Genomic DNA, 72,089 nt, shown 5'->3' with positions numbered 1-72,089 from the left:
CATAATTTAGTACACCCATTATCAAGTGCATATGTTTTTTATATATAAAATAAGAGTTTTCCTCTATTTACTTGTACGATATAGCTCAACAAAAACGGCATATAAAATTTTGTTTATTTGCGCTGATAATTGACACCCTTCACACACACAGATTTTGATATTTTATCTGCTCAGCTGTTTTCTCTTTGCTTAATTTCAGCATCAGAGTAGGAGTGATATCTTCACTTAGTAGCAAATCCTCATCCTTGGACCCATGACACCATAAAAGAAATATGATAGAAATTTATTTAATGCCACATATTATGGCTATGAGCAATTACATGGTTAATAGAAAAAAATACTTTAAAAAGTACATCATCTATGTATTCCTGGTGTGCCTTGGTGATAGGATTTATCCCCTCTGGCACTCCCAAATAGGGTTCCGAGGTAGGTGGAGAGCAAAGATACACAATAAAAGCAAAAGTACAAAATAAATATTATGGCTCACCCCATCCCCCCAAAAAAACATTTTTTAAAAAGGAATTACTCGGACATCTCTGAAAATTCTGATTAAAGAAAACGAAAGTTCTACATATAATGAAAAGAACTACCTGGATGCTTACTTCATAAGTTAGGTTTTCAGATTACAAACAATACACAAACATCTATAATCTTTCCTAAAAATGTCTTAAAGCATACATAGCCCACCCCACACTGTTTTTTTTTTTTTTTTTTTTTTTTTTTTTTTTTACACTGTGATCACCACTTATCAAGGCCCGGAAGCCACTCAGGGATAAGGGTTATTGTAAGTACATCACGTTAGTGAGGAGATTTTATGAAGTGTTTAATTAGGGGGGCGGTTCATTAGGAATTTGTTAACATTAGACTTGAAGACATCCAAGTTGTAGTCCGGAGGGAAGCAGGCAGACGGAACAGAGTTCCACAGGCGTGCAGTTCTAAGAAAGAAGCTTTGCTCATGAAATCCGCGTTTTGATTTAGGCACAGATAAAGAGTGGGGGAAATTTTTCACAGTGGATTCAGCTAGACGGGTGTTTTTCGTGAAAGATTGGCGAGGGGGGACCAGGGATTGGAGTTCAGACGAGCACCTGCCATGAAAATAACGATAAAACAAGGATAGGCTCGCAACGTCTCTTCTGTGGGAGAGGGGTTGCAGGGTAGAGAAAAGGGCATCCCCCACTAAACCACGAAGTCTATTTTGTACTCTGTCAAGGCATGATAGGCTGTTTTTGGCAGCTCCTGCCCAGATATGGCAACAGTATTCCATCCTTGGCCGTACTTGGCTTTTATATAGATAGAGAATTGCATCAGTAGTGAGATATCTTCTGGAGCGGTAGAAGGATCCCACCATCTTTCCTGCGACCTTGGCCACAGACTTGATGTACGTGTTCCATTTCAGATCAGGAGTAAAGGTCAAACCCAGAAGCTTGTCAAAACACGGGGCCTCACCCAGACGAGAGCCATCCATCACAATTGATGCCAGCTGGGGATCAGAGCGTTGATGATGTAAGGATAGGAGTTTGGTTTTGGATGCATTAAAGGTAACTAGCCACATATTCCCCCACTGAACCACGCGCTCGAGATCAGAGGAGAGAGAATCCGAGAGAACTTCGTCATTTACAGCCTTTGATGTGTTGCCGTAGATGGTCGTGTCATCAGCATAGATGTCAACGAATGATTTAAGTATGTGTTTAGGGAGGTCATTGATGTAGATCAGGAAGAGAGTTGGGCCCAGGATTGACCCCTGAGGGACTCCAGCATTTATATTGCAGGCCTCCGATTTTTGTCCATCTACCACTACTCTTATGAGCCTATCAGAGAGAAATGATTTAATGATTGAGAAAACATTTCCAGTTATACCGTAGCTGGAAATCTTGTGAAGTAGACCCTTATGCCATACTTTGTCAAAGGCCTTTGATATGTCGAGAGCAATTGCCCTAGAAAGGAAGCCTCCGTCAAGAGATTCACTAATCCTGTGGGATATAACCGTCAGCACATCTGCGGTAGATCTTGAAGAGCGGAAACCATATTGTGTGTCACTAAGAAGGTTATTCCTGCTGAGGTGGTTTACTATTTCTCTATTTAATATTGATTCAAGTAACTTACTCATAACACAGAGAAGACTTATTGGTCTGTATTGAGAGGGAGATGACTTATCACCTGAATTCTTAAATACAGGGCAAACTGAGGAGGTCTTCCAGGGGGTCGGAAAGCACTTCTCCTTAAGGCAGCGCTTAAATAGTTTCGTAAGTATGGGAGCAAGTTCTGGTTGAAGCTTTTTTAACACTATAATTGGGATGCCATCAGGGCCAGTTGCTTTACTGGAATCTAGGTTTTTTATTAGCTTGGCGACCTCATGCACGGATATTTGTATGTTACCTAGCTTGTTCTGTGTTATAGGAGGAAATATGGGGAGTTGATGGCCTTCGTCGCATAGGGTAGAATTAGCTGCAAAGTTCTTTGCAAATAGTTTGGCCTTGTCTGATGCTGACGAGATAACCTCTGGTCCATTGATAATGGTTGGGATAGAACGCACACTTCTGTTCAAGATCCTATTTGTTATTTGCCAAAACTGGTGGGAACCAAGCCGCTGATCAGCTACCTTGGATTTAACAGACTGGGCATATAGCTCTCTTGCATTTTTTATTACTCTTTTACAGTGGTTGCTGGCAGTCCTGAAAGCAGCTTTAGTCTCAGTGCATCTATTACGTTGGTAGTTATGGAAAAAGTGATTTCTGTGCGCGATAGCAGCAGCACATTCTGGGGAGAACCATGGCTGGCTGTTAGGTTTTTGTTGGAATTTTTTAGATGGTATGAATTGGTCTATGCCTACAATTAACCATTCGGTCAGATCTGATACTATAGAGGACACTTCCTTTTTAAACATGGAGTGCAGAGGTAAATCAGATATGAATGTACGGAAGCTATCCCAGTCAGCCATAGAGTATCGGTATACAGTACGGTGGAGGGGTACGTCTGATGGCTTCTTACATTTTGTTTTTATCTTAACTGATACGACGGAGTGGTCGGAGGATCCTAAAGGAGAATGAACGGTACATGAACATAGCTCAGGGGAAGTTGAAAGAAAAAGGTCTAAGAGGCTTGCATATTGATTGGGTGTATCGGGCACACGGGTGGGTTCGCGAACAATCTGAGTGAGGTCATAAGCAATGGCAAAATCATGACAAAACCTCCCCTCATCATCTGTCTTATTTGAATGGGTTAGCCATTCCACGTTATGGACGTTGAAGTCACCACAGATGTGGATGTTAGCCGAGGGATGTGAAGACAGTATGTGGTCTATTTTCTCAGATATGCTCTTAAAGATAGTAACTCCGCTGTTGTGGGGCCTATAGAGGGCAAATATAAATACAGTGGTGTTAGCAAGTGCAACCCTGAAGCACATATAGGGTAAATTAGGATCTTCTCTAGAGATATCCCTGCCACATGGGAAGCCATCCTTAATGTAGGCACATATTCCATGCCCATGGCGATCTTGGGAGTCAGATTTAGCTGTTAAATTGGAGTATCCATTAATTATGAACTCATCTAGGGAAGTGGTCGGCCCTATTCCAGTTTCACATAGAAATAATATGTCCGGTTTCGTCTCCTGTAATTGGGTTTCAACCTCTGGAAGGTTGGAACGTAGACCCCTGATATTGGAGAAGGAGACCTGGTAGTAGGGGTCTACGCTGGAAGATGGGGTTCTAGGTTTAATCGAGTTTTTATTCTGGAGATATTTCATGTTGAGGTTTTGGGATTTGTGGAATAGGTCGGCATACTTGGTTAGAGCAGTACAGAGAGGGAAAGTAAGAGAGAAAAAGACAGGAAAATTTTTTTTTTTATTTGTAGCACACGAAAAGGTAAAGCCGTAACAATTACCCACTAGTATGGCATCGAGAGGCCCCACCAGAGACTACTGCATGGTCCAGATCCACTCACCAAATGGCAATACAGCAGTCCCAGTACTTTGCGCCTGCTGATAGGACAGCCTCCTTAGTGGTTAATCCAAGGTTCGGGTCCCTGACTATCAGGCGGATAACGTCAGCCCAGACAAAACGTTTACCTCCAGCACCCTTACTAGTGACATGGCAACAAGGACAGACAAAGACAGAAAAATATCCGACATCTCAGACTACTGGTCACCAAGTAGTACCGACCTTTAAGCAGCTTTTTCTTCACCCTTTGTCAGAAACATCACTCATTGAATGAGGACTGAATGACAAAATAGGAGAAGCGAGAGTTACTGGAGCTGCCGATAACACATCCACTGTATTATCTACTCTCCATTTAAAAAAAAAAAAATAAAAATAAAAAAGGGGGGGAGGAGAAAGGGGAATGGGTACAAGTGACTTATATCTAAGTAGTAAGTCCGGTGCGAACTTAATAATTCATGACACTTTTGGTGATAATCTCCCCTCCCATATTAATGGGTGGAAGTTTGTCGGTTATCTATCTAGTTTGAATCATTAAAGTTTCATCTTATAATTAATTAAAATCCAATAATTAACTATTATCAATTTGCAAAGACTGCTTAATATTAATTTACATTAGAGTTTAAATAATTATTCAAGGTTTTAGTTTAGGAGGCCCGTTTTCATGAGTGACTTTCTTTGTGCTGTATTATATTTCGAATGTACTTGAACATAAGGCTAACTATATAAGGTAGGATTCGAAAACGAAAAGAAAATATTTTCAATACAGGCAAGCTTGCAGTAATAGTATATATTAAGTATACTACTTAAATAAAGTCCTAAGTTTATCTACTCTAGAGAATAATTTCCGGCATTTTTTTTTTTTTTTTTCGTTAGTTGCCGGCATTTTTGATTGTTTGTTTTCATCGTTCAGCTTTGTAGCAGGAGGGGGGGACGGATAAGACGGAATAAAGACAAAAAGACAGGAGAAATACAGACAAAATACATAAAACACGAAAAGTACATTTAAAACAATGTAACAAAACATTTAGGATTAGTTTAGAAAAAAAAAAATAAAAAAGTAAAAATAAAAAATAAAAATACTTAACGTTTTTGCACTAGAGATTCCGCCAGCGGTTTTTTTTATCAACTGTTAGCTAGCATATGGCTTACTAGAGTGACAGGAGATTTCTACTTCCGGATGACTTGGTCGAGTGCCTATCTATAGAATAAAAGTCGTAACGCTTCTATGTGTAAACAATATCTAATTTACATTTTTTTTTGTTAAAAAAAAAAAAAAAAAAAAAAAAAATTCTAGCTTTTTTTTTTTTTTTATAAAGTCCTAAGTTTATCTACTCTAGAGAATAATTTCCGGCATTTTTTTTTTTTTTTTCCTTAGTTGCCGGCATTTTTGATTGTTTGTTTTCATCGTTCAGCTTTGTAGCAGGAGGGGGGGGGACGGATAAGACGGAATAAAGACAAAAAGATAGGAGAAATACAGACAAAATACATAAAACACGAAAAGTACATTTAAAACAATGTAACAAAACATTTAGGATTAGTTTAGAAAAAAAAAAAATAAAAAAGTAAAAATAAAAAATAAAAATACTTAACGTTTTTGCACTAGAGATTCCGCCAGCGGTTTTTTTTATCAACTGTTAGCTAGCATATGGCTTACTAGAGTGACAGGAGATTTCTACTTCCGGATGACTTGGTCGAGTGCCTATCTATAGAATAAAAGTCGTAACGCTTCTATGTGTAAACAATATCTAATTTACATTTTTTTTTGTTAAAAAAAAAAAAAAAAAAAAAAAAAAAAAAAAAATTCTAGCTTTTTTTTTTTTTATAAAGTCCTAAGTTTATCTACTCTAGAGAATAATTTCCGGCATTTTTTTTTTTTTTTTTTTTTTTTTTTTTTTTTTTTCCTTAGTTGCCGGCATTTTTGATTGTTTGTTTTCATCGTTCAGCTTTGTAGCCTGTTTTAAACTCATACCAAATAACTGTTGCATATTTTTTCACTTTCATTTGTTTCATACAGTCGTTTCTGTTCTTGGTCTACAGACTAAAGAAGGATGCATATTAATCGGAGTAGCAGCTGCCCAAAAGTATTCCTCAGGCTGCTTCAAGCTTGTCAGTACCATTTCTGATCAAGAAATTAGCATAAATATGGTTGTTGCTCAAGAAAGGTCAGTCACGATAGAAACATTTTGCTATGATGATTTAAGGATGTAGGCATAAAATACAAATATTTTACTGTTAATTTTGATTTACACATTTACATTTTATTTTCGGTTTATTTTAAATGTAATTTGTACTAAAATTCTTCAATTCACAGCCCATTTTTGCACAAAATATTCATTGATTTTTTTCTAATTAAATATTGATCTTAAAAATACCTATAAAAACTATTAACAAATACTTTCATTCCTATAAAATATCACTTTTCTTCCAGTGTTTATCTATAGACAGTATTTATAACCCCATTCATCTCTAGATCAATACACACATTGCTGCAAGAATGCTTTCTTAATTATAAAATAATGACTGCTTCAATGTTCATTATTTATAAAATTAATTAATATTGTAATTATACTTATAGTAAAAAAAAAAAATTAAAAAAAAAAAAAAAAAAAAAAGAGTAAAACTATTTATATTTTTAAATTCATTTTTCCTGTGAAACATCCCACGATTTTAACATAATTGTTCAATAAACTAATACAAAAAAAAAAAAAAAAAATACAACTATGTTTAACATTGGCATTGGCATATAAAAACAGTAAAAATTCTAAAAGCTTTTAAGGAACGTTCCTTTATCTAAGATTTGTTTTATAAACTACATCTAGATTGTATGCAAAAGATGTATTGTCAAATATTTTATGTAAAATTCAGATATGCCATCCAAAGAAATAATTTGTATTATTGTATAGCAAGTAAGCATGAAAGTAATTAAATCCCAATTTTCAATTTCAGATTGATATTTAGTATTTTGCCAATATATATAGCAATTTGCAGTGTAAAGAGATTATTTGTAAGAACTAGAATTTAGTTTCATGGTTTGTAAAAAAAGAACAAGCAATGAATAAAAAGAACTATATAATCAAAGAAATTAAAAGTCTTTGCTTTAAATTTCTAAGATTCAAAAAGGGATTATCAAACAAACTATTAAACGGCAATTCAACCAAGGGGAAAAAATGTCAGGCTTAATTCAAGAATTTAACAAAGTGAGATCTATCACATATCTGAAGAGAATTATTATGAAACTGAGATGTATCAAGTGCATTCATATTTGCGACTGCTGGAGCTCCTTTGCTATCAAGAAAATGAGGTAAAAAGCATTAAGTAGTTTGCTGATGTCAAAAATCAAATAAAGAAACCAATCTTAATGGAAAAACGTAAGGATTGTACTAGGAAAAAAATACATGAAAACTAATTTCAGTAAAAATGGGATGCAAGCAACATGGCTCAAACACAATTTTTTTTTAAAACACTTAACAAGGCAGCGGTAGGATCATGATATGGACTGAGATTATTAGTAATGAGTTTGTGAATCCATTTAAAGTGAAAGACAAAGTTAAAACGAATTCCAAAAGTTACTGAATTTCTAGATCAATATATCTTTGAATAGCTTGATAACCAAGCTTCAGCTACATGTAGATCTATAATGCTTAAGCAAGGCATCAAAGTTACTCAATCCTGGTTGAAAGAAAAAGAATCTTCAACAAATCTCTTTATGGACTGGCCTTCAAATAGGTGCGACTTAACCACACTGAGAACCTGTGAAGCTCCTCAAGAGAGATTTATTCTAATGGAAGGCAATTCAACAGCAAGTGTAAACTATGGGAGGCAGTTAAAACTGCTGCAAACTTAGCAGCAGATAAAATTGCGAAGCTAACAGAAGATGTAGGCTGCTAAGTTTTATTGAAAAGAAAAGAGCAGTTGCGCAATAAATTTTAGGTTCTTATTTTCTATTAATATATCTTATTTTTAAAATGCATCTTTATTTTTCGCCTTTAAGGCAGGGGTTCTCAAACTGGGGTTCGCGAACCCCCAGGGGTTCACAAAAAGATTTCTAAGGGTACTTAGATGGCTGACGAGAAACATTTTAAATAGTGGTAGTTATGGATTATTAAATTCAGTGCTAGCAGGGTGTGTTCCTTCAATCTCACTGTTCTATGCTGGTTTCTAAATTTATAGCGCTGATTACCGATTGTTTAATCGCCATATCGTGTCGGCTTACTTTTAAAACAACTGTGAGTGAGGGTGAGCAGACAGTCATCTAGCCAACACACACTGATACACATCGTTTTGTTTGCCTAACTGAGTATATTCGTGTTTTCAATTGCGTATCGATTATTCTATTGTTATAACTGCATTTCATTTTAAATGTGTGAGATATATATATATATATACACACGGTTATAGAAAAGTTTCTCTTTTAATATTCCAGATACCATCATGGCCTCATCAGCAAAGAAATGGCAGTATGATGAAAGCTACATTCAGTATGGATTCACTGCTATCAACAAAAATGGGACTGATGCCACAAAGTTTATCAGTGGAGTGCATGAAGCCTACCTTTCTCAAACGTCATCAAAACAGTTGTCATCCAAATTTAAAAAATAAAAATACTTTCTTCAAACAAAAAGAAGAGGGGCTGAAGCGAGCACGCTTTCATCGTTCGGGACATTTCATGCAACAAAATGAAGCTGGTTTGTGTGCATCCTACATGGTATCACTGAGAATTGCAAAAGAAAAGAAACCACACAACGTTGCAGAAAAGTTAATAGTCCCTTGCTTCAAAGACATAATATATTGTGTTATTGGAAGTGATGCTGAGCAGAGGGTCACATCAGTACCTCTCCCAAATGATACTGTTCACCGACAAATAGTTATGTCAAACAACAAGTAATTGTTGAAATAAGGGAAGCATCTTTGGGAAAATTTGCAATTCAGCTTGATGAGTCGACTGATGTAGCTGCTTGTACCCAACTCCTGGTGTTTGCCCGATACGTCAGTGGTCAAGACTTCAAGGAGGAGTGCTTGTTCTGTCATACCTTGAACTCGACTACAAGAGGTGAAGACATTTTTAATGAAGTCTCATTGTTTTTTAAGAGAAGGACAGTCTTGGAATAATGTATGTGCATGCACAACTGACGGAGCACCAGCAATACTTGGTCATCAATCAGGGTTTTGAGGAAAAGTGAATCAGGTGAATTCTGAAACAAGGCATCTTCATTGTATGCTTAATAGATATGCTCTGGCATAAACTGTGTCCATCGCTTTATTGCAGATTACAAAATAATCAATATTTCAGTAAATATAAGTTATGAAAAGCTGAAAATTACACCATCCAAGGACTGTATTAAGGTGAGATAAATCCTAAAATTTCATCAAAATTCATGTTATATTTAAAAAGTTATGTCATTTTTTTTAATATTCAAGGAATTTTCACCGTCCATCGCTTTATTGCAGGTCTCATAAAATGCCAAAAAAAGTCGTTTAACAGCTACCGAGAAGCAGAGGATTATTGCAGGACTAGCAGAAGGACTCTCGATCATAAATTTAGCCACAGAACTAAAAAGGGATCCCCGAATTTTAGCTACATTCGTCAAGAACCCCAACATCAATTCCAGGAAAGATAAGGGCACAAGGAGGAACCTTTCTGATCGGGATCTTCGAAAAATTCGTAGAGAGATTGTGCGCAACCCAAACAGCACCAGTGCAACAATTTTTGCGAGGGCTGGAGTCATACCAAGGTCCAGACAAGCCCGATGCAATGTACTGAATGAAATGGCAAGGAACATCAATCCTATTCCAAGGCCTCCATTGAGCCAAACCCACAAAGAAAAACGATTGGCTTGGGCACAAAAATATGAAAATGGATTGCCAAAATGTTCTGTTTACAGATGAGGCTCGTGCTACCCTTGATGAACTGGACGGATGGGCCAAAGTTTGGAATCCAAATGGAACTCCAACGCCTTATAGATTTCGTCGCCAACAGGGAGGTGGAGGCATAATGTTTTGGGCGGGAATTATTGGGGATAAGCTATGTGGACCATTCCGAGTGCCAGAAGGTGTCAAGCTCACCAGCAATGCCTACACTGCCTTTCTAAATGAGAATTTGTTACGATGGCTAGATGATCTTCCCTTGTCACGTCGTTTTAAGATTATTTTTATGCATGACAATGCCCCATCTCATGCTGCTAGGGCAACTACATCCTTCCTTGGATCTCAGGGCTTTGTTGGAGAAACCCTCATGCCCTGGCCACCGTGTTCTCCGGACCTTAACCCCATCGAACACCTATGGTCAATATTGAAACGAGGAGTTTATGAGGGAGGAGAGCAGTTTTCTTCGAAGGATGCCCTTTGGAACAAAATACTCGACGTTGCAAGAACCATTACTCCATCTCAGATCAAACAATTGACCTCCTCGGTGGACAAAAGGTTGTTTAATGTAATTTCAAAACGGGGGATATGTGAACAAATAATTTGTTTGTTTGACACTTAGCCCTCGGGATGTGCCTTTGTTTTTGTTAATTTTCCCCAGAAAATGTGTTCAATATAAATTTATGATGCTTTGGTATTGTTTTATTGAGCTAAAACATTATCTTAGAAGACTTGCAATAAAGCGATGAACGGTGAAAATTCCTTGAATATTAAAAAAATAACATAACTTTTTAAATATAACATGAATTTTGATGAAATTTTAGGATTTATCTCACCTTAATACAGTCCTTGGATGGTGTAATTTTCAGCTTTTTATAACTTATATTTACTGAAATATTGATTATTTTGTAATCTGCAATAAAGCGATGGACACAGTTTATAAAACTCCCCCACCCGAGTCGAAATCAGTACTTGAAGATGTGCACATGGTAAATGCCATCAAATCAAGTGCCATAAATACAAGACTGTTTTCCCTACTGTGCCAAGAGTTTGGAAGTGATGAAGAAGTATTACCCCTTCACACTGAGGTTAGTTGGTTGTCGCGGGGGAATGTGGTAACAAGAGTAGAACCACTAAAGGAGGAGCTTGCTGAATTCTTCGTATGTGATAAGACTAAGTCACATGAGCTCACCATAAAACTGTCAGACAGTCAATGGCTTCAGAAGTTGGTCTACCTGAATGACATTCTTACGCCTCAACTTATTTAACTTATCCCTACAAGGCCGTTTTGCCACTGTGATTGATTTCATGGACAAACTAAGGTCATTCACCATGAAAAGGTCATTCACCATGAAAAGGTCATTCACCATGAAGCTGGAACTTTGAAGTAAAAACATTGGAGAAAAACTAGATGTGGTGCAGCTTGTGCAATCACATCTAGCTTCTCTGCAGATGGAGTTGCAGTCTTATTTTCCCCTAACTGACTGAAATGGAATCAAAATTGATTAGAAACCAATTCTTTGTGAATGTGCACATTCTCCCAGATAACATGCAAGAAAAATTCTTGGAGTTGGTGAAAAAGATTTCTTAGAGTTGATGCAAAAGATGCATTTGAAACTCTTTCTCTCACAAAGTTCTAATCTAAAATGAATGAAATTTACCTTGTTGTATCTGAAAGTTTTGAACTCTTTACTGATGTTCCCTAGCACTTACATGTGCGAGCAAGGATTTTCAACGCTGTTGAATATGAAAACTAAACATCAATCACAACTTAACGTCGAGCATGACCTACGATTATGCATATCTAATACTGCTCCTTAAATTGAGGAACTTGCTTGTAACAAACATGCACATCCTTCACACTGAAGTTCATTATTGACTGATACTTAAAAAAATATTGTTTCACTCGTGCATGTGTAGCATCATTGTAAAATATTTGCAATATTTGATGTTTCTTCTGAATAAATTCATTAAAACTCGAATAATTTTATAATATCCTTTGTAGAATTATTGTACTTTAATAAGTTAGTCAATAAATTGCCATTCTGTTAATTGTCAGATTATTGGGGGTTTGGGAACGTGATTTGAACGAGAACTTACGAGACTACACACTGTTGGCATAGGACAGGCGACCATCTTTGTTTTTGTTATTGTTACATGTGTAGAGCACACTTGTTAATAATAAGTATCTCATTTTTGTTCATTTCTACAGTAGTTTTGTACATGTCTATGCATGTCTGTAAGAGGCTTTGTCGTACATCACGCTTAAGTTTGAAATAGCATTTCCATTACTAAATGTACAGAATGAATGCATTCAAAATGCATGCAACCAGCTCTATAAAAGGCTGCCAGTCATTTGCTTTAGGCTAAAAAAGTATTTTAGTTAATGTGACATTTCAAACCTACACATATTTATAAAAAGGTTCTGTCATTTGTTGGTCTCTTACAATTAAATCGGAAATAGCATTTTTAAATATGTTCACGCTTGTATATAAGAGAGTTGGTCATTCGTTGGTTTGCCACAGTTAAATTTGAAATAAAATTTTCATCACTAAATGGATCTTAAAACAATGTTTTTCTTGTGTAATTCTATCATTTATCCATGCTTACTTTTTTTCACAAGAGATGTCCATGCAGTTCTATAAAGAGGCTTTAGCTGTCTTATTTACTTTAGGCTGAAATAGTATTTTAGTGAATCTGTCATACATAAGTTTGAAATAGCATTTTAGTAAGTCGATCAATATGAAAATGGAAGATACCGGTTTTAATATCTGTTCTTATTAAATGATGATTTAATATGATAAAATAATTCTTAAGACTAATGAATGATTGTGAGAAGAAAAAAAAGTTTCTTATTTTAAGGAGAGACATTTTATTTACAGAATGCTGGTTAAATAGTAAAAATAGATAAAACATCTGTGATACATGTTTGAAACCAAGAACTTATTGATAAAGTTCTAATGAATTGTTTGAATGAGATTACAATAATAGATAAATATGTACTTATGCTGTCTGGTAGAGAAATTATTTCCATATTGAGAGTAACTAACAGGATATTTACACACACGCTGATTATAAGCAATGCTGCTATACTGCGTCTGTAACCTGAAAAGATTCAAGAAAAAGGAGGAAAGGTGGGGGATAAAATTAGTGCTGACACATAAATTTTTTTAATATCAAATGTAAATAAATTATTAGATTATATGTTCTGCCTAAATGAATTTAGTATTTTTATTTTTGAGAGAAAGAAAAGAGAACATAATAGCAATTACCCCTCCCTCCTGGTAATATGTGATTCACAACTGGAAGCAGGGGTAAAAAAAACAAAAAACTACGGTACTCATTTATATTGAGATAATTGTGAAATATGGCAGCTCAGAATAAAATAACAGAAAAACTTACAGGTAAACTTATCAGCTGAAAATATTGTACGTACAAAAAACTATAAAAATAAGCTAGTAGAATTTTAATAAAAATTGCAATTTACTATTTGGACTCCACAAACTTTGAATGACAAAATCATGTGCCATATTTATATTAGATAGGAGATAAGCTACACCACACTGGCTTGAAGTGAATGTTGTTCAGAGCTTATGAAGTTTAAATAGTAATTTTTAATAACATTACACTCCTTCATTTTCTTTATTTTTATGTTTTCAATCAATGTTTTTTCCTGTTATTTTATTTTTAATTGATATAAAACACAAGGTCAAATGTGTGTGTGCGTGTGAGGAGACAGATTAATGTGTTTCTGTAGAAAAAAACATATTTAAACCGGACACACCCAAATTTTCATTCTGTGTCATTAAGCACTTTGTCACCTTCCACACATATATACATATTTCAATGTAAATAAACACCAAAACTACAGATTGCTCATTGTTCCGTGTTGATTTTTTACAAGTTGGGGAGTGGGTGGGTGGGGGGGGGCATGTATTTATGATTTCATTTTAAAAAGTACACTATAACCGGTCTAATCAAAATCCCTGCTTTGCTGTGTTGAAACAACTATTATTATTATTATTATTAAGATCTGTAGAAATTAGGGAATTTAATTACACCTGCTATAAAGTGTTCATCGTAAAATGAAGAAATAGCCAAAGAGCATGAAACTAAAATTGTGCTCTAAACATAAATAATCTGAGAGTTCTTTCTTTTTATTTGGGAGGAGGAGGGGTATAAGTTTTACTAGTTTTAGGATTGTTCTTTTGGAAAGAAAGAAAACATTTAAGTGTAACGAATAAGCATTTACCTGTATTTTTGGACGGAGTATCTGAAGTATTTTTTGCTGTGTCTGGAGGCAATCTTTTAGAGCTGTTCGTGTCATTGACCTCTGATTGATTGGAGTCACTTGTTGAATGCATGGTGTTTAAAGAAGTGAAGGAATTTTCAACAACGTCATCAGGTTGTCTGCCATCTCTAGAAGTGTATGATCGTACAGAGAAGTTGTCAGAATGAACTGATGCTGTATCATTCAGGCAGTTCTGATAATTGGAATGATTGAACAGACTGTCATTATCAGAATATGTTCCTGAAAGAAAACAAAAATACATATCTTAAAAATCTAAGTAAATCTTTCTAGGCTACATATTTTCAAAGGGCAGAATGTCATATCTTCTTCATTCAGGACACCCCACTCCCAAATCAGATGTGGATTGTATATTGGCCATGACAGCACAAAATAATTTGCTCTATGAAATTTTAACAGACTGAGCGGCCATGTAATTTGGTTCTCATCTAGACTGCTTCTTTTGAAGGGATTTTGTCAACATTAAAAAATGATTGGGCCTAACTTTACTATCAGAGAAAGCGAAATAGAAGTGTAAAACAATTTCTGAACTACACGCGAAAGACGACAATTGGTGAATCAATAGGACATTACTCATAAAATCTTAATGTAGAGGAGTTTCAGTCTAGAAAACTCCAACTAACCTGGAATACCTTCAGTCTTGATAACAATCTTTTTTGAGGGAAGCATTTGGAAATTTTTTTAATAATTAAAACTTTTTAAAAGTGCTATTCACAAAATTATGAAATGTATTTACATCCATCTTTTAAAAAAGACTGAGAATTTTCCCAACAGTTTCAGAAAATGTACAACTAAAAAGACTTCAACTTTGATAAAGCAGAAAACAACAAAATTGAGTTTTATATGAACACATACACAAAACAAATGATTCAAACCAAATCAGGATGAGATGACAAATAGGAATGTTTGTTAGTGTAATATACTGAATGGCCTTGACACCAAGGTCAATCTGAGAATAAAGGTTTACTAAATATGTAGGGTTAGATAAGGTCACTAGCAAATATAAGAAAACTCATTTGTGATGAGATCCGTCATCATAACTACATCCATTACACAAGTTGGATGCCAATAAGTAAATGTAGCAAACGAATATGGCAAACAGAACTGTCACAAGAGATAGTCATATGCCAAACACATACCTACAAAAACCTAACCAACTGAAACTACCATATTGAGTCTAGTTTCAAACAAACAAACAAAAAAATCCATTCATTCTGAAGTTATCTAACAAACAATAAAAAACTGTGTTGAATGTCTTTTTCTTAGCAAAAACTATACAAAATTAATTTCTGATTTATTAATGGATAACAGAACATAGGCAAGATTTGTGGTTGTACGCCTTAAAAAATTTAGTTCATATTCCCTACTATTGAAGCCATAAGTAACAAAACTAAAAGTCAACTGTGTTGCGACCATTTAGGATGGTATGGCCATGCTGAATGGTGCTCTACTTGGATAAACAGAGGTATACAAATCTCAATTGAAGGCGGATAGAGAATGACTCAAGCAATGGTACAAACCAACATAAAAGGAGTTTCATGGGAAAAGTCACTTCATAACATGGTAAATGTGCAACCCATATTAAACAAAGATACCCTCCCCCAAAAGAAAAACACCTTTAACATTTTCAATTCTCTACATGACCTTCAAACGAGCCAAACATTTAAATACTCAGATTAAAAAAAAAATAAAAGCTTCTCTTTAAAAGATTGTTAATCTGAAAAAAATTTGTAGAGAAAATCACAGATGGAACTGAAATAACAAAAAAAGATTATCAATTGATAAACAAACAAATGGAGCAGGTTATTCTGTAAATGTGAAATGATCAAATTTTAAACAGATCTTTAGCCAAAATAATCCATTTTTCAAACATTTTAGAACAGAGGGTGGGTGGAAGTGATTCATCTTTATTTTTTTTGTGTGCCAATTTATGAAAATGTACAGCAGATTTCTTTTCTATACAATGATGCATTTAAAGAAATTGGTTCTTGGCCAAAATTCCACTATATCAAAAAACAAAAATAAAGAAAAAAATACATGCTTATGATGAAACGAAAATATCATACTCCAAAAATTATATAAACTGATCAAGTAGTTTTATTTTTATTGAGAGCATTGCCAAGACTGCTGCAAAGAAGGTGGGCTCTTTCTACGGTGCTAGAAAGCTACTTACGCCTGAAAGTATCCTATACCTCCATAAGGTCCCCATTCTCCCATGTATGGAGTACTGCGGTCACATTTGGGCTGATGTATCTACTACTAGTCTCACTCCTGAAGAGGGTTCAAAAGAGAGTCGCCAATCTGATAAATCCTGAACTGTCATCTAAGCTTCAGCCTCTATCCCATCGACGAAATGTTGCATCCCTCAGCTATGGCCTACTATAATAATACGGCCGTACATGTCACATTGAGAGGCAATTTTCTAAGAGGCCATTGAAACTAAGACAAAGGGAGGTAACTCAGAAATTGTTTTCTATTCAAACATTATTTCAGATGTTAATGCTTAGATAATTAAATTATTTTAGGTTTTAATATTTGAAATAATACTTAATGAATTCTACTTACATATTTTACTGTTATTCTGTCCAAAGTAAAATGTTTCCATTAATTAGATGTATTTTTCCTTTTATTTCTTTATAATACACAACAAAACAAAAACAAATTCATTTTGAGTTGTCTCCCCTGACCTTTCGAATAATTTTGTTGTTTATAAATATGAAAAAAAAATTTTGCAGGTTATTTGTTTTTTAAAGATTTTATTAGAATATCTTTTTTTTTTTTTAAATATCAAAATATTTACAAAGAACATGAATATAAAGATTGTAAAGGAAGTAAATTGTTTTTCATTCTGTTACAAAATTACCATACCCATCATTCAGCAGTTCTTTCATAAGCATTGCTTGTGCTCTCAAAGTTGTGACAAATGCTTTGCTAGTCTGTGCAGTGAGGAAAAAGTCAGAAATTTTTTACCAAGACTCGACCCAGTTAGAAAATGTTTGGTAAAAGTTGATTTTATCATCACTTGCAGTAACAGCATTATTAAAAAAATTAGGAGTAAATCTTTGATTAGAATTGGCTGTAGTCCACCAGCGCCATACCAATTTAAGAAAATTTGCAATGTCGGTCCGTTCTGGAAAGTAGCTTTTATAAGCAGCAATTGTTGTCTCGTGGAATACAGCAATAGCCAAATTGACACTTTGCTTATTGTCACCGGGATGTAATGCCTTGAAAGTTAGTTTTGGTGCTTTCATAATATAGCATTCCAAACCCTGTCCTTGTCATATATTTTATGTATATCAGACCAAGATAAAACTTCCTGACTGGGAACACAAATGAAGGTCCAAAATATTGAAATCGAAAGAAGGAAACACAAACTTGCTTTTGTTTAGTAAACTGTTTCGAATATTCAACAAATGAACAGCGTCAAAAAAGAAAAAAAGAATGTTTGGAGAATCTGGATAAGTAATAAAATGTTTTTTTATCTCCTTAAAATTTGTTTAATAAAATTTAAAAGGCATTTACATTTACAGAATGGATGTCTGCAACTACATCCCTTATATTAAATCCTGCATCCAAAAGCTGTACAATGCATGCAATTATCTCCTGAGAGAGCCAGTCACCAGTAACAGTCACTTCAGGACAGCCTTTAACTACAGTTGGCACTGTCTCCTTCAACCCTGAAAGCATAAATATCATGATACCTTTATATAAGTTGCCAGTTTCATCAGCACCAACATACTTCCCACCATGAAACTGAGTTCCTTTTGAAGGTACATTTCATCCAATAGCAAGAGAAAGTTTACCTTTTCCTAAGAGAGATTTTGCAACAGTTATAGATTCTACATCACCTTTTTGTATTTTTTCTAATAAAGAAAGTGAAGGAAATGGTAATTGCTCAACCACTAGTTTATATGCTTGAGAAGTATAGCGCAATAATAAAGAGAATCTGATTAGTTCAACAGAAAATGAAGAGCGACCCTTAGGTTTAAAATGTTGAAATTTGTAAAGTTCTTTTAGAATGGAATTTGGAGGTTCTGCTACAATGTTTTGAATATAAGGGGGGAAATTTTCCAACATGCTATACCTTGTAAGCTTTGCATTGTGACCCTTCACAAACCAATGTGGTAATGGTATTGGGTTTCCATAATACTGAAGTTGAACGTGTAAATTGTTGTTAATGCACTCTTTCAGTAATGGAAAATTTATCAATGTGGTAATGGTATTGGATTTCCATAATACTGAAGTTGAACGTGTAAATTATTGTTAATGCACTCTTTCAGTAATGGAAAATTTATCTCAAAATCTATCCGGAAAATCCATGCATATTTTTCATTTTTTTTTTTAAACTGAAACCAGTGGGGCAACACTTTGTTTCTTCCAAATCTTCGAAACTCATAATAATATCTGCTGAAAGAAAATTTGGAAGTTCATCATCTTGGTAATTTCGATCCTTTGGGGCTTTTCTCATTGTGTTTGATGTAGGTAGAAGAGATGGCTTAATATTCACTAACGGTGAATGAATTGTTGGTATTGGATGTAGGGACCAATTTAACTTATTTCTTTTCCCTTTTAAAATAAATTTTTCCTCAAAATGTTTTATACATAAAACTGAATTTTTTTGTTGCAATCCAATCAGTACGATTTACAAATTTTGTCCATTTTTCAAACAGGTCGAGTTTGCCATGTGGAAAATGAAAAGTTGATAGATTTTCGTGGTTTTATAACCAGTTTTGCAGCCAAATGCAACGCATTTGTTCACCATTTTGTTAAGCAAATTATAACAAAACTTAATATTTTAAAAAAGATAATATATATTTTTTACAATATTTAAAAGGGGTAGAAAAAATTCAACAAGTAGAGATCGTAAAAATGGTTGTAAGCATAAAAATCGCTTACGTCTTTGATAAAAATCAAGAGAAGTTACTCTATTGTACTTTTGTTCTCTAAATTAACATGAATAAAAGCAGTGAAAAACATTCTATATCGATAAAAACCTGTATTTCTAGAATGAAATAATATAAAAATATCTAAATAAAAGTTAATTATTCATTATTTCAAGAGTTAATATAAACTACTTTTGAGTTACTTCCCTTTGAAATTTTCAACCTTGTATGCGGCTCGAGCTTACAGTTTTCCATAATAAAAACAATGGCCTCTCATATAACATACGGGGCCGTATGTATAGTAAGGCCATGCCTCAGCCTGTTCTACAAGTATTTTAATGGTGAATTCTTTGATGAACTACAAGCACTTGTATCCCCTCAACATAAACCAGACAAGCAGCTAAATCCCACCCCTACACAGTACAGAGATCCCTAGGTGTAAAAAAAGCCACTCCAATAGTTTCTTCCCCAGAACTGCTAAACTTTGGAACTCCTTTACGGGATTCTGCTTTCCCGACTGTACTGACATACAAAAGTTCAAGTGTGATGTGAACAGACATCTTGTGGTTCATTTTTCTCCATAATATCCCTGCAACTAATGTCCCTGATAGTAGCCCCCTACTTCAAAGTGGTACTGTGCCTTGTTTGGGTTGAAAATTTATATATATATATATATATATATATATATATATATATATATATATATATAAAAAATAAATTACAAAAAAAAAAAAAAATTTTTTTTTTTTTTTTAAATCAAGAAAATTAAATTTCCCCGAGTATCAGAATGACTTGCCTGCCATTTTGAAAAAATTTAAAAAAACAAGGGAGATAACTAATTTGAACTTGCAAAAATGTGTTGTAATGCAGACAAACTACTGGATAAATTTTTGATTTTTAGAATTTGTTTGTTTTGTCACAGGCATGTACATCATACAGATTTTGATTTTTATTTTTTCTATAGGTGAAATTCAAACAAAGACCAAGAAATTTTCTTCAACTGAAAAATCAAAATCAACTTACTGCTTGGTAAGTGAAAATCACTTCCTTGTTTCACAGTCGACAATCTTGCAGGTGCAATCTCTCCTCGAGTCAAAATTGGAGATGAAGAACGAGGCATAGACTTGCAGGACAGATTTGCATCTTAAAAAAACATATTTAAAAAATGACTAATAAAACTGAAATTTTAATAAATTCTCTTCAAAGAATTTTCCAGTAACATTCATCAAAGGTTTATTAACATTTATGATAGTAAAATTATAAATCCAATCAACTCTTTACAAAATCTTCAGAAAAATTTCACAGAATAAACTTGAAAATTTTGGAAATGATGACAGTAGCACTTTCCACAAACAGAACTATTGAGCAAATGTTGAACATTTAAATCAGAATTTTTTTTTTTTTTTTTTAAATTAAAATCCCATCATTCATACACATGCGATGACGTGATTCATTCAATTGGTTTGGTTGTTTTACAGCATATCAACTCTTTTTGGGTTATTTAATGCAGAGTCTAGAAATATTAGAAAAGTTTATGCGTTAAGTTCTTTATATTTTCAATAATTTATTCATGGTGTTTGGTTTGTTTTGTAGAATAAAATTAGTTTTGTTTTTGATTTTGCAGAACATGATTGAGTTTTGCAAAAAGAAAAACAGTGTTTAATGCATTTATTGGTAAAGTGAGTATCTTCAGATAGCCAGATGGCCTAAAAAGTATTACCATTCTGAACCTTAAGGTCATGAAATTTACATGAAATATCAAACATTGTGGGAATTTCATCTAATGTATAATTTTGCGGTAATGTTCCAGTTGAGTGAACAATGCATTGGAAGTAAGATTCACAAAATAATGTTGAAATGGTAAAGATTTTTGTGCTGCTATCATTATTTAAGACAGAAGCAGGCAAGATGGCAATTATCTCAATCAAGTCCCCTTTTTGTTTTTCAAGGCGTTGTGATTGTGAAGAAACATTGTAGACTTTGTCTTATGTAGCATGTGGCCAATCAGTGGAAGCGGAGGTAGAAATTCATACCTTTCTTTCACAAATTTAAAAAAGAAACGTCATCAAGGAGATATTTCACTAATCTACCTACATATCAACTATTTTTTTTTTAATAATTTAATGCACAATCCAGTTATTTTGAAAGGTTTTATACTTTAAATATTTAATAAATTGTATTTTGCATACAAATGGTTCATAGATTGATTGGTTTGCAAGTAATATATTTTGTAAATAGTTTAAGTATTAAATTCTATTTAACATAGATAGGATCTTGAGAGGTACTACTACTCTGGATTCAAATGAAAGTGGGAGTAACAGTTGATCATATCCATAACAAAACTCAAAATATTATATAAATAAGTGTTAATAAGACAGATCATTAGAGACTCAAAAACTCCATTATAGTAAGAAAAAGATTTATATGATCAATTATTAAAAAAAACTTATATAAGGTTGTCAAGAGGATATCCATATTAAACGTGTTACTTAGCAAAACAGTCACCTTTAAGTAGAATTTTACGAGGCATATAAATTTGGTTTGAGATTTTCTACTGATTTTTTTTAAATAGTTTATAAGTATCTATTGCTATATAAGGATAAGTTTGAAGTAAAAAAATAAATAAATAAAATAGCAAATGAACCAGACTCTAATATTGTTTTTTGGAAGAGAAAAGGATCAATATGTAAAAACATAGAATAATATAAAAAAGAAGAAATTCTACGTTTATTACACAGCAAGACATTAAAAAAATATGTATATGCCAACAACTTACCTGATATTGATCTGCGAGAAGGTGAAAGAGACGGTCCAAGTGAGATTTGATTCATCTTAATGCCAAGAATGTTATCAGCTAAAGAAGAAGGTGTATTTTTTTTACTCTTATCTCTCCGGGAAGTGAAACTTCCATTCAATGAAGATGGACCACGTTGGAAATATGGAGACAAGTGACTTTTGTTATCCAATGACAAAAAACTTGATGAACGAGTTAATGGTTTTGAAAATAACGATTGTGATGAAAAATTTCCAGAGGTTAAGTTTCCATTGAGCGAGGCTTGACTCAGAGATTTAAAAGATGGAAGATTTGTTTCATGATATAATGGAAATGAGAAAGAGTTTGCTTTACTGGATAGTGTGGACCAAGAATTTTTGCTAAAGGGAAAGGAAGCAGAAGGAGGTCGGTGGCGTAGAAAGGGTCGATGAAAATCTGAGAAGTAAGAGGAGGAGGAATCCACTTTGCTTAGAGATGGTGGCTGGGTTTTACTGGAATGCCAACTAGAGAGAGAATCACTACAATTAAAATCTTGTACAGACTCTGCTTGTCGTGAACTGGAGGAAGATTTCAGTGATGAAGTGGTTGACGACCGACAATATGGAGATCTAGAAAAAGAATTTTTGAAAATATCTTATATACATTTAACTAAAAATGATATTTAACTTTTAAATAACATGACACTAAAAACAGTGTTATAATGAAATGACCAGAGGAAAAACTGATTTATTAAATTAATGTGACAAACAGCTCCAAACACTTAACTGTTACTTATAAGTCGTTATTTATCAAGCTACTCGGGCATAAGGGTTTTGATGCAAAATATTAAGATTGAGAAAAATAAATTGAATCAACATTTTAATTATTTATAGGACCAATTTTTGACAAGTATTTATTAACACATTTTCTTTATGGATGGATATTTTTTTAAATTCAAATGAAGCTATAAGTTCAATATAAAAATCACTTTAATAGCAACAAATTTTACAAATAATCTAGTATTTTCTTTTCAGTGTTTTCAAATGCTATTTTTGCTATAATTTGTCCAATAACATTAATGGAGAGGGCTGGTATAGATACAGAATATAAAATTAAAAAAAATAGGAAAGTATTACAAAGTTAACAGCAGAAGTCAAAAGATTAGAATATAATCTCTATGTTATTGCTTGTTTTGTAGTACTAAACTGTGATAATTTTTAGTCAAGCTGAAGAAGGCTATAGAAATATGAGAAAAAGACCAATTTTTATAAATGCTTGTCAGTGTAAGTAATTGTGCGATACGTTATGTATATATATATATCTGATGATCATTTTTCTATGTAACAAGTGGGTTTTTTTTTTCTTTTAAATGTTATATAGTTTTTGCAATTGTGAATTTTCTAGTGTTAAGTCGGCTTATGCAAGAGCTAAGTCTGTAATATGTCTAACTTAGTATCATATTTTCCATTTTATATTTTTTTTATAAATACTGAAAGCTTCTTTGTACAATGAAGTTTACTACTTATCTATTTGCCGGTCTGAGCTTTTCTTTTCATGCATATTTATTCCTATATAATTTATATTCACTGGAGAGTCATGAATTTAACAATTGTTTTGTTTTTAAATCTCCAAAACAGCTACATGGTAAACAGCTGTTGATTCCCACTTTCTACTTAACAATTTAAGTTAAGGTTTCTTGGTTTTTGTTACTGTTATATAATTAAATTCCCTTCAGCAATTGTGAATTTTCTAGTGCTAAGTTGGTGATATGTTGAACTTAGTATCCCTAGAAATTTAAACTGCATTTTTTAATCTTATTTTTTAAAATAAATATTCAAAGCTTGTTTAGACATATTATTTAGTGTGTGTGTGTGTGTGTGTGTGTATTACATATACACACACACACACACACACACACACACACACAGTAAGTAATAAGTAGTAAATTATGAAACTATGGAAATTTAGCTTAATTTTCATAACTTACCACCTAGCTATACTCGTATATTGAGCACTGTTAAAGTAAATACTTAAAATTGAGACATAAAATATTATTTATATATATATGCACACTAACTGAAATATCAGTATACCTTATGTTGTAACATTGTGCAGTCAATACATTCTATACCAGAATATTTTATTGTCAACATTTTTAAGGGAAAAATAGCATAAATCCATTTCATACCTGAATGGCTTTTTAGATAAGGTACTTCTTGAGCAACCAGAAGAGAAGATATTTAGGAAGACGGATATCAGGCTGATTAATGGAATAGTAGATTGTAATGTTGTGAGGACGACACTGGAAACCATGCCAAACGTAATAAAGACACTCAGCAGAGATTGAAGGAACCAAATGAAACAGCAAATGACGTCACGTGGATACAAACTAAAATGAGAAAATACAGAAAAAGATTACAAGCTTTATACAAATGCCATGAAACAAAAATGTGTTTCTTTATATTTACATTGACATAAATAAAAATATATCTCTAAATAAGCAAACTTGGGATATAACACCTCATTTATATATATATATATATATATATATATATATATATATATATATATAAAAATGAAAAATCACTGCACACAAGGCGAGAAGCAATTTAATGTAAGAAGTTAAAAATAATAAATATTACTTCAAGGTAAAAAACTAGCCAAGTGTGAGATGGATAGATTCCAACATAGAAAACAGCCATTCTTCCCCTTTTGTCAGAAACATGAGGATTAAAGGACAAAATAAGGACAACGAGAGTTATGAGGGTGTTAAAAGTAAACCCATGGTCCACTTCCTACTCTATCTATTATATACACACAAAATCCAAAATCACTTTTTATATGAATTTTTGGAAAAATCAAAATATAACTCAATATCTTTTAAATAGAAATGTGGCTTGTCTGAATACATGCAGATAAATTAAATTTATTCTAGAAAAATATGTAATTAGTTGAAGTTTATTGGGCCAATTTTAAATTTAAGTTTTACACATTTAATTACATTATTTCACCCACTTTTTTCTCCTCGAATCACCTCAATTGTTGTACTGACTTCAAAGGTTCCATTTTTATTATGTATTGAAAAACTTATTTCAGCTACCTATTCTTGTTTACTCGTCATCAAATTTAAATGCAAAGTTTTATTATCTACATCCTCTCCAGAATGTTAGACACAAGGTTAGGTGTAGGTTTTGAAAATGTTTCTGTGCAACAAACTAGATTCAAACCGGGCACACTCAGGTTGTTAATCCATATCATTAGCCACCATCATCTCCAAACATAAGACTTTATAATTGCTGTAATAGTTTATATATAATCCACAGTAATTTTTTTTTAAATCATTTTCTTAAAGTTTATTATTGCCAAAAAATAAGGAGACAATTCATGCACAGTAGACAAACTGTATCGAGCAAGAGTAGCAAAATAACAACGTACGAACAATTCAGAATATGAACACCTTTCTGGAACCTAACTTGTAAGTGTATGTATATTGAAACCATATAGAACCAGTTTTTTTGTTTACCTTTTGTGTCCTACCCAGAGGAATTTAGAAGTTAAACACAGAAAGAGTCCACTGAAGGCAATTCCACAGTTCTTTGTGGTTAACCATCCAAGCATAAGTAAAGCCCAGGCTGGAAGTTGAATCTTGTATACAAAAGCTGATGGTGTTTGGCCGAGATGTACAAACAGAAGAAAAACGGCCAACATGCAACTGAGAAGACCTGTTATATGAGAAAACCACTGGTTGACAGTTTTTACTGGATCATCCTACAAAACAAAAATACATTGCATCACTTTTTACAAATATTGTGAAATCAGAAATTTTTTTTCAAATTTTGTATACAATTTGATCAATGCCTTTTTCAGGCTGTGTTAATAGATTAGGTCCCACTGTCCTATAAATACGACACCAAATAATTTTTTACAATCTAAAATATATAGTAATACTGCTTAATGTAAAATTATTCTGAAGAAAGAATAAAATTCATCTATATACATCAACTTTTCTTTGAGAGCTGTTGAAGTTCTTTAAAATTCTCATGAAATTAACTAAAATTTATTCTATGATATAGGAATTTAGATTATCAATACCACACCATTTTTTCTTTAGATCAAATAAAGTCAAATCAAGTATTATTGAAAAGAGCATAAAAAATAAAATATCTTTAGTTTTTTTTAAATCGGACCATTAGAACTGTTAGAACTGGAGTTATGACCATTTAAAGTATAAAAAAATGCATGGTTCACTGGACATTTTGCTTTATAGTCGGTCCTATTCAAATGCATATAAACTTGTGACTGAAAATCGTAGGAAATTTACACAATTTACAGACTAAACCATCTTTAAAAAGCTGTATCTTCAGATCTTTTTAAGATATTATGAAATTTTTAACATATAATACAACGAAGATTCAGTTGGCGTTATTTACGACCATCTCACTTAATAACTTTATACTAATTAGCATATTTCAGTTTAATTTTAACAGCTTTAAGTAGAAACATAAAAACAGCTAAGAAAAATGGTAAGGCTTTATCATCATGGGATGTATTATTCTGATGGACATTATCATTTGCCATTATAACATGAAAAATCCAAGATGGCGACCAGGAAATCCAAAATATCACCATGACATGATTCAAAGAAATTAACAAAATATGGCTTGTAGCATATCAAATTAAAGGAAATTTTGTACAGATCAGAATTATGTTTTTAAGTACATTAAACTAATTAGCATAATTAAGGTTCATTTTAACGGCTTCAAGTAGAAGCATCATAAAAAAACAGTTTAAAAAATGGGAAGTAAAAACTATCATCATGCGAAATGTTATTCTGATTGGCTTTATCATTTATCATCATTACACTGTGAAAAATTCAAGATGGCCACCACAACACGATTCAAATAAATTAACAAAATATGCTTTGTAGCATATCAAATGAAAGGAAATTTTATAGAATACAATTATGTTTTCAAGTTCATTAAACTAATTAGGATATATAAATTTCATTTTTCCATGACAATTATTGGGCGAGTTTCTACCACTATTTTAATTTTTAAGTCATTGTCGAGACTTCAGGAGACATTGCAGCCATTTTTTTTCTTGTTCTTATGTAACGCTCGACACGTTTTTTTTTTTAACAGAATAAACATTTACAATACCAAAAATTTATCGAGGTAGGTAGAAAAGTTGCCTTTGGTAACATTTATTTGTTATATATTTGTGTTTCTGGCCACTTTTTCATACCTTTGTGGATTGTAAAACAAACCCACAGATTTTTTTGTGTGCGCCACGACACACAAAAACTGTTTATATGTGCTTGTCAGTATTTCTTATGACTGTAGCTTAAGTTTTTATCCAATTCTTTTCAAATTTTAGGACAAAAGAAATTAATATATTCGCTATTAAATAGCATTTGAACAGTTTCTATCTTTACTTATCTTTGTATTACAAAGCGTTAACTTTGAGAAGTTTTATTTGAAACTTGAAAACTAAGAAAAAAAAAAAAAAAAAAAAAAACAATGTTCATTGTGGTTATTCTTTTTCAAATAATTTATTTTTTTAAAAATAAATTCCTTTCCATAATTAAAAACTTGTTTTCTAAATAACAAAACTAAAATGAATACTATATGTTTGTAAGTTGACAAACACGTTTACAGTTTTTTTTTATGTGCGCTACGCACAAATAATGCGCTTGTCACTATTTCAAACGACTCTAGCATAAGTTTTTATCCAATTCTTTTCAAATTTTAGGACAAAAGAAATGAATATATTCGCTATTAAAAAGCATTTGAACAGTTTCTATCTTTAATTATCTTTGCATTACAAAGCGTTAACTTTGAGATATTCTAACTTTTGACTGGAAAGACGTACGTGTTGTGTTCAAATTCTGTAGCAAAGACAATCTTTTCTCTAATTAGCTAAAACAATTAGAAACGTTGTCGCTGTGTACAACTTTCACTTCGAGTATTTATGTAAACACAACCCGATCGTTTATTTGTCATCTACCACCAGTGGAAATGCTATACTGACAGGTCTTGCCGTTAATAGTCAGATTTAAATAGTGATTTCTTTGAATATACAATCACAACAAAAATATTAAAATATCATTTTTAAATAAATTTTATTGTGAATCCAGTTATATAAGTTTTACTCTGATAGAGATAGAAGAAATGTACTTATTACTGATTTAAAGACTACGAGTGTCAAATTAAGTAGTAATGTGCGCCTTGTCCAGCGCTGAACGTAATGTCTGGTATTGCTATATAAACCAATGAGTTTAGCAATAGTAAGCCACTGACTTATATTGCAATTTAATGTTTTATCTTTTTACATGTTACCATCTATTATATAAAATATAACAAATGTCCTATATTTATAGGAGAGTCAATATTTTGCATTCTAAATAAAATAAAGAACTTTTCCTTTCAATTTGTGTATTTAAACTTATTTTCAGTCATTATACATTTCAACTCAATAGTAAAATATTTAGATGTCCCGTGACTTAAGAGATTAAAAAATAATTTTCTTTTATTGTTTTCTATGTATATAAATATACTCTCTCTCTCTATATATATATATTATATATATATATATATATATATATATATATATTATGGCCTCTCTCGTCAATTTTGACGTATGAGCTTCTGCCACAATAACTAAGTTGCTCGGAAATCCACACGATTTGTTTATAGTAGTGAAGGCTTTGTAGAACCAACCACACTTTTTGGTATTACTGCTAATCTTTGTCGATGCAGATGACTGCCACAGGACAGAGTATACAGTAGACTGCAGATTTTTACATCAGAGTTACCTTCTCCTAGATGCAGGTCTAAATGAAGACTAGGGGTGCATCTCTCCCAGTGAATTAATGCGCCCCCTGGAAATTTCTAGGACTCGGCAAGGTACATACCAAATCCTGAAAAGGAGGTACTCTGGATAGGAACAAAAAATAAAAACTGCCTCATTCTAGAAGGATTTCTCCTCCACTGATTGAGGACAAAATCAGTGAAGTGTAGTTCACCCTCCGTTTCTCTCCCTCTCTTTCTCTATCACCCTATCTCTCTCTGTTTATCTCTATCTTCCTCTTTTTTTATCTATATCTTCCTCTCTATCTGTCCGTCTCTAATCCCTCACCCTATTTTAGTCTCCTAAATTAATTACAGTGAATAAGGTATTGTCAAAACATGAATAAATCCTGTTTTAGTCACCTAAATTACTTACAGTGAGAATAGAAAGTTATTTAAAAATTACTGATAATTAGAACAGCACCAGGAGGAACTGGTAAAACCTTTCTAATTAAATTAATTTTGGCAGCCATTCAATGACAAAATGACAGTCTTGGCTCTTGCTGCATACGGATTGGCTGCAACCTTACTACCAGGTAGAAGAACTACTCATTCTGCTTTGAAATTACTATTATACATTCAATTTTTTAAAACTCCCATGTTCAATATTTCCAAAACATCCAGCATGGGAAAAATATTACAGAAATGCACAAAAAAATCACTTGAGACTCTTGATCGATCCTTGCAAGATTTGTGTGGTAGTGGTAATGTCAGACCATTTGGGAATGCAGTAATATTGCTTGTAAGAGATTTCAGACAAACGTTACCTGTAATTTCTCAATCAACACCAGCAGATGAAATAAATGTTTGCCTCAAATACTCTTTTTGGCCCCATGTGAAGACATTAAACTTAACTCAAAATATGCATGTCCAGTTGCAGAACGCTTGATCTGCAGAGAAATTTTTGCATCAATTGTGGGAAATTGACAACAAAAATGTTTCGGCTGATCCGTGTTAATGGTGACTCTTAACTTCTGTAATTTAGTTACATCAAAAGAAGAATTGGTAAAAAGATTTATCCAGATATTCAAATTAATTATAAGAATTCCAGTTGGTTGAGTAAACGAGCTATTCTTGCAGCTCAAAACAAAAACGTCCATGAACTTAATGATATTATTCAGCTTAAAATTCCAAGTGATGCACAGTGGGCCAAGATCGCGAAACTTTGGAAATAGGATTGTGACACAGATTTTACTGATTTATGCGACCTAAAAAAGGCTTATTATGTCAGAATAATCATTTACAACACTGTGAGTACTATCGGAGCATAAATAAAATGGTTTCCAGGCTATTTTTCCCATTTTGGGGTCCAAGAATATCCCCGACTTTAGTCGGATTTGGACCTTATAATTCACCCTCGTGCATGCATTCCAAAATTCTCAATGACTATCCATTGTATTTTTCTGAAATTTTGCATGTAGTTAACATTCTCAGATTTTTGAAAATTATTGATATATATGTCTCTTTAGTGATTTTCCATGGTGCTGAACTCAAAAATGGATGTTTTACACCCGAAACTGCACTGTTTGCCCATTTTCAGTAAGTTCCGGGGTCCCTGAGAGGGCCACAATAGGTCAAAATGCCCTAAATTGGTCGAACATGACACATGTAACTTTCGATCCATTCATTTTATTTTTCTGAAACTAATGGCTAAGATCAAAGAGAAAAAAGATCAAGAAAAGAGACAAAGCATTTCAACAAGCTGAACAAGGCATTGCAAATATGATTTATAACATACTAGGGAAACAATGAATAAAACGACTCTTACCAATACATGGGTCAGTGAAATCTATGCAGAACAATACCCATTTCATGGTAGACAATAGCATTGCATTAATTCAAAAGAATATCCTCTACAAGAGAATAATACCATCTTTTTGGGAGGTTGAACAGTCTAGCATGTGAACGAATAGTGTGATCAGTGGCACCACATTCTATGCAATATTTCGGATGCTGGATTCGTGCACTCAACTGACATATGACAGGATCAGATCGTTCTAATAACCTGCTCATTACATCTGTCAGCTGTGCAATAGGTGAGATTTTCCGAGACAAAAACTGGAGATAGTTCCGAATATCTTTGTTGTTGGCTTCTAAGCATTCCTCAGACATACCTCCAAGACCGTGACCGTCATTCAAACCAATCAACTCGACTGAGTGATGAAGTGTTCCATGCAAAGTTTGGTTGATCCTGATCCAAGGAAAATTGTCGATTATGTTGTATGTAGCTGTGTCACATAAGTCCTTGAGCTTGGTCAAGTCAACTTTCTGTGTAGACGACACAACAGACAGAATGGTGGAAAGTTGGCGATGCAGAAGGAGAATGTTTTCTTGATGTTTAATGGAGGAACGACCCGAGAGCAACTCTGTGATGGCACCGAGTATATCCTCAGAGAAAAATCGTCTCCCCTGGTTACCATCTGTTGATATTCCACCTTTTCCATTTGCTTTGTTGCATCGATCGAGGTAAAGTCCTGTGGCATAAAGAATCGCATCAAGTACTCTTTCTCTGGATTGCCGAATTGGTTCACCAAGTGGTCCAGATTTCTGGACCCAATTCTTGTAATCTATATGACATCGATACAGAACTTTCAAAAACCATGTGGTGACATTAATGTATGAATGGGTGACGCAGATGTTTGTTTGGTCCGATGTGGTAAGTGGTTTTTTAGTAAGCCCTTGACAAACTTCAAAGTCTCCTGCTTCAGTAGGCACATCGCCCTCTTCATTAACCAACTGTTCATAAAGCTTCCACGTTTCCTCTGCAGACCTTTCAATTGGAAATCCTGCAGAAACTTTTTCGCAATCTGTCCAATCTTTCATTTGACTGATACAAAGGATGCAATCAGCTCCACCTAAACCAGATATATGTCTCTTGAATTTGAGATCTTTCATTGAGTCATGAATGGTTATCTTCACATTAACAGCATTGTCCTCCTGATATTTCACACACACACCTTCTTTCAGCTCAGAGCGTGCCTTGTCTGTTATGGGTATTACGAGATTCAGGAGATCCTCATCAGTTTCAGACTCCCTGATTAGAAACAATGGTCGAAGTGTGCGGCATGAATTTGGTGTATGGTTGATCCACAATGTTTCGACTGTCTCTTTATTCCGCAACACGAGCTTCAGTGGTATTATACTGTACTGAAACATATTTTCCTTACTCTCCAACATCTCCTTGATGTTCCAAACCACCTGCTGTCCTACACCATCACCTCCATCTTTAAACGTCATTTCCAGCTCACCACCACAAAAATCAATGTTCTTCTCCTTCATAGCAACTTTCAGAACCGATTCCACTGTCATTTTCACCAGCTCCTTATATTGGACTTGAACACCACGGCCATCAAGCACTGGTGTGATCACAGGTCTCAACTTCTTTCTTGCTTCAAGCAACTCGTTACTGGTGGGGAAATGAATACCTTTCGTAGCTAAGAGGTGGCGCATTTTTCTCATTTGATCTCTGCTCAAGGTCAAACTATGCATCAATGCAACTGCTTCCTCGTTGCTGAAAGATAAGATGTGGCAGATTCTTGGAATAATTCGTGTCCAACCCTTGCGACGCTCTTATTGGACTGAAGGTTGATACGGTGAATTAAGTACCCAAGCAGTTGAGTTGTTGACAGTTCTGGGAATTCCCTCTGAACACGATCATCAATATATTTCAGCAGTTCTCTCTTTCTTCATTTTATCACCGAGATCAGGAAAGCTCTTTCTCCGCTTTTTGGGCCCTTCAACAGTAGGTGCCTTGTCAAAATGGTACGCATCTGATCGACCTTGTAGAACAATGAAAGCAACACCTTTCTTCCCATGTTTGTCCTTCAGACGATTGAACTGAGTCCAGCAACTTTTGAAGGTTTGGTAAGCAGCACAATCAAGGATGTTGCTCTCGGTACGGAACTGGTTCTCAGTGACACCAAAATCAAGACCTTTGTGTGCAGCAATGAACTCGAACACTTCATGTTCGTTTGTGGATACAGTTGCGTTATCTTCCATTTTGACTAACTATAAGAAAAAAGAGAATCTGAGGATTAAATAGAAGTCACATGATGCAACAAATATGATGCAATAATGAATCTGATGCAATACAAAGTATGATGCAATACCATGGGAACATTGATGTTGCAATAGTGTGCATATAAATGTATGATGCAATAGCAGGGAGTATTATCCAATGAAAGGTATGATGAAACACCTACTCTCATGACATCAATTTCAAGTCAAGAGCTGGAGGGTCTTGGCTCAATTATTCATTGCATTAAGAGTTTCAATCCACAAATATACTGCTTTTTAGAGAATTGAAAAAGATTGTACGGATGTCGAGATATGTGAATTAAAAGTTTGCAATAATGCCCTTTATTCTACACCTTCGAATTTTCAAATATGATTTCCTGAAAATGGCTACAAATGGAAATAAATCAACTTAAAAGCATGTTTTAATGGTAGAAATTGGCTAGGATGTAGCTAACAATATTGTTTAGAGGTTATATTGATTATTCTTTGAGTTTTCCTTTTTTTTTTTTGTGGAAAATTTTTGTCTTTTAGGGGAAAATAGGGAGGAAATAATGCTATTTTTGTCAGATTTTAGAGAAAAATTCCCCAATTTCTCCTTTTTTACATTGCCTTAAGACCAATTATCCTCTTTATATGCTCCTCCCACTCTCTTAAAACAATCAGGAACATGTTAAATCTTTTTTTTTGTCCCTTAGTGTAATTTTTGGGGATTTTTGCTGCGTTGAGTTATTGGAGCTCTGATTTTTTCATCCGAAACCTGTGACATTGGCTCTGAAATTGATCAGCAATAAACTAAAAAAACGGCTAAGAGTCACATCATAAAACTGACAGATTCTGAAAGTGTAAAGATTGTACTTTCAGAAAATACTATCTTTTGATATGTGAGGAATAGCCGTTTTTGACTTGTTTTGGATTGAAGGTCCGGGTTTAGTCAATTTCACCCCCCCCCCCGGAAAAACAGCAATTTATATGTGAATTTTTCTCAAATTTCTCCGTGAAATGCTGAATTTTTCATATACTCTAATCTTTTGAAAGCAATTATTCTTCTGGTATGATCTCTTCACAACCACAAACCCATAGAAAAAGAATAAACTGTCTTTTATAGCAATTTTTGACCATTTTAGGGTATTTTTTGCAAACGCTTGGATTTAGAGCAGCAATCTCTTGGTTACAGTGCGCGCATGAAAGTTTTCGCGATCTAGGCAACTTCAAAATATCATAAAACAACTTCTAGTTGAGCTCTGGACTTAATTTTTTTTTTTGTTTTTTTAGGAAATTTAATGCAGATTTGGAATATGCTAATTGTGAACAAAAATGAGAGAATATTTTTTTGGCCTATTTTCACCTCTGGGCCCACTGTGTGATATAATCACACACAAGTCCATCGACACTTGTGAAAGCAGATGAAATAGTTAATTATCCAACAGAATTTTTGAATTCATTAGATTTGCCACTGCATGTACTGCAATTGCAAATTAGCATACCAATTATCATGTTGTGAAATATAAACCAACCCAAGCTTTGCAATGGCACATGGCTTGCAGATAAAAAAAATTAATGAACAACATCATAGAAACAATAATCTTAGCAGGACCTTTCACAGGTGAAGATGTCTTCATCCCACGCATTCCTATGATTTTACTGGATACGCCATTTCTCTTTAGGAGATTGCAATTCCCAATTTGATTGTCATTTGCAATCACCATCAACAAAGCTTAAGGACAATCTTTACAATTGTGTGGCTTACATCTACATAGTTTCTCACATGGACAATTTATGTTGCGTGTTCAAGAGCCAGCAAACCAGAAAATCTCTATATCAGCTTAGAAAATGGAACAACTGAGAAATTAAGCATATAAGAAACATGCATTTTCTCATTTTGGATTTTTTTCCATTTCGCCAAATAGAGCCACAGCAACGCGTGGCAGAGTACAGCTAGTATAACAAACACGAAATCTGCATTAATCAAAATATATTTAAGCATATGACCGGCAATGCTGGATGGCCTTCTAGTATATAATAATACATAGCATCTAAGAAAAGTTTGATAGAAAAATAAGTTAATTTCTGCCAATCGATTCTTATTTTTCACATTCTTCCAGTATGTTAATATTAGTTCAAATTATTTACATACCTTTCAGTATTTTTAAATTTTTTACAAATCACACTCAAAATATTCAAAAGGGAGAGAAAAAAAACGGCTAAAGCATGTAAAAAAAAATAAAGGCATGAAAAGTTCAGATCAGCAATTTTACAGCCATGTCATAATTTTGTTCGACAATCAACAAAAAAGTTTCTTACGTCTGATGAAGAGCTCTGTGTAGTCAAAGTAGAAGCTGAATCTGATGAGATGAGAGAGCTGCTGCTCAAATAATGTGAATGACGTAGTTTAAGGGCCAAGTCCTGTCGTTCCAACTCTTGTTGAACATGAAGGTTGCACTTGTAACAAAGACGATAAATCTTTTCCAAATGTTTTTTGTAATCATTCACTTCTTCAATATAGTTCGACTGCCATAGAAAAGAAGAGAGCATTTTTTAATTAAATTTGACCATTTCAATCAGAATTTTTTTTTTAATACTCAGAAATGTTCAATTGTTATATGTGGATTCATTAAGTTATCGGACCTTTTAAGTTCAATAACAGTTTGGTTTAATTGGCTTGACACAACTGCAAAGATGAAAAACAGTGTCCTGTTCTACGAAAATAACTTCTGTCACATCTTGGAGAAACCACTTCTTCATATATGTGTTAGGTTAATATGGTAAAACATGAAAAGTTAAATGATCGTCCTTTTTTTTTTTTTAAGGATAAAAAGGATAATTAACCAGATTTCAGCGATATCTAGTTAGCCATAAAGATTGGAGTGTCTTTCAAATATTACACCTATTATCTTATGTATATTGGCATTACTGATGTCTCCATTTTCAGTATACTGTGAAAATCTACAGTAGAAGGATACATTTTATTTCTTATTCCATCAAACAATTTTTAGTAAATAGATCTTATAACCAAACCACATTTTTATATATCTTGTATAAATGAATACTCTGACTATCCTATAAAATAATTTTGCTCAAATAACATCGTATTTACAAAAGAATTTGGAATATTTTTTGTCATATTATTCAATTTTTATTATGTGCTCACATCTATAAAGGTAATTTATAAAATATAGAAAAAATAAATCCTACAACTCATTCACAATTAGTGAAATTCATTAAATCAACCACTATGTTTCTCCAATATGTTATAGGAAAGACTAAATCAGACGACTAATCATGAAAGTCTCCAGACATTTGTTGGATATTAAAAAGATCTTTTGCCAACAAGGAATACTTAATTTAAAAAAAAAATAAATCTGATGTGCAAGCAGAAGATTTCTAACCAAATAGACTGATTAAATAAACATGAATTTCAATCGAGAACTGAATTTGGGAACTAATAATTAGAAACAGTAGATTAGAATGGCAGTAAGAAAAATTGCGATATGATGAATGGTAAAAAAAACCCCAAAAAACTATGGTGTAATCATTAAAAGAATTGACTAACAACCAATTCTTATTGACAATCTTCGGGTTTAATACTTACTACAAATGATAAATTAAAACTTCTGGTGATAGTCAGCTAACACACTTCCTAATTCCTGGCATAGCATTACTGCACGTGGTGACAAGGCAAATCAATTCCTTCAGTTTTATTATTCTTCAGTATTTCTATTGTGACATGATTTATTGAAATAAAATACAAAAGGACATTATTGAAAAGTATATAATAAAATGAAGAGAAAAATAACACAAGTATTCATTATTTTCACTTTTAATAAACTTAAAACAAGTTATTTTATTTGAAATTTTTAAGAAATATATGCTTATGAAAGTATAAAAAAAATTTTAATTTTAAAAATAGTTTATTTGAATTTATATAAATGTTTATGAAAATATAAAAACGAAATTGAAAAATAAAATTTCAATGATAAAAAAAAACGTATCCAATACATAATATTCAAAATAGTTTAAGAATTTTAAATATGCTTTCAATAATTCTTTTACAAAAAATAAAACCAACTTCAATAATTCTTAATTAAAATAAGACCAAAAAACCTTTTCAATGATTATAAAATAAAAAAAGAATGAGTAGAAAAACAAATATATGCACAGGGGAGATAGAGACAGGAGAGAAAAAAAAAAAAAAAAGGAAAGACCTGATTTTCCTTTTCACCACTTCCGGTAGTACTAACACCGGAAATTAGGGAGTATGTTAGCTGACTATAACCAAGCTCCTCTCTGATTATAGCTGAAAGGATGAAAACAATCTGCCCTCTAGATCAAATAAAATGTTTAGTTAAAAATTCTGTATCGGTTCTAGAGTTTGACACAATTCACCTCAATAAAGTTGGATGTACATTAGGCAAAACATTGTGAATATAGCCGCACCAAGAGGGGAATAGTAATCCGAACAATCCAGATAATCAAAATTGTCTAAAAATTTTCATAACATCAAAATACTTTGTCGAATTCATTTCAATTTCAAAAGTTCTTTTTGTTATTGATTCCATATTTTAAAATAAACAAGAATTTGATTTTAAAAACAACCAGACATTTTTTATAGCTTTGTTCTTTCTAAGATAACTTTAGAACTATGTTAGAGCCTGTTGCATATTTTTAACCCCCACCCACTATTAGATTTGACCAAATACATTGCTGTTCAAATTTATATGAAGAGCAGTAAAGTAGTTAATCCTGTTAAACTTGTGGACAAAATCCAAGCAAGCTTTGGTAAGCTTCTGTTTTTGCTGGATATCATTTTCAGACAACTCTACAATGAAATCAATGATGTAATTTAAAGAAGAAAAAAAAAAAAACTGAACCGAGGAATCATCTCATTTCTGAGATCATGCCCAAGAAATCATTTCAATAAACCAACATGATATTTCCATTTGAACTACAGTCTCTTACACAAATCTACCAAAAATTAAAGCTGGAAAGATTTTCCCTCACCAAACTTCTATTTTTTGTATTTGACTAACTGGATCTTTATTAGACATGATGTAATAACTTGCTCCGACATGTTTTGCATATAAAGTATCAATTTTAATGGGCATTTTTTGTTTTAATCCAACAATATGATCAAAAAGTAAACGGTTCACACTGCTGCCTTTTTATGAATAAACTGCATGAAGGTCAATGATCATGACTAAATTATTTTAAAACCTCATAGTTGAAGGGAAATAACTCCTACCAATTCTTCTGACATTTACATTTTGAGTTAATATTTCAGTATTTGTATACATGACGATGTTGTATCTAAATGGATGAATTGTATTAATCTTAAACTTATCACTTTTTTTTATTATTAAATAATTTAACAATTATGGTTCATATAGAACAAATGCACTTTTAAAAAACAAAATCTTCAAGTAATAATACTAAGTTTCTTAATCTATCTATAACTATTATAAACATTGGTAATGGTGCATAAAAGGAGACACTAACTTTCAAACGCATCAGAAGTTGGCACCCATGTCTAAATTGAGGTATGGAAGCACAGAATCAATACAATTTTCAAATACATTTTATGTTTACTTTTTTGCCCCTTTATAATAAAAATATATAAAAATATGTAAAATTTTTTTAGCAATTATTTTTTAAGCGCACATATATAAAGATATAACATTAATTAAATTTATTTGAAACGATATACGATTAAAAACAAAAATAATCGATAAAAAAGTTTACTATTTTATATATATTTTTATAAATTTAAAAAATTTAATATATTTTTTCAAACATTTACTTTTTTTTTTTTTGGCGTCACTGATTTAAAAATAACTGTTTCAACAATACCATCCACTAGATTCATACTTTTTTGTTTGAAGTTAGCGTTTTTTTTTTTTAACATATGTGAAATATTCACATTTTTAAACTGTTAAACTATTTTCTGTTGCACATTACTGTAAAAAAATGACATTCATATTTTTTCATGTTTCTGTAAATATATTTTTAAAATATCTATATAGTTTAACAAAAATATATAACATTAACTTAAATAAACAGTTATTTGAAAAGACATGTGATAAATAATTGATAAAAAAAGTTTATGCATTTTATATATTTTTATTATAAGGGGGTGAAAAAATAAAATATAATTGAAAATTGTATCGATTCTGTGCTTCCATACCTCAACTGAAAGACGCGGGTGCCAACTTCCAGTGTGTTTGAAAGTTAGGCTCTCTATTCACAATTACTTAAACATTTAATATAAAAAAAAATAATTTTTTTTACTGCTTAAAGAATTAAAGATTTAGAAAATTTGAAACAGGATATATAATGTTAAGAGTAAAAACTTATCAATAATAAAAAACATTTCACATCAAATAAATGATATAACCAAATCTAGCACAGATCTTTGTTAGCCACTGTTTTTGTGCTGATGGTTTGCCACATTTAGAATCTTCAAGTGAGGTGGTGGTTCCAGAAAATTGGCAAAATTTTTTAGAATAGTAAAACGTTAATATTTTTGTTATTGGTTTTCTGTTTTTTAAGCAGATCAACCGTTTTTGGGTTATTTATTAGCAAATTCAGTTCTTGTAATTTTTTTATATGCTTCCATTTAATAACTTCAACTAGTTATTCCAGATGTAAATTGATTTGTATGGCACTGGATGCAATTTCAGGTCATACCAACAACTCAATTCTGTTTAAGTCTTACAAATACGATCACTGTTCGATTAAGAATAAATCTAGGAGTAACTAAGAAGTTGCTGCATATTTATCAAAGACCTAAAATAGAGACTACACCATCAGGACACTTCAATTTAAGAATTCAAGCTTAGAAATATGAATAAAAATTAAAGATTCCATATAAAAAAAAAAAAGCTGAAATTAATTCGAAGAAACTTTTTAAAATTATAAAATTAAAATATTGCAATAAATTTTTTTTTTTTAAAACGTTTGATAATTACCTCAACAAAGGGCTTAAATGCAGTCAGTTGTTGCATCTTCAGAAGCTGTCGTTCGTTACAAGCATGACAAAGACCGTTGGATGAGCCAATAAATTCTTGCTTCTTGCAAGAAATTGGCCGATTCAACTCAGTCGTCCATTGGGCAGGGATTGGTTTGTTGTAATCACCTTCCTAAAAAAAAAAAAAGTTTATAATGAAGGAGTGGGAGATGAGAAGGAAAATACATATACACTTATTGACATAAAAAAAAATTTCATGACAAAACAAAATTCATTTTAATATTAAATATTTTATTTTCCCCAAAACAAGTCAACAAATTTGGTCTTTCTTTATTCCCTGTAAAAGTGGCCGATATATAAAATTATGCTTTGTTTAATGAGATTTCATAAACTAGGGAGATAGTAGTTTTAAAATAGGCAGATAAGTTAGGGAGTTGTGATGAAAAGCCAATGTAAAATGTTAGGCAATTATGAAAACTCAATTTGGACAGGATTGTAGACTCCTTTATGACGGAGAGCAAAATATCTCAAAGAAAATATGTTAAGCGACAATGGCTTCCTAGATATACCGAGTGTAGAATTAAATATAAGAACCAAAAATTATGAAAAGTAGAGGAGTGAGAAGATTGAAATATTAGTAAGAATAAAATGACTTTGCTTTGGTGTATAGTTTTCTATCCAAAAGCTGCACACGCAAATTTGTTTCAGCAGCAATTTAAGCTAATCTTTGATGTGTTTTCAGAAAGCATGCATTTTTTATTTTTTTCCATTGTATCCAGCTTGAAACTTAACAATCATTAACGTGCAAATTCAGGGAAATTTTCAATCAGATGTACTACCAATAATGTTCACCAGGAAGTCTTTTTCATATCTTCATAACATTTATTTCAAATTTTCCAGTTTTGTTTGTTAGCTACATTTCCCGACTGTTGGAAAACCACTTGTCTTCAAGAATTCTGGTGAAAGAACTGATCCATTAAATTATCACCCCATTAGCCTCCTCCCGCTTTTCGACAAAATATTTGAGTCCTTAATTAATCAAGCCCTAGTCCAACACCTAACAGCTGTTAAACTCCTGACTGACAAACCATATGCATTTAGGCAAGCCCATTCCACAGCAGATATCTTAACTGTAATCTCTGAACGTATATACCGTTCACTGGACAAAATAGGGGAGAGTAGAGTGGTAGCCTTCGATATATCTAAGGCTTTTGACAGGGTATGGCATGATGGTCTTCTAAGGAAAATTAAATCATATGGTATCACTGGAAGAATACATAATGTAATTAAATCCTTCTTAAGAGAAAAATCCAAGTTGTCCTCGATGGTCGTACATCTAAACAATAGGATATAAATGCGGGAGTACCTCAGGGGTCTATCCTTGGACCTCTATTATTCCTGATATTCATAAATTAGCAATATACATGAAAAAATTGAAATAGCTTGAAATATTTCAATATTGGTATGCATAGAAGGAGCTAAGAAAGAATCTTTTTAAATTTTTAAAATCTGATTAAAATTAAGGAAGTTATGGCTATTTTTGTGCCTCACACGTTTGGATATTTTTTCCTCTTTAAGACCATATGCGTTTCGTCACATTTTTTACACTACTTTTTCAGTAAAAATGTCATATCTTTGTTAAAACACAAGACTAAGAAATGAAATTTACCATATAAGTGTATTTTTGTACAAGGAATCAGAATATGCAACTGAAAATCTCCCAAAGTTTATGGTTTCCAAATAATCTGCAGTAAATGTGCATAAATATGCAGCAATTCCTTAAAAATGCCATGTATCCATAAACAGAAAAGAAGTTGGAGAACTCAAAGTTGAATTGTAATGTGCTTTATGTACAAAAAACTTAAATCTAAACATAAGACCATTTAAAAATGAATATATTGCAATATTTCTTTGGTATTATTGTAGATTAACACCTTCTGTTTAACCCCACTCAACTCCTTCTGACCACCTCTCCAAAATGTGATTCTACCTTTTTAGGAAATTATGTATAAAATGCCATGAAAAACTTTAATGAAAGATAAACAAATTATTTTAGAATTGAATGTAAAATAATTTCCTATTACAGGTCATTCTAGCATTTTAGGGCAGTTAACCGTTTTTTTTTCTATGGGAAAATATGCATGCTTTTTTTTTTTTTTTTTTAAGATGATTATGTGTAGTTTTAAGAGGGTTTCTATGCAATGAGAATATGGGGAGGGTTGCCATTCGGACTTTGAATTAATTGTAGGGCTAAGGAAAATTATGTGTGAACATACTGAAAACTTGACAGAGACAAAGATAACAAAAACAATATTAGAGGGGGGAGCGGTTAGTTTCACAAAAATTTAATGTAAAATAATTCATCATTTCCTGGCCATTCTAGCATTTTAGGACAGTTAACCAATTTATTTTTATGTGTATTTTTCTTTAAGGAAGGATCTATTTTTTGTTTGTTTGTTTTAGATGCTTGTATATGGCTTACAGAGGTATTTTGTTGGGGGGGGGGGCTTGCCACTCGAACTTAGTGTTATTGTTAGGGTTAAAGAGTGTTTTAGGAGGAGACTTGCCACACATAATTTGTATTAGAGGTGAAGTTAAGAGAGCTTTTTTTCAAAGAGAGCGTTCAAAAATTTGTTGATTTCTATTTTCGAGGTTGAAGGTGTTAATTCCATAGGCCGTTTATACTACGCTGGGAGTAGGTTGTAAAAATATCTTTCGCTTAATAAGTAGAAAAAAAAAATAACGAAATAAAAAGCTTCCTAATTGTAGTTTGATGTGTTTTCTAACTGCTTTTAAAATTTCAAGAATATTGATAGAGATTTTGAGGGTTTGTATTACTATACACATAGATTCGAAAAAGTTGTCAAAACACAAATATATAACAAATAAATGTTATCAAAAGCAAGTTACTTTTCTACCTAACTGGATAATTTTTTAGTGTTTTTATTTAATGTAACATGTTTATTCAGCTTGAAAAGTGTTTACCGATGTTTTGGAAAATTTAAAATGGCGCCCGGCCGCCCGACTCAAGTTTGGGGAAAAGAGTTAAAAATAAAAAAGTAGACAAAATACTGCTAGAAACTCACTCAATATATGTTACCGTGACGTAGGCTGACATATATTCGGTGAGTTTTTAACAGTATTTTGTATAGTTTTTTTTTTATTTTTAACTCCTTTTCTCAAACTTACCGTGTCAAAGAGAGTCGGGCCAGGCGCCATTTTTAATTTTCCAATACATCGGTAAACACTGTATGTTTTTCGAGCTGAATAAACATGTTACATTGAATAAAAACACAAAAAATATATCCAGTTTGGTAGAAAAGTAACTTATCTTGCCTTTGATAACATTTATTTGTTATATATTTGTTTTTTGACAACTTTTTCGAATCTATGTATAAACGAGATTTTGATACTTATTTTGATTTTGAAAAAAAAACATTTGTGGCTGTTCGCAGTAAAACATTGTTTTAATTCGTTGTTCAAAACTAATTTAAAGAATAAAAGTGCATGCAAGCTATATATCTACAAAAGTTTTTGTTTTTTTAACCATGTTTTTAAATTTGACGAGAAATGTGAGAAATTGCAACAGATTCATAATGCCGAATTGGTTGGGATTGTTGTTATTATACATTCTGAAAACCGAATAGTTCTAAACTAATGTTATTCTGATAACAAAATAGCTTTAATTAAACATAATAACATTTATATTCATATTTTCATGTTTTTCTTAATTCGTTCTTGAATAAAAATTAAAGAACGCGTGTTGTTTACACTGTGCTGTGCTATGGCTGATTCTACAGGCTGGAGCTGCTGCTGCTTCTAGTAATACTAACTTCATTTGACCAAATTCGAGAAATAGAAACAATTTTTTTTTTCGGGTAGGTCCTTTTGAACAGCGAATTAAAACTCAAATGTAAATATGCTAAAGCCTTGGGAACTTTTGGGGCTAAATGGAGAGGGGGTGGATGATGGACTTTCTTTTCTTTTTTTTTTGCATGGTGCAGAACTCAAATTTACATATATTAAAGCCTTAAACTGCACCGTTTATTCATTTTCACCAGGATTTGACATCCCCTGGGGACTTTTGGGGCTAAATGGGGGAAGGGGATGCTGAACTTAGTCATTTTTTTATGCCTCGTTCACTGTGCACTTATGGGAGACTATGCATGCTTCACTTGTTCAATCTCAAAATAGCAGAATTACATTTTGAAACTATAAACATTGATTGCAGTTAACCCAACAATTGCTTCCCCGATGTCAGTTTGCATTTTTCAAATATTTTTTCATTCTAATAAAAAATGTCCATAAAATATAAATTCTGAAACTTTTGACTGCATGTTAAAACATGTAACATTAAATTTTTTTTTTTTTCTTTTTTACTTCAAAATTTTTTTTCTGAAACTTCAAAAAATTCTCAAGCAGATAAAAAAAATGTTGCATTGTGATGCTAAATTTTTCACTGAAAGCAAAAAACTTTTTCAGAATAATTGAATTACTTTATCTTATATTTCATCTTTACCTGTTCTGACATTAGTAATAGCGAACCAGCCTGTTACCATGTAGATGATATAATTATCACAGACTTTTCTTTTGAGCTATGCTCAAAGCTCAACACAAATATCACTACCGGCCACTGAATGTGTCTTATTAATTTCTGAAACAGGCGTTCAGTGCTGAATTCTTTGGTTGGTTTCAATAAAAAGCGGGTCAATGTTGGCAGCTGGTTTGGCTGCCCCATACCCAGCATTACAATCTTCAAAGGAAGAAAAATAAGCATTACCACTTCCTTTCATAGGGTAAACAGGTTTACTGTCTGTTGCTTGAGGCATTCTAATCCCTGACTGAATGCTGAGAGGAAGGTGGGGGATCCACCAGAAAAACTCATAGAATTGACAAAAACCATAAAATACAGGGTGACCCAAGAAAAAAAAAAAAAAAAAAAGCTAAATGGAGGCCATCTAGAACATATGCTGTAGAACGGAGAAAAAAAGGCCAAAGACCCTTGTGCTTTGATGTGATGTTTTGAATATAATAAACTAGTTATGACCAAAGTTTCATTTCATTCGGATAAAACATTAAGAAACGGGGCCTAATTAGAGTTGGGGCCCGTTTTATTTGGGTCACCCTGTACTATCAAACCACATTAATCAAAAGGAAATTGATTTATCTTTTAAGTTTAGCAATATTATTTTTATATATAGTTCATTTTTATGTTTATTAGCAATATAAAAAGAAAAAAATTGTGAAACCATTTTTTTTCAAAATCCCACCCATACACAGTAGAGATCTAGATGCAAGAAAGCCTTCTATACTAATAGTTTTTTTTTCCCAGAACTGCTACACTTTTGAACGTCCTTCTGGGTTTCTGCTTTCCCAACAGTACTGATATGCAGAAGTTCAAGTGTAATGTGAACAGACATCTTGCTGCTCAACTCCCTCCATCATGCCCCTGCAACTTATGCCCCAGATAGTAGCCAACTACATCAAAGTGGCACTATGCGTTGTTTGGGGTGAAAATTGAATAAAAAAAGGTTTTGAATGTTTTTTTTTTCATGTCATTATCATAAATATATGAAGTCCTTCAAAAATCTATGCGAAACACTCAACATGAACAAAATTTTACTGGTAAAAAAAAAAAGCTTAGTATTCAAGTAGCCTTCTTTTGACTATCAAAGAGTTTTGTGGTTCTTTTATAAAATAGCAGCTCCTTCAAGAAATACTCTTTTGCTTAGCTTTAAGATACTCAACTTTAGAACTTTAATTCTAATCAGAAATTACTTTCTAGTAACCAATCTAAAAATCTATTTTCTTTAAGTGTGACCATCCTAATATAAACATACACATATACATACTAGCTAGACACCAGGCATTGTCCGGTCGTACAATATGCTTTAACATATTTTCATTTATGCAGATTGCGTATATATTATTATAGAATCAATCCTCTACTGATTATTCTATATTACAAGGAACAATTTGCCGGTGGACTAATTCACCAAAATATACAAAAATAATGATAATTGTTGTTCATCAAATTCCGTCTGTGTTTGTTTACAATATCACGTCAGCTGATAGTTGGGCTTTACGACGAATGCTCTGGATTAATGTTTAGCTTGAAAATATGTAAACAAAGAAACTATTTGCTGTGATTTTAAATGGTACCTCTTCTTTCATCATAAATTAAACTCATTAATAAGAAAACAATTAAATAAAATGATGTACACCCGGGTTTGAACAGGGGATCATTCGATCTGTAGTCAAATGCTCTAACACTGCTATATCTTCAGACGTCAATAATTGTTTTTTTAAGAAGAAATCATTTACTAAGATGGTATTATCTCCCTTGTCAGTATAACATACAAAAATTCCCCTGTGAAAATTTTTCTTTGTTATCTATAAGAAAACTATTTTTAGTATCAGATTTTTTTAATTTTTTTTTTATTTTCCATACTTAGTAGATGAATTTCTGTACAAAACATATCTAAGAACACTGCCAGAAATATAAATTGCCTTTCTGTGAAATTTGCAAAAGATAAGCTCAGCTATTTGGGAACCCATGAGGAAGGAACTCTCACACAAAGTGACTTTTATATAAGAGTGAAGATAATTACTCACTATCATTAAATAATATATACAGATATTTTGTTTTATATAATAGTAAAGATAATTACTCACTCTACCACTAAACCTAGATCCGAGTAGAAAGTACTGTCCCAACAAAAAACCGCTTAAAATCATACATGATTGTCTAAAAAACAGTCACTTAGCTTTATATAAAACAGCATTTATGTGGATGATAAAAATTTTATTTTTGGAAGATTAGATGAGAGTGATTGCAAATTAAACAAATTTAATTAGAAGGTCAGTATGTTAGGAGGCGCTTGAATGCTGAACTATCTTCTTTTTCCATGACATTTACTAGCAATTTTTACATAAAGCAACAAAATTTAGCATTTTATCTTCAATAGTTTTTTTGTAGAATTTTATCAATAAAAACAAAAATGTTGACTCAATATTTTTAGGAAAATGTTTTTATTTTTCAGCTTCAAATGTTTATATTTCAAAAAGTTACGGCTGAATTTTGTATAATTCAAAAACTAAAGTCTTAATTTATATCTTGTTTTTTTTTTTTTTACTGCAAAATCTAAAATAGTTTGTGAACATTACTACTTTTCATGTTTCTGATATGAACCGTAGAGACACACAGAATGTGAACATAGTTAATTTTTTTCTAACAAATTAAGCGTCTATAAATGTGTTAGAAAAAAATTGTATCAAAAAATTTAAAAAAAAAAAAAAGAGGAATAAACAGAAAATGTGAAAAGAAAACTAATATTGAACATGTTAACCATTCTCAATGTTTGTTTAGAATTATTAGATAGGGATAGTGTTCAGTTCAACTGGAAAAATATTACAACTTTAACTTAAAAGAAAAAAAAAAAGCTTGAAAGGTAATATTCAATGTTTGGAATATACCTACCTTGGTAAATCCATTGTATTGTTCACAAGATGGACAATCCCAACTATTACGGTTACCAAAAGAAACAGTGGTGCGTTGGCCACAGAACCAGCAAGTCACTTTCAATGGAAGTTTAGCCCTGTAAGAATAAAAATGTATGCATTCAAATTTTTTTATATAATACACCATCACATATAATTTTATATACCTACTACTGGAACTAATGCACAGACATTGCCGAGATAAATTCAAGAATTGAAGAAAGTTGTGCTCTCACCTCTGAACCCCATCTAAGTATTTTACTTTAATTACAGATTTTAAATTCATTAAAAATATGAATAATTAAATGTTCATAACTACAGGAGAGCATCTTTACAATAACATCCATAGAGGAAGCGATAGTTTACGGAAAAAATGGATTGGAAATAATGACTAAAGAAATGAAGTAAAGACTTGTAGTCAATCTATACTATTAATAAAATTCTAAATGTTTATTTATGTGTGTGAGTATATATGTTTTTGTGTGTGCATATATATGTTTTTGTGTGTGCGTATATATACCAATAAAACTTTCGTACAGATGCACTGAATTGAAAAATTCTTTTTTTCCCTGAAAGGTGGGAGTCCCTAGATTATCCTTATCTATATATGCTTGTAACTAACAACACAGAGTCACACAAAAAGCCCAAAATTAGGGTTTTTGGTCCATTTTGTGCAATTGTTGAAAAAGTTACCTGCCTATGTTAACGGAATTTAGCACTGTCTGTATACAGTCACAGTAACATCTTTTGGCATACGGACAGGACTTGTGGTGCAATATATAAACGCGTCTGACTACGGATCAGAAGATTCCAGGTTCGAATGCTGGCAAGTTCGTAATAATTTTAACTATCATTTTTTATCCCATGTTTACTCATTAACCTTACCCTTAATTAGGATATTTTTGTTTTTTCAGTGATTTTGTTTTGTGCATATGGGAATTTCTCATACTCTCAAGTTCACACGGTTGATGGTAAGACGATGTTGAGTGTACTCGATTTTGTGTGAGTCGGTGTTGTGTGCTGACATGGTGCAGCCGCTAATTATAAATGTAATTTAAAATCTTTCACAAGATATTTTGGCACTTCTTCAGAATAAGAATGAAAATCATAAGCCAGAAAATTGAATTACCATTTAAAAAAAAAAAAAAAAAAAAAGGTGGTGGGGGGGCTTATCTTTTGGCAATTTTTTTTTTTTTTTCTTTTTTATCGACACTCTTCCATTAGTAAATGAAAAATGTCTTGTCAACCTTTATATTTTAAAATATAAAACAAGAGAAGTCAAATTATTTAAACAATAAAAGGTTTAATAAGTAAGTGAATTTAATTTTTTTTTCTTTTAGAAATTTACATTTCATTAAAATATTCTGTGAATGAAACAATTAAACATTTCTTTTGGAACTTCTTTGTACAACAAAAACAAAAAAAGTGAAAAATTTATTTAAAAAAAAAAAAAAAAAAAAGTTTAACTTTTTAAAAAAAAATCCTTTGAACCCTAACTTAGTAAACCCACTAGTTACTCAGAGCTGTTCAACTAAAGGACTGTAGGGGCTTTGTCGACATTCACCGATGCCTGGTATCACAGTCGTGACGTGAGCATAGGTAAATGTTTCCCAACCCTAACAAAAAATAAAAAGGTTGTCAGAAACAGCATTAAGGTGGAGGCGATTTCGAAAGTTCAATAAATGACATTTATTTAATAGAAATAAACAATTACCAAAATTTTACTTTTTTATATATATATTTTTTTTTACATAGTCATAACCACTTATCAAGGCCAAGAGACCACTCGAGGATAAGGGTTAAGAGTATACAGTAGTCAATTGGAAAATATGGTAATCGTTAGTAATGGAAATTCGGTAAATTTGTTAACTTAAGTGGAATGGCTCATCAAGAACTTGTTTACGTTAGACTTGAAGACAGGCGTGCAGTTCTAAGAAAGAAGCTTTGTTCATGGAATTTACATTTAGCTTTAGGCACGGATAAAGAGTGGGGGGAATTATTGATAGTATTTTCAGTTAGACGAGTGTTCTTGTGAAAGTTTGGCGAGGGGGGACCATAGATTGAAGCTCAGTCAAACACTTGACATGAAAATAACGATAAAGCAGAGACAAACTTGCAACATCTCTTCTGTGAGAAAGAGGTTGCAGGGAGGAGAAAAGGACATCTTCTATGAGGCTACAAAGTCTATTTTGAACCCTATCAAGGCAGGATAAGTCCTTTCTAGCAGCTCCTGACTAGATGTGGCAACAGTACTCCATCCTTGGATGTACCTGGCTCTTATATAGATAGAGAATTGCATGAGCAGTGAGATATCTACTGGATTGATAGAAGGATACAACCATTTTTTCAGCGGCCTTGGCAACAGATTTGATTTAGGTGTTCCATTTAAGATCAGAAGTAAAGGTCAAGCTCAGAAGCTTGTCAAAACTTGAGGCCTCCCCAAGACGAGAGTCATTCATTTCAATTGATGCCAGATGGGGATCAGAACGTTGATGATGTAAAGATAGAAGCTTGGTTTTAGATGCATTAAAAGTAACAAGCCACTCCTTTCCCCATTGTACCACGTGCTCAAGATCAGAGGAGAGAGAATCGGAGAGAACTTGGTCATTTACTGTCTTAAATGTGCTACCATAGATGGAAGTGTCATCAGCATAAATGTCTACGAATGATGTAAGTATGTGATTTGGAAGATCATTAATGTAGATCAGGAAAAGAGTTGGGCCCAGGATGGACCTCTGAGGAACTGCAGCATTAATACTGTGAACTTCTGATTTTTGTCCATCAACTACTACTCTTATGAACCTATCAGAGAGAAATGATTTAATAATTAAGACATTTCCAGCTATACCATAGCTGGAGATCTTGTGAAGTAAACCACCCTATCACAGGCCTTTGATATGTCAAGAGCAATTGCCCTAGAAAGGTTGCCTCTGTAGAGAGATTCGCTAATCCTATGAGATATAACTGTAAGCACATCTGCTGTAGATCTAGCAGAACGGAAACCATATTGCATGTCACTAAGAAGGTTATTTTTGCAGAGATGGTTGATTATTTAACACAGATTCCAGCAACTTACTCATGACGCACAGGAGACTTATTGGCCTGTACTGAGAGGAGAATGAGCGATCACCTGAATACTTAAATACAGAGCATACTGATGAGATTTTCTAGGGTGATGAGAAGCTATTCTCCTTAAGACAACGTTTAAACAGTTTTGTAAGTATGGGCGCTAGTTCTCGTTAAAGTTTTTTTGAATACTATAATTGAAATACCATCAGGGTTGGTCGGTTACTTTACTGGAATCAAGGTTTTTGATTAGCTTGGCAACATTACGTACAGATATTTGTATATCACATAGTGTTTTCTGATACAGGAGGTTGGCAGCCTTGGTCGCAAAGGGTAGAATTAGCTGCAAAGTTCTTAGCAAAGAGTTTGGTATAGAAATAAAGAGGTAAATTAAGATATTAAATAAGAATAAACATTAAAGGACGATAAGTATATAATTATATAATAAAAATAAATATAGAAATAAACCAATGGTAAATGTTATCTTACGCTACAACAGAACACTGACCACTCTAATTTGTTTTTGTTGTTTGTTTTTTTTAGGGGTATTCGAAGTCGCTGACAATGAATCTGATAATCAAACCTGCCGCAAATTTATCATTTGCATGGTATGAACCCCTAGACCTTGGGACTATTTTGTGCCATTTCACCACCTTCGGTACTGTTTTTCTTACATGATATGTTTGCATGCGAACGGGCATAGTGGGAGGTCTTATATCGCGTAGGAATCTTTAAGCAGTCATTTCAAATCAAGTTAAAAACAAAATGTTTATTTTTTTTTTCTTGCATAGTTTTAATGCTTTTTATTTGATCTAAAAGAATTTTTCACAAGCGGTTTACAAAAACATAGCAAACATTTTTATGTTTTTCATTCTTTTTTGAGGATGGGGGTATTCAATTATAGGACTTGTGTAGTTTAACAGGTGCTTCTGCAATTTAATTAACTGTTTTTCCCTAAGTAACGCGCCGACATTGACCATTTCAAAAAAATTCTGTTTACATTAGGGGCGCCCCCCCCTCCCCAATATAAATAGAATTTTTGTGAAATGGTAAATGTTGGCGCGTTACTTAGGGAAAAACAGTTAATTAAACTGCAAAAGCACCTGTTAATGGAATACCCCACCCCCAAAAAATGAACAAAAAACATAAAAATGTGTTTGGTGCTTATGTTTTTGCAAATCGCTTGTGAAAACTATTTTTGATCAATTAAAAAAGCATTAAAAACTACATAAAACAAAAAAAAAACATGAACCAAATTATTTTTATTTATTTTTTAAACTTTATTAGAAAGATTCCTACGCGATGTGATAAGACACTTCACCACGCCCGTTCGCACCCCAATGTATCATATAAGAAAAACACTACCGATGGCGGTGAAATGGCTAAAATAGTCTCAAGGTCTAGGGGTTCATACCATGCAAATGATAAATTTGCAGCGCATTTATCAGATTTGTTGTCAGCAACCTCGAATACCTTTAAAAAGCAAATTAGAATGATCAGTGTTCTGTTGTAGCGTAAGGTAACATTCACCAAACCAATTTATTTAGATTTAAAAAATAACGTTGCTAAAAATATTTTTTTAAAAGTCAAATAAATAGGAATGAAGGCTGAAAATTTAATCAAAGATTTATTTTTAAATTTCATTTAGAAATAAGAATATTCTAGAAAGTGAAATAAAAATCAGTTAGTGATTGAAGCTGCAAAAAAAAAAAAAAAGTTAAATTTTAAAGAGTTATTAAAGAGAAAATAAAACAAAAAAATGAATATCAAAAGATAAAAACATGTTATTCCCCTTGAAATTTGATGTTATTGTATTTTTGTTGAATTAATCATGACTTACTTTTTTATATTTTTTAACATATATAATAACTCTTAAATTGATTGTTATTAATTTCATGGTGCAGGTTTAATTCATGGTTAAAATATTTGTTTTGACTTGTCTTCAATGGAAGAAATTTTATGAAAAAAATCAAATCATTTTCGAAATTTCCTTAATTGTATTTCCACTTTTTCGCTGTATCAAATTTTTTCGCTAAACAAAAACTTTCGATTATCTAATGGTATATTTCAAAACAACAATTCCACGGGAATCGGAATTGTATTTGGTATCAGAATCGTTAATCAACATTTTCCTTGAATAGAAAAATATTTAGGAATCGTCCTAACACTATTAATAACATGACATAAAACCTATACTTTGACAATTCATTCAATTGGCATTATTTAGGGGGTAGGGATTTAACACAGATTGCAGTTATCTTCCCTGTTAACTTGCAATTACTTCAAAAAAAATTTCATTAATAATTTTCTACTTTCCCAAATTTTTGTATTTTTTGGAGGTTTCACTACTGTTTCAATTTTAGTTTTTATTTTGTACTTGTGCAATTTAGGGCCATGCTATTTTTTTATATAAGATTTTCATTAAATGCAATTTTTACAGTACTTTTTGTTTATAAAATTGTTGGGTGAAAGTGAATTAAGAATGGGATTCAAGATAATAGCCTCATAATTTAGGCACAGGCTGTAAATTGCAGAAGTATCAATCTTTTTCCAAGAAATTAAACACTAAACAAGATATAAGAAATTAAAAGTTAACATTAACTTTAGAAGAATCCTAAGAAATTGTTGCTGGCTAGCATGTCAAAACAACTTATTACATAAAAACCGGGATAAAATTAACTTTTAATATATGGTTTATGTATGGAAAATTGTGTCTAGCGAAGGGTTTGGTTACTTACAAAAAAAAAAAAAAAAAGGTTAAAAAAATGGCAAGGCAGTTGTTTTTGTGCTGGACAGTTATCTGTAAATAACGCAGACTCTCGTCGTTCCTATGCAAATGAGATTATATCAGGTGCATAAAAAGGGCTGTGGAGGAGGCAGGTGGGAAGAATGCATGCTATGCACACAGACACATGCAACAGATCACTTTAAGCTAACTCGAAAAATTGTAGGCAACAAAGAATACAATTTATTGAAGCAACTTTCAAACAAGAAGCTATTTCAGTTGTTTTTGGCGATGGAAGTCAAGATTTTTTGATATCCAGCTGATTCTGGAGTTTAGTAGTGCTGCGACCGATATACCCGTTGTTGACCGGATTGAAAATGTGTAACATGCGTGAGCTTTGCGCTATGAAAAATGTTGAGTATCTCCTGCTATTAAGATTGCCTGGTCTACAGGAGTTCCGGACATATACAGGTAACTCAGTAAGGAGCAGAACAGATCAAGCAAGCCCTCGTAAGTGTGTTACTGATGCCTTTAATGCATATGACCAGTTCATCACTTGACAACTTTGCCCAAATGAGACGGGGAACAAGTTTTTTTGCCGAGCTGCTACATCTGACTCAGTTGATTGGGGTCCATTGCCCGAATGTTGGTTAACATGCACATTCGTCTATGGACTACCACAACCCGTCATCTACTACGTACCTCATCTAAGATGGTAAGAATGAATGCACAACAACTGTTACCCTGAACGCGAACTGTCATGACTGACAATGAAGCCCCCACAGAATTAACCGCTGCTTCTGCCAGACTGACACCTTTAGAATCAAAGGCGCGTGATGATGATAGAAAAATTGCTTGCTACAGATGTTGTGGTCCCAACGAAGGACTGCTTACAGAACCGTCAAGAGAGGCCAGATAGTCGAATGTGAAAGGTTCATCATGAGATACATTGTTTCAGTTGTGGCTGCCATGGACTGCATCGCAGTGCCAGCAAAATGCCAAAGGAGAGGAGGCATCAGCATTAGTCTCATCCCTGAGCAAATGAAGATCAAGAAACTCCCACCCATCCACACATGTAAATGCACAGCGTTAATCAATTCTAGTGACACTGGTGAGTAAAGTCACGTGTCGCTTTTGGAAACCCGAGTCCTAACAGTTGATGGAAAGGCCTTTGCTGAGGCCTTAGTTGTAAATAAACAGTTATTGAGCTTCCATCTACTGGTGGGGATCGATGTGTTCAGAAACTGTAGCATATATCTGACAGAATCAGGTGAAACACGTTTTGGAAGCTTGAACAGATGCGCTGCCACCTCGATCGGTGAACCAGATTTTAGCACGACGTACAACTGCAGCAAGCATGGAAATGGATGAACGGTCGATCCCCTGGTGAACCGACTATCAATATGCATAAATATGCAATCCCTTGTCATGCCAGGGATAACCGAGAACAAGTTCCGACAATGGCAGTAGAAAGGATGTTACCAAACTTGGTCCACCCACGGGTCTAATTGCCTTAATGGTGGTCATGCAAGAGCAGAAGCAAAAGGTGCGTCCGATGCTTGCCTAACACAAATTGAATGGTTTCGTTGATTTCTTTCAATGCCAATGCAAAAGTTTGCACACAAAACAGAGTGGTGGCGACAATGAGTCAATGTGTGGCTTATGGATCTGCAAAAAAGCATATTTTCAAATCCATGTGGACAAGGCGCTATAGGATACTGTAGGTCAGGAACTAGCTAGGTAGGAGCTTCTACGTGAGGATAGCAAGTGTTACGAAGGCCAAATAGTTAGGGGTAGGCTTAGGAAAGTAACTAACAAAGCTGTGAACTCTGATGCAGACACACATAGAGAGGTCTCCATATGTGGCTCAGTATATAGCTAGTGTCAAGCACCAGGACGGATGCACCCAGAGGTCGATTCGGGGGATCTGCGAGGGATTTGAAGACCATTTCGAAGAGCGTTTCATACAACATCTTGATCTCCCTGTCCACGAATTTGGCTGACTTTCGCCACCTCGAAGCAGCTAGAGTGGTTAGTTGCGAGGGCAGGATAACTGAGTGGGAGGTTCTGACCGCGCTGAAGCAGGTCGGCTGCAACAGATCACCGAGACTCAGTGGTCTGCCTTAAAAATTGTATTTGAGATTGTCGGCTATGTTGATACTGATTCTGACAGATGTGTTCAACCACTGGTTTGATGAGAGTTCCATCCTGAGTCAAGTCACCAAGGGAGTGATCACATTGCTGAAGAAAATGGACAGGCATGGCAGGGAAGAATTAGATGATTAGAGGCCCATAACGCTGCTAGACACAGGGCTAAAGATTTGATTGAAGGCCCTATCGAATGGCTGCAGATCGTTATCAGTGAATTGATCGAACCAGAGCAGAACTATGCCGTGAAGGGGAGATTAATTTAAAACAACTTGCGCCTGATCCATAGGATCTTAGAGGGAGGGACAGAAAACACCACAGAGGCTGCGCTGATCAGTCCAAAACTTTCAATAGAATTAACCATCACTTCCTGGCATCAGTTTTGAAGTCCACCGGATTCCAACCAGGCTTCCGTGAATGGATCTCTGTACTGTACCACATGCCGACAGCAGTTATACAGGTAAATGGAAAGCGTTAAAAATCTTTCGCTCTCTGCCAGTCCATGCATGAGGGCTGTCCACTGCCTCTCCTGCTTATGTCCTTGCGTTGGAGCCACTACTTCGCAAGCTGTAGCGGGAAGAGGCAAGTCCTGTCCTGTGCGAGATCGCTCTGCTGGCGGATTGAGAGCCAGAGTTTCCACATTCACTGAGGATGTCACCATTTTTGTGTCGAGCTACCAATACATTGAGGTGATGATAGCAGCACTTACACAGTAAGCAATGATCACTGGGGCCAAAACCAACCACAGCACGTTGACCGGTCTGCAGCTGGGAGCCTGGAGAGGCGGCAACTCCCTTCAGCTGGACCGACGGCCTGGTTCTGATCCTCGGCGTGTAGTTCAGATCAGGTCTCCAGCCGGAAAAGAATTGGTTGGAGGTAAAGTCAAAGATCGAAGCTGCGGTTGACTCATGTGTTCGAAGGAAACTATCCTTGAAGGGTAGAGCGGAGGCATGCGCCACCTACGTCTTTCCGCTCATCCTTTACGGGCTGGCTGTACTTCCTCTGCCTGAGAACTATCTAAAATTATATAGATTAAATTGTCCTTACTTCTTTGAGACAAATGGAAACATTCGGTTTGCAGACATGTCTGTGTTCAACATCCATGATGGAGATTCGCGAATGCCCGACTTGAGGTGTTATCGAGACTCTGAGAGGCTGACTGTCCTGAGCCAAACCATGACAGTCTGAGTGGAACCCCACAGTTGAGGTCGCTTTTCCCAACCTCATCCTCGACCACAAGGTTGAGGCGCTTCGAAAGCCATGGAGTAACACACAGAGTGTAGAGCTGCACTAAGAAACCTCCCAAGGTCCAACAACTTTTCACGGCTAACTCGAAAGGAACTCTAATGATCTTCCAAATCACATCCTTACATCATTCGTAGACATTTTTGCTGACGACACTACCATCTATGGTAGCACATCTAAGACAGTAAACGACCAAGTTCTCTCCGATTCTCAAGTTTTGACAGGCTTCTGGGCTTGACCTTTACTCCTGATCTTAAATGGAATACGTACATCAAATCTGTTGCCAAGGCCGCTGGAAAAATGGTCGGATCCTTCTATCGATCCAGTAGATATCTCACTGCTGATGCAATTCTCTATCTATATAAGAGCCAGATACGTCCAAGGATGGAATACTGTTGCCACATATGGGCAGGAGCTGCTAGAAAAGACTTGTCCTGCCTTGATAGGGTTCAAAATAGACTTCGTGGCCTGGTGGGAGATGTCCTTTTCTCTTCGCTGCAACCTCTATCTCACAGAAGAGATGTTGCGAGTTTGTCTCTGCTTTATCGTTATTTTCATGGAATGTGTTCAACTGAGCTTCAATCTATGGTCCCCCCCTCGCCAAACTTTCACAAGAAACACTAGACTAGCTGAAAACATTATCAATAATTTTCCCCACTCTTTATCTGTACCTAAACCGAAACATAGATTCCATGATCAAAGCTTCTTTCTTAGAACTGCACGCCTGTGGAATTGTCTTCCGTTTTCCTACTTTCCAGCTGTCTATAATATGGTTGTCTTCAAGTCCAACGTGAACAAGTTTCTGAGGAGTCGTTCCACTTAAGTTAACAAATTTACCGAACTTCCATTACTATCGATTACTATATTGTCCTTTTGACTACTCTACACTCTTTAACCCTTATCCTTGAGTGGCCTATCGGCCTTGATAAGTGGTGACGCCTATGTAAAAAAAAAAAATTAGCGAGGAGGACCAGCGCCGACCCACTCGTCAAGCTTCTAGGGTTGTCGAAGGAGGAGATCTGCTCCTGGTGGAGCTTGGCGCCAGGTTCGAGTCATCTCAATTGAGTTTTCCTTAACGTGGTGATTGGCCCAGAAGCGCGTTGCCTTTCAATGCCATACTAGAAAAGTGCCAGATTAGTGAGGTCGTCTGAATGTCCCCATTGCAGGACCCCAGCTGAGGAAACGCCTAAACATGCGTTCTTCAAATGCAGTGGACTCAGACGGTACCGGGCGTATGTCAACGAGGTGACAGCTCGCATCGATCCCAAGCAGCCACACCTACATCATCCACAACACAGAGCCGTCGTGGGACAGGGAGAGATGAATGGTGTTTCTTGTAATCTTGGCTGTGGCCAGAATGGTGATATGGAGTTCAAGAGAAGCGCTGGGTGGAATCTTTTGCCGATCAGGATATGGTCTTCTTCCTCAAGCATCAGCTGAAGGTAAAGATCAGATGTGATAGGAAAAGATGCTTATGATCGAAGATAGATAAAAATAGAGTCTGTGCATGCGTAGAGGTGCCAAGTTGGAGTTTGTGTACCTAAAAAAAGCATAGCATGAACGGATCGAGATCCTGTCACACTCCAGACACCTAAAAAGTGCTTAGACTAGGTTCCTAGCTAGCCGAGTGAATGGTCTCCACCCCCGATAGGAAACCTCCATGATGCCCATACCCCAAGTTTTTCGTCCCCAGTCACCCCAATAAGTGATCTTGAAGCAACTTCATATACTCACCACCAACCCCATTTTCTTTGATCCTGCCTAGAATTTAACCCCATGTAGAGAGCGACCTGCTTGTTTTCAGCCCACACCAAGCCGTAAATAGTGGGCGTTCTACCACCTAGAAATGGTTGAGAGAGTTTAACTAACATTTTGATTTTACTTTTTGGTCTTTTTTTCCCCACCCCAAAGCCAATGAAATTAAACGATTTTCATTATAAAATTTCATGTTTATAAATTTATTTTATTGTTTGTTAAAAAAAAAATTTAAAAAAAAAAAAAAAATATGATTTGGGAAACTTAAGTAGGACGACCCCGTGGTGTGCTTGAGGTATTGTGGTGAAGGAGCTAGGATCAGCATAGACTAACAAAGACACCTCCTCCTCAATTTTGAGTGGCCTTGTGCCTAATTTGTTTTTACTGTCTTGTTTTTTGTAACTTGTCATTAAAAAATAAAAAATATAACTCAAAAACACTTCTCCCTGCCACATATTGGCCTAGACTCTGAACAGAGTATAAGCACTTTTTCTTCAATTATGTGGTTTTATTTTAAATGGGGATTTTTAAAGTTTAATTTAATGGTGCATCTACGTTATAGCAGTATTTTTTAATTAGCATTTGAGTTAAATTCAATTTTTACTGTGTTTTTGTTTATTAAGTGAAAGTACAGAATAGTTAAACATCCTCTCCTTCGCATGTTAAGAATGGCTTTCTAAATAACATTGTTTTAGCCCGTGTCGAAAATTTAATTCCGACTCGAGTTAGGCTGGATGCTCTGAGATGGGATCGGTAAAAAAGATTACGAAATGATTGTTATTTCGCGACCTCAATTCGGGAGTCAGTTTACGCCTAGATGATGACAGATGATGCGTCGACTCCATGGTGAGTTGTTGGACAAGCTCAGAAAGGAACCAATGAAAGTCGCACCCCGCAGAGCTCCCAGTCCGCAACATATATCATTATTACACCCACACTCAGTATGGCGCATGTATGTCGGCAACCAACTGGTAACAAATAAAATACTCATCGAGGCATTGCTAGCACCCCACCGTGTCACGTTACAAATAGGCGCAATGTAAGAAGCTCTAAGACAGACAGGGAACACCGCAGAACATGAACAATGTCAGTACCCCTCAGAACTCTATGGAAGGAAGTGGTGTGCACCAACGATCAACTAACCTACTAATCTCTCAATTGACCAAAGGCACGTTCAATATATATCCAAGGGCCAGCATCTCCCACAACTCCTCCCAGTATATATACGCTAATCACCTCTCACAAATGTAAAATGGCAGAGTCAAAGACACCTTACTGTAGAACCGTGGCTACCGAGAGTAAAGAAAGGCTGATACACATGACAGCGGAACATCACTTTCTGATTAACTTGTAGGTATAGACAGCTTCCGGTATTCAACCATGTGGTCACGCTAACAGGCAAAAAAATATGGCTACCAATGTGTTACCGATTGTCCATGTATGTTCTAAAGAGAAAGGACAATTCTCCATTTGGATAATAATTATTATAATTGCACATTGGGAGAATTTTAATCTAACAAAATATAGTAAGTGAACTAGTTTTTAAATCTTCGTGTCTTAGTGGAGGATGCCCTTTTCTCTTCCCTGCAAACTCTCTCTCACAGAAGAGACGTTGTGAGCCTGTCTGTTTTATCGTTATTTCCATGGGAAGTGTTTGTCTGAGCTCCAATTTCTGGCCCTCCCCCTTGCCAATCTTTCACAAAAAACACCCGTCTAGCTGAAACCACTGTCAATAATTTTCCCCATTCTTTATCTGTGCCTAAATCAAAACAGATTCCATGAACAAAGATTCTTTCTTAGAACTGCACGTCTGTGGAACTTTCGTCTGTCTGCCTGTTTCCCACCTGACTACAACTTGGATGTCTTCAAGTCCAACATAAACAAATTCCTGATAAACCGCCACCTTAAGTAAGACACTTTATCAAATCTCCATTACTAACATTATCCCCGAATGGCTTCCAGGCCTTGGTAAGTGGTGACTACCATGTATAAAAAAAAAAAAAAAAAAAAAAAATCCTTTAATTTCTATCAGAGAAAGTCGAATATTTCATTTTTTTTTATTGCAAAACAAACAATTTTTATATATTTTTCAGTTCGTTCTTTTAATAATAAAAACTTTTCACTGAGTATTTTCCAAATATAGTTAGCATTTTTCACGACATTTTTTTTTCTTTACGATCGCGAATTTTCAATATTTTAGCACCGGGCGTAATTTATTTCTTTGAAATATAGTTAAAACTTCAAATTTTTGGTTTTTATAACATTTTAACTGTAAATAATTTACATGACTGGTTTGTTTTACTATACACAGATTTGAAACAGTTGTCAAAAAAAAAATATATATATATATATATATATATATATATATATATATATATAATAAATAAAATATATCGATAAACATTGTATGATTTTCGAAGTGATTACACGTTTTAAAGTGAGTAAAACCACTAAAAACCTTTCCAGATAGGTAGAAGAGTAACTTATTTTGCTTTTGATAACATTTATTTGGTATATATTTGATTTTTGACCACTTTTCGAATTTATGTGTATAATAATACAAACCCCTAAAAACATATCCAGTTAAGTAGAAAAGTAACTTATCTTGCCTTTGATAACATTTGTTATATATGTTTTTTGATAACTTTTTTTGAATCTATGTGTACTAGTAATACAAACCCAAAATTTAATTTAACTTGGAAATAATATTTAAAATACATGTGCATACACTGCACAAGCACCCTAATTATTATCATAACAATAATAGTAATAATAAAAAACTGGTGTAGATGACATCAACTGGCGCCACACCAACTAGTTGTGAAGGGTCAGGGAGAATGGAAAGACCGAGGTGGGAGAGTATTAACCAAATCTCCACTTAAAGTGTGCAGTTCAAATCTGGTACCTTGGGGAGACATTTTGTCACTCAAATCTCAGGAAACACCAATGGCCGATGTCAACGAGAAATCAGTGACAACGGCTGTTGCGATAACATGCACAAGTGATCAAGAGGTGGAGAATACTGAAAATCTGGAGAGACTTGTCACTTGGTCTCCAGGGAACACCACAGGTTACTGCCAGTGAGCGATCACTGATGATGGCCTGTGAAACAACTAATACGGCGTATTAGTTGTCTCACAGGCCATTCACAGGAAAAACATGGGAAAAATATGGACATAGAACAGAAACCCAAACTTTAAATATAATTTCTGTATTTAAAGTAATAGTTATTTAAATATTTCAACATATAATCTTGTGGGCAAAATCCAGCTTCCCAATAAGAGGCACTCTGGATAGGAACAAAAATAACCTCAGTTATGAAAGATTTCTCCACCGACTGAGGACAGAAAAAGTAAAGTGTACCTACTTACAATGCCTCCCCACGGGACAGAGTTAGACACCAGGGTCGTTTTTTTAACGTGGAGAAAAGGTACAAAAAATAAAAATTGTCTCAGTCGTGAAGGATTTCTCCTCCACTGAAAGAAAACGAGAAATGGAAGTGCCGCATCTGAAGAACAGATACTACACTTTGATCTTGGCCAAAAGTGTAGCATCAAAACAGATACTACATAGTCATCTTGTTCCGAAGGCCAAAAAACGTGCTTAATGTTTCTTTGTTCCCTAAATTCATAATTCAGTTTTATCAGTATTAAATTGTATATTGCTTTAAAATTATGTAATTTTACATGGATAATATTTATATTTTACATTGAATAAAGTTCAGTTTCAGTATTAATCGAACTGTGTTCTTTTTTCTTTTTAAAAATGTTTTATTGCTCTTTTTTAAATGGCCCTCATATAGTACTGACAGTCTGACAAATTTTACCTACATTGTCTGCAGACATTTTTCAGTAAACAGGCCTCCTCCTTACTCTCGGTGACCGTGGTAGAACCGACTCTCGGATATTCCCCCCACCCAACTCGCTCTTGGCATTGGTGCTTCACTTTTTCAACACTCAGTAACATACATGCACAACTTGTGCATTGCACAAGTACCGGGTTTGTATTACTATACACAGATTCGAAAAAGTTGTCAAAAAAACAAATATATAACAAATAAATGTTATTAAAGGTAAGATAAGTTAGTTACTTTTCTACCTAACTGGATATTATTTTTCGTGTTTTTATTCAATGTAACATGTTTATTCAGCTCGAAAAAACATACAGTGTTTACCGATGGATTGGAAAATTCAAGATGGCGCCTCACTCCCTCTTTAACATTGTAAGTTTGGAAAAAGGTGTTATAAATAAAAAACTAGACAAAATACTATTAAAAAACCCGCCGAATATGTCAACCTATGTCACGGTAACATATTGAGCGAGTTTTTAACAGTATTTTATCCAGTTTTTTTATTTATAACACCTTTTCCCAAACTTACCGTGTTAAAGAGAGACTCGGGCGCTATTTTGAATTTTCCAATACATCGGTAAACACTGCATGTTTTTCGAGCTGAGTAAACATGTTACATTGAATAAAAACACAAAAAATATATCCAGTTTGGTAGAAAAGTAACTTATCTTGCCTTTGATAACATTTATTTGTTATATATTTGTTTATTGACCACTTTTTCGAATCTATGTGTACAGTAATACAAACCCCAAATATATAACAAATAAATGTTATCAAAGGTAAGATAAGTTACTTAAAGCAAGATAAGTTACTTTTTAACTTAACTGGATACGTTTCTAGTGTTTTTATTTAATGTAACATGTTTATTCAGCTCGAAAAACATGCATTGTTTACCGATGTATTGGAAAATTTAAAATAGCGCCCGCCCGACTCTCTTGAACACGGTAAGTTTGGAAAAATGAGTTAAAAATAAGAAACTATCCAAAATACTGTTAGAAACCCATCGAATATGTCAGCCGATGTCACGGTAACATATTGAGCGAGTTTTTAGCAGTATTTTGTACAGTTTATTTTTATTTTTAACTCATTTTTTGCAAACTTACCGTGTTCAAGAGAGAGTCGGGCGCGGGCGCCATTTTAAATTTTCCAATACATCGATAAACACTGTTTTTCGAGCTGAATAAAGATGTACATTGAATAAAAACATTAAAAATGTATCCAGTTAGGTAGAAAACTTATCTTGCCTTTGATAACATTTACTTGTTATATATTTGTTTTTTGACAACTTTTTCGAATCTATGTGTACACTGTACAGTAATACAAACCCTTGTTTTTTAATTTGTTAGGTAGTACTCATCATGCACTGCAGAGAGTGCCGTACTGCCGTGCTGAAATAATAACGTTATTATTTTAAAAGCCATTCTTAACATAGGGAGGGGAGGGTGTTTTGTACCTATTCTGTACTTTAACCTTACAATTGAACATATAAAACTTTAATTAAACGTGGAATGACGATTTAAAAAAAAATAGCGCGGCGGATCAGTGATTAGTACCTGTTAGTTAAAACTCCCTCTCCACATGTTAAGAATGTGTTTCAATAGCCGTATTACTTTCAGCACGGTCCGTAAATTATAGAAGCACCAAAATATTAATCGGTGCTTATAGATTTGTTACTGTGCCATTTTCAAGTTAAATTCAAGCTTTACGATATTTTTTTATTAAATTGTTAAGTGAGAGTACAGTTACAAAACCCTCTATGGGTTCAGAATGGCCTTCTAAATAATACGTTTATTACGGTAACAAGTGGAAGTAGAGATTAATTTTGAAAAATAAAAATCTCAAAATTATCCGTTAAATAATGTCGTACTTTTCCTTAACTACACCCAAATATTGGTACTTGTGCATTTAACGAACCAGACGTAACTCAGCATTTGCTCGACTTTGTCCGACGCATGACGTCAACAGCCGGATATAACCGAGCGTTGCCGATTAAGCAGACGAGAATTTCGCTATCAATTGGAAGAGTGTCACAACTCAAGAAACGCTTATTTGAAGAGAGTTAAAAAAATTGTTTTAAAAAGATAACTGACGAAATAATAATGAATATTACAAACCTTGCTGACCAGCTCCAGACCACAGAGGCTGCAGTTCTGCACTAAACTTTTGCCAGCAACGGAAATTGTTGGCAGAAGAGAAGAGGTGTTTACATTTTGGCCAGGATTGTGTACTTGCAAAGAGAACAAGCCTTTCCGACGGTTACGGTTGGAGGTGTAGAAGTGTAACATGTCGTCGATGGACCTCCATTAGGATTGGGACCTTCTCAAAATCCCGACTAACCATCGCATGTATAATAAAAAATAATATACTTATGGGCGTTCGAGATGGCATCTACAAAAAATCTCCATCGCGAATGTGGGTTACGTTCTCGCCACACAATTGTGGATTGGAAAATTTTCCTCCGTGATATATGCAGGGACTATTTTCTTAGGAATCCCCGGCAGATTGGAGGCCCAGGCCATAACGGTAGAAATCGACGAGTCCGTTTTTAACCGCAGAAAACACAACGTCGGCAAACTTCTGACACCGGTGGCAGTGGTCTGGGTCTTCGGTGGATACGACCTCGCCGAAAAGGAGGGTTTCTTGGTCAATGTACCAAATAGGAACGCCGAACCCCTCCTTCCATTAATAAATAAAAAAAAAAAAAAAAAATCCTTGTTTCTGGCGAAAAAAAAATGTACAAATAATCCTTGTTTCTGCCCCCTCCAATGCTTTTTATTGCCCTTTTTTAGGCTTTTCCATTTATTTGACATAAAGAGTTGCAAAAAAAAAAAAAAAAAAAAAAAAAATTAACTTTTACGTGTTTAAGACACAGACAATGTTTTTTACGTTAAAAATTGAAAAACCAAAAAACAGTTCAGACAAAAAAAAGTTTCCTATTATTTAACAAAAAACAACTTGTTTTATATGTATTTATTTTGAAAACAGAAAACAATTTCAAACAATAATAAAACATAAATGAACGGTAGGTTTTTGCTTTTTACTTATTTAATTTTTTTATGTTTCTACATTTTACAATTTCATTTTGTTGTAGAGTTGTTTTTATTTTATCGTCAACGCTCGGTTTTATCCGGCTGTTGACGTCATGCGCCGGACAAAGCCGAGCAAATGCTGAGTTACGTCTGGTTCGTTAAATGCACAAGTACCCAAATATTTTTTTTAATCCAATCATCGAAAATTTATTTTATACAGAAAAAAAATTTGGTAAAACTATACAAACACCGTGACAGCGAATTAACCCTAACACTAACCCTAACCCCAACCCTAAACCTAACCCTAACCCTAAACCCTAACCCTAATCCTAACCCTAACGCTGTCACGGTGTTTGTATAATAATACCAAAATTTTTTTTTAAATAGGTGTCTCCATTACGAACTTCCAAAAAAAAAAAAAAAAAAAAAAAAAAAGAGCGGTAAAACCAGTAATTTTAACCATGATTAAAACTTAAGAAAACTCATACAAAATATATATTTTATTATTATATAAATTAATGAATAAATAGTAAACAAACAAAACTTTAAAAACTTTATTATTAAAACATGAAAAGTGTTCCAAAATGTTTCTCCATAAAATAAATATGTGCGAAAATATAGAAAAAGTCTTGTCAAAATATTTGCCTGGGGACCGGCTTAAAAACTAAACCACTTAGAAATACGTTTTTATTTTTTTGTTGTTGTTATTGCTTTGCCTCGACAGAATTTTTACAAAATATATTTACTTACCTTATTAATTTCAAAATGAAAATAACAAGAAAGCTAAATAATGTGCCTGTTAAACAGGCGATGAGCAATTGAAGCATATTTAATTCTGCTGCATTGAAAAGAAATGAACAACACGTGCAGTTAGAATGAAAAAAAAAGCGAGCGGTTTAAACAGGAAGTTGATAACCGGAAGACGCTTGTCGAACGCAAATACGTCACAAAGAATAGGCAGGCAAACGAAAAGAACGTGTGTTTTTGACTAATTTCACAACTGTATTTTCTTTAAAGTAATTTATGTTGCCAATATTTACGTTTAGCTTAATAAGTTACTAGCAGATGATAAAATTAAACTTAGTTCCCGGAGTTATTAATATTAATTGATAATTAAGCTGTTAAAAATATAAACACTTTTTTAGTTTATGTTGACTAAATTGTTGCTGAGAGGAGCAAGGAGCAACCGGTTATTAAACCAGTTGACCTGCAACTAAATTATTAGATACAGAAGCAAAAAGAAAACAGCAAAGCCAAATTAAGAATGACAAAAAGCTGAAATCAGTTTAAAGACAACAAATCGCCTTTCATTTACAAATAGGAAATAAGTAAAAAAATTGTCAAATTTGAAAAATCTGTGTGGGCCGTAAACCAGAAATGGGAAGCTGCTGAGGGCTGTAGATGGTGCTGGAAGTGTGTAGGAAGGTGTGGCAGATGCTTGAGGAATGTAGGGAGCTGCTGCAGAAATTGGAAGGCTGCAGGAAGCACCAAGGGCTGGAAGGTTGCAGGAGGGTGCGGCTGGTGCTGGAAGGCTTGTCGCGGGGGCAAGAAAAACCTATTGTAGGGGAATAAATAAGAGCATCGGATTACCGGTGTAGGGTAAGGAGTGAGGTCCCTTGAAAAAGGGAGGAGAGTCCGTACACATGAGGCACGGACGCAAAAAGTTCTTCTCCTAAAAGACAATGTTGGACAGGCAGAGTACAACTCTAGAATACAGTCCTCACTCCTCCCGTAAACCCCACTATTGAAGTGAGTAATCTTTTTACCTTAATGTTCTGAATTGCAGTGTTGTCATGTTTTCATGTTTGTTAATAAATTCTTGTCGTTTATACTTGTTGTACGTTTAGTAATTATTAAAGCTGGTCGGTAGTTTTGGGAGTTGGAAGAACCTAAACCCGTACCAACAGTGGTGACCCCAACTAGCAACATAGAATACGCAAAGCAACGTTTTTTTATGTTTTAATAACAAAAGGAAAATGTGTAAAATTAAAGTTTATTTTTAAATAAAAATAATCCATAACATGAATCCCGGCGTCAGAGTAGTTAAAAATAAATAAACAAAACATTTACGTACGTAAGTTAAAAATTAAAAAAATAAAAAAAATAATGACTAGTTACGTTTTTGTGCCGAGATTTATTTTATACAAGTATCGTTACCCTTTCAGCGGGATATTCACATTTTTCTCGCACAACAAATATGGCCGACCGCGTCTTCTTCAATTTGCACGCGGCGCCAGTCTCGTGATTGGCTGATGTGAACAATACGTCACACTTCGTCTTCCTCTTGCTCTGTCCCTACTATTACTACTATATGGTGTCATCTAGCTAACTGTCGCTATAAATAAATAAATAAGATAAAAATAAATAATAATAATAAAAATCATAAATAAATGTGAAATGGCGTCGCCCACATTCAGTCTGATTCCAACGGATGTACGGAATGACCCTGCTTTGTTTTTCGCACAGCTAGATTTATATTTTCGGCAGAAAACGTTATCAGGACAGACTGAAAAGTTTTGCCATGTGGCGACTATATTACCTCAGGATGTTATTGTCGAGGTGAGAGACCTAATTATATCTCCTCCCATGGAGAAACCATATGACACCCTACGAGAAAGAGTGACAACTGCTGTGTCAGTTTCAGCACACAGGCGAATCTCACAATTATTAGAACAGGAAACGATGGGGGATAGCACGCCGTCACAGTTTCTAAAGCGCCTGCAGAAGTTGGCTGAAGGGACAATGGACAATAATATTGTCAAACACATCTTCCTACAGCGCATACCAACCGAGTATAAGGTGGTAATAGCTGCACAAGATGAATCTATGCCAGTGGAACGAGTGGCTGAGATAGCCGACCATATTGCCGATATAATGTCGACACGGTCGGCAACGGTGGCTGGCGTTCAGAAATCGGAGAAAGACGAACTACTCTCCAAACTAATGGAGGGACAGACCAGATTGGAAGCTCGCATGAACAAAATGGCGGAGGACATCGCGAGACTTACCCTCGAGAATAAGCAAAGGTGGGGGGGGGGGTGCACGCAGCCACTCCAGAAAACGGAGGCAGGATAGGACCATTTGCTGGAAGCACAAGAGATTTGGGGAGAAGGCAAATTCCTGTATCCCACCGTGTAGTTACAAGAGTTCGGGAAAAGCTTAATCCGACAGAAGAATGCGGCATCAACTGTCGGTGCATCTCGTTCAGGCCGCCTATTGTATGTGGTGGACAAAAACTCAGGTACGTCCTTTTTGGTGGACAGCGGGGCACAGGTGTCTCTCATTTCTGCGACTGCAGCCGACAAGAAATCCCCTCCTTGTAAATTCACACTACGAGCTGTGAATGGCTCGTTAATACACACATATGGGGAGAAGTGTATGGACCTTAATTTAGGCCTGCATAGAACATTTACCCACATTTTTATAGTGGCGGATGTAGACAGTGCTATTTTAGGTACCGATTTTTTACAGGCGTTCGGTTTGGTGGTGGATATAACAGGCCAGTGTCTGAAAGATCCAGAAACGTATCTCACAGTGTGTGGGGTAGTTAGGACTGGTACTCCATTGTGTCCAGCAGTGACACATGCAAACCAGGATATCGATTTTCTGAGTCTCTTGAAAGAATACTCTTCAATTTCAGTGCCTTCTTCCCATAGGGACGTTTTGCCACACTCCACCACACACTATATCGAAACAAATGGTCCGCCCGTTCATAGCAAAGCTAGGCGCTTAGCACCAGAAAAGGAAACAGCGGCCAAGGCTGAATTTCAGCAAATGATGAAGTTAGGCATAGTTCGCCCTTCAAAGAGCGAATGGGCTTCACCTCTTCATCTTGTCAACAAAGGTGTTAACACATGGCGGGCATGTGGGGACTACAGAGCACTGAATGCAGTCACTAAACCAGATAGATACCCAGTACCACATGTCCAGGACATGACAGCAGTGGCTCAAAATAACCGTTTTTTTACAAAATTGGATTTAATTTGAGCATATCACCAAATACCGGTGGAGCCCAAACACATACCTAAAACGGCTATCATCACCCCATTCGGGATGTTCGAGTTCATGCGAGTTCCTTTTGGGTTGCGGAATGCAGCACAAACATTCCAACGGTTCATAGACCAGGTGTTGTCAGATTTGCCATTCGTCTGTGCATATATTGACGATGTACTTATTGCTAGCCAAACTAGAAAGGAACACATCGGTCATGTGCGACAGGTCTTCGAACATTTGAAGCAATATGGGATAGTCCTAAACCCATTAAAATGTGCTTTTGGTCAATCCGAAGTAATTTTTTTAGGACACCATATTTCAGAGGGGGGAATATCCCCATCACCAGAGATGGTCAAGTCCATTCAAAATTTCCCTATCCCTGCCACAATGAGGCAGCTGCGTCAATTCTTGGGGCTGATAAACTTTTATCGTAGGTTCTTACCTCACTGTGCACAAGTACTTTTACCATTGACAAGTTTGTTGACAAATGTGAGGAAGTGTGACATTGTATTTTCAGAGCACGCGGTAGAAGCATTCAACAAGATCAAGGCTATGTTGCAGGAGACTGCAAAATTGTCTCACATCCAACCCAACCAGGAGCTGTGCCTAGCAGTGGATGCATCCGCAATTGGAATTGGAGCGGTCCTACAACAAAAATGTGATGCGGACTGGAAACCCATTTCCTTTTTCTCAAAAAAATTAACAGAGACTGAGAAACGCTATAGTACATTTTCCAGAGAGCTGTTAGCTGCATTCTCCGCGATACGCCATTTCCGGCAGCTCTTGGAAGGTCAGCAGTTCCATATCCTCACGGACCACAAACCCCTGTTAGGCGCTTTACAGTCTTCCTCGGACAAATATTCTCCCAGAGAGATTCGCCAGATGGATTATATCCTTCAATTGACATCGGATATCCGGCACATCAAGGGAGCAGACAACATCCCAGCAGACACCTTATCGCGGGGAATTAATTCCTTCCTGTTGCAGCCGGCAATTGACGTCGATACCTTGTCTAAAGAACAACAGAAGGATGAACATTTACAAAATCTCCTGCAGAATAATCCAACTTCATTGAACCTAGTGACAATTACCAACCCTACCAGCCACACAAAAGTTGTGTGTGACACAAGCACAAACAAACTGCGACCATATGTTCCAGCATTGCTACGCAAAGACATATTTAAGGCAGTACACGGTCTATCGCATCCAGGGGCCAATGCCTCTGTAAGGCTACTAACAGACCGATATGTCTGGCCGCGAATAAAAGCTGATACAAGAGCGTGGGTGAAAACGTGTGTGGAATGTCAAAAAGCCAAGGTCGGTCGTCACACGCGGGCTCCTCTAGGCACGTTTCCAGTTCCAGATGAGAAATTTCAGCACATTCATATCGACATCACCGGACCATTTCCGACATGTGAAGGTCAGTGCTATCTGCTGACATGTATCGACAGATTCTCACGATGGTTTGAAGCTCTACCGATGCCAGACATGACGGCATACACAACTGCCAGGACATTCCTTGCTGGCTGGGTGGCCAGATTCGGTGTACCACAAAATGTTACATCAGATAGAGGTCGACAGTTTGAGTCAGACCTTTTTCATAAACTTGCAAAACTTTTGGGCACCAAGAGTATACACACCACGGCTTATCACCCCCAGGCAAACGGCATGGTCGAGCGACTACATCGCAGTCTGAAAGCCTCCTTACGGGTACAGCTTACGGACAATACAAGGTGGTTAGAACATCTGCCACTAATATTGTTGGGACTGCGGACAACGGTGAAAAGAGATATGGAGTGCTCAGCAGCGGAGGCTCTATATGGAACCACATTGCGGTTGCCAGCACAATATTTTTTTGAAGCACCAAAAAAAGTTATGGACATGACAGCGTTTGTCGACCGGCTAACAACAAAAATGGCCAAGATGGCATATTCTCCCTCAGGCTCGAATAGGAACATGGTCCCATATGTACCTAAGGGTTTAGAGACTTGCACGCACGTCTTTATCCGTGATACGGAAAGGAGGTATTCCCTGCAACCGCCGTATTGTGGCCCCTTTAAGGTTGTGGAGAGACAAAATAAGTTTTTCAAGGTGCTTATCAAGAATGAGGAACAAAACATTTCGGTAGAGAGGTTAAAACCCGCAGCACTGGAAGAGACATATCTGAAAGTATCACCCCCAAACGCCATGCCGGTAGATATGACGCTTCAGAAAGTAGAAAAGAAAAAGACACGGTCAGGTAGACATGTCAGATGGCCAGCACATTTTAAAAATTTTGTGACGGTTTAAATAAAATTAAAAATGTTGCCCATTTATTTCAGGTACTCCATATTTTGGGGGGGGGAGTACTGTAGGGGAATAAATAAGAGCACCGGATTACCGGTGTAGGGTAAGGAGTGAGGTTCCTTGAAAAAGGGAGGAGAGTCCGTACACATGAGGCATGGACGCAAAAAGTTCTTCTCCTAAAAGACAATGTTGGACAGGCAGAGTACAACTCTAGAATACAGTCCTCACTCCTCCCGTAAACCCCACTATTGAAGTGAGTAATCTTTTTACCTTAATGTTCTGAATTGCAGTGTTGTCATGTTTTCATGTTTGTTAATAAATTCTTGTCGTTTATACTTGTTGTACGTTTAGTAATTATTAAAGCTGGTCGGTAGTTTTGGGAGTTGGAAGAACCTAAACCCGTACCAACACTATGTTCTCTCGTCTTCTCCCCACTCCACGGTTTCACACAACAGAAAGACCGACTGACTTTCCAGCAGAGAGAGAGAAAGAAGAAGAGGGTACGCAGACGAATAAACTCCCAACAACAAAGCGAAAGCGAGACTTTGTTTCATCTACTTAGGTTTCTTTTTCTACAACTTTCTTTTTTTACAACTTTCTTGTTTATTTGTGTTTTTTACAAATAAACACAAACTAAATGAACGATGGTTTTTCTGTGTCAAGCGAAATCCATGTAAATACAATCATTGTACCCAAAAACGTAATTCGATAATAGGGATTTCGCCTAAAATTTAATGACCCTCGTCTATCTCATTTTTGGGAGCAACGTCACTGATAAGAAACTTTCGCCATGAAGACAGCGTTCTTTGGACCAAAAAAAACAACTTTGGCTGGGGGCTAAGAGTCCCCCGAATTGGAGATCCACTTCACTTGCCGAAGGATCTCGTGCAGCGGCAGCAGCAGCAGCAGTAGTTCCAGCAGCAAC

General features: G+C 34.6%; 1 protein-coding gene across 1 annotated transcript; it reads right to left on the bottom strand.

Annotated features, from left to right (window-relative positions):
• Positions 1 to 12,392: 12,392 nt before the first annotated feature.
• LOC145290906 (uncharacterized) lies at positions 12,393 to 65,827 on the bottom strand. The gene is made up of 10 exons (XM_080136524.1): positions 65,636 to 65,827; positions 47,048 to 47,165; positions 39,569 to 39,739; positions 34,908 to 35,114; positions 25,265 to 25,509; positions 23,930 to 24,130; positions 21,766 to 22,370; positions 20,013 to 20,132; positions 14,050 to 14,328; positions 12,393 to 12,902 (listed from the first exon to the last, which is right to left on the bottom strand). The coding sequence occupies exons 1-10, from the start codon at positions 65,710 to 65,712 to the stop codon at positions 12,688 to 12,690; spliced, it is 2,238 nt and encodes a 745-aa protein (XP_079992650.1). The 5' UTR covers positions 65,713 to 65,827; the 3' UTR covers positions 12,393 to 12,687.
• Positions 65,828 to 72,089: the final 6,262 nt, after the last annotated feature.

The sequence above is a fragment of the Euprymna scolopes genome, chromosome 2 (genome assembly GCF_053919585.1).
Source record: "Euprymna scolopes isolate OS-2025 chromosome 2, ASM5391958v1, whole genome shotgun sequence".
Taxonomy (NCBI): domain Eukaryota; kingdom Metazoa; phylum Mollusca; class Cephalopoda; order Sepiida; family Sepiolidae; genus Euprymna; species Euprymna scolopes.
Note: the sequence above shows the minus strand (reverse complement) of the source record. Positions and strands in the feature narration are given on the sequence as shown.

What these genes read in the sequence shown, in the direction of transcription:
- LOC145290906 (XM_080136524.1), bottom strand. Translation starts at nt 65,712, where the DNA reads ATGCTTCAATTGCTCATCGCCTGTTTAACAGGCACATTATTTAGCTTT. An exon ending in TTCATTTTGAAATTAATAAG is followed by an intron (nt 47,166 to 65,635) that starts GTAAGTAAATAT and finishes TTATTCTTACAG; the next exon opens with GGCTAAACTTCCATTGAAAG. An exon ending in TTATCTAAAAAGCCATTCAG is followed by an intron (nt 22,371 to 23,929) that starts GTATGAAATGGA and finishes TTCTTTTTCTAG; the next exon opens with ATCTCCATATTGTCGGTCGT.